Here is a 72,089-nt window from a genome sequence, read left to right as displayed (position 1 = left end):
ACAGACAGGTCACGCAACATGCCTCCTCCCCATCTGATGGCTGACACTGTGCTAAGGGCAACCCAGGTCAGACCATAGGAAACAGGTCATACCTGTATCCTACAGCCAGTTAGACTAACACAACACCTTGGAGAGGAACCTCAGGTGAAGGTTGATATAGCTGGAGTAAGACAAACCTTTTTGGTTGATACAGGGGCGGCCAGATCTGTTCTCAACACTCCTCTTCACTTGGGTTTCACTAACCAATCAGTAGCGGCAATTGGGGTAACAGGAAAAATACAACATTACCCACTGACGAAACCAGCGGAGGTTACAATCGGGCCTCTGCATACCAAACACTCTTTTCTGTTGGCTGCAGCGGCCCCGACTAACCTCCTGGGTAGAGATTTACTATGCAAAATGGGATGTGTCATCTATTGCACCCCCGATGGGGTATTTCTGGACACTCCTAGAAATCTTACACAAGAAGTGCAAGATATGCTGGATAGTCCTCAGAGGCTAATGTTGTGTTCCACTGTTGTAGAATCAAATCCATCTAGGGTAGCTGAAATTACAGCACAAATACCGAGTTCCCTTTGGACTAAAGATGGACAGGATGCTGGGCTGATGGCAAATGTAGCTCCAGTAGAAATCCGCTTAAAAGAAGGCAGGATAGCCCCAAAAATACCGCAATACCCTTTAAAACCTGAAGTTGAGCTAGGAATATTTCCAGTGATCCATCGATTGCTCCAACAGGAAATCCTAGTTAGAACTTCCAGCACGGCCAATAGTCCCATCTTTCCTGTGAAAAAGAGCGGGGGGAGGGGCTACAGACTAGTGCAGGATTTGAGAGGGGTAAACAAGGTAGTTGAGAGCCAATTCCCCGTAGTGCCAAACCCAGCTGTCATCCTAATGCAAATCCCACCCCACTGTACTCATTTCACAGTCATTGATTTGTGTTCAGCGTTCTTCTCCGTCCCTTTGCATCCTGACAGCCAGTATCTGTTCGCCTTTACTTACAGAGGAGTACAGTATACCTGGACACGACTCCCCCAGGGGTTCATAGACAGCCCCAGCATCTTCTCCCAGGCCTTGCATGATTGTTTGCAATCCTTTCAACCCATGAGGGGTTCGATACTGATACAATATGTGGATGACTTATTGTTGTGTTCTGAATCACTGGAGTCATCAGTGGATGACACTAGACAGCTACTGATGCATCTCTCAGAGACAGGACATAAAGTATCAAAGGATAAGCTGCAGTTATGCCAGACCAGGGTTAAATATCTGGGCCACTGTCTTACCCAAGGGCTGAGACACCTCACCGACGACAGAATCCAAGCGATTCAGAACATGGTACTGCCACAGACCCAACATCAGATCCGTACGTTCCTAGGCATGTGTGGATACTGTCGCAATTGGATCCCAGGATTCTCTATTCTGGCATTACCACTGCAAGAGATGGTTTCCTCAACTAAGCCTGATCGGGTCTCTCATACTGAGGAATCTGAGCTGGCTTTCGAGGAACTAAAGGTGAGCCTAACCAAGGCCCCAGCACTAGGAATGCCAGATTATGGGAAACCCTTTGAACTGTACGGAACTGAATCAGGTGGGTGTGCGGCAGGAGTGCTTGTACAAAAACATGGTGATGCCAACCGACCAATAGCGTACTACAGTGGCCAGCTGGACACAGTAGCACGCTCACTCCCAACTTGCTTACGAAGTGTGGCTGCAATAGCACAACTAGTAAGTAAGAGTGAGGACGTAGTGCTGGGACACGATTTAACTGTTCATGCTCCCCATGCTGTCTCTGCTCTCCTAAATTCTGCCCAAACACGTCATGTGTCCTCAGCACGGTTCACTAAGTGGGAACTGGCGCTGATGGCCCCAGTAAATATTACCATCAAAAGATGCAACACATTAAACCCAGCCACATTTCTTCCTCATGTGCCCTCCAAGGCACAAAGGGTGGAGGGTGATGGAAATGTTGCTGAATATGGTAAAGCAGAGTTTAGTGAGAGTGAGGACAAACATGATTGCATGACCTACCTGAATCAGACCTTCACAGCACATCCTGACATAAGCGACAGCCCATTAAGTGAGGTAGACATAACCTTATTCACAGATGGTAGCTGTCATAGACAGACGGAGACGGGAGAGCTTTGCACAGGCTACGCGGTAGTAGATGGAGAAGGTATTGTGGAAGCTGAACCCTTAGGACCACCTCACTCAGCGCAAGTAGCGGAACTGGTGGCACTGACCAGAGCATGCGAACTGGCCAAAGGGAAATCAGTGAACATATATACCGACTCCAGATATGCTTTCGGAGTAGTCCATGATTTTGGAGCCCTATGGCGCCTCCGAAATTTCATGACGGCGGCTGGCACACCAGTGGCGCATGCGACGTACATTAGGAGACTTCTGGGAGCTATCCAGCTTCCAGACAGAGTGGCTGTTATCAAGTGCAAAGCTCACACATCAGAGAAAGACCCGGTGTCACTCGGTAACAGCCGCGCTGATGAGGCAGCGAAAAGGGCCGCATGCCCTGTAAATATTTTTACCCATCCCACCAACCTTTGTACACTGAACATGGTATCCACATCCAAACTGATAGACATGCAGAATTTGTGTTCCCCACAGGAAAGAGCAGTATGGAAGTCGAAGGGATGTGGCCAAGAGTCCACCGGACTTTGGAGAGATGGACACGGGAAACCAGTGGCCCCCAGAGCATACCTTCCTAGTCTAGCCGAGGCGGCCCATGGGCTGACACATCTTGGGAAGGAAGGTATGTGCAAGCTGGTTAAGGCCTACTGGTGTGCACCAGGGTTCGCTTCTCAAGCAGGTAGAGTGGCAATGTCATGCCTCACCTGTTTGAGGAAGAACGTTGGAAAAGCCATCCCAACAGAGCCATCCCACATCCCTCCTACAGAAGGCCCTTTCCAGGTAATACAAATCGACTTCATACAGTTACCACCCTGTAGAAATTTGAAATACGTATTGGTTTGTGTTGACATGTTTTCCAGCTGGGTGGAGGCTTTCCCCGCTGCCTCCAACACTGCTACTTTTACAGCAAAGAAAATATGTCAGGAGTTTGTCTGTAGATATGGTATCCCAAAGGTCATTGAGAGTGACAGAGGCACTCATTTCACAGGAGAGGTCTTCCAAATCATGTGTAAACTCCTGGGGATTAATAGTAAACTTCATACTCCATATCGTCCCCAGGCGAGCGCCAAAGTTGAGAGAATGAATGGTACTATTAAGAACAAATTGGGTAAAGTTATGGCTGAAACAGGGTTGTTATGGCCAGAGGCACTGCCTATTGTGTTGTATAGCATTAGGACCACTCCCAGGACTCCGCTCAACCTGTCCCCCTTCGAGATACTGTTTGGTCGGCAGCCACACATCATGATAGACCCACAGGATGATCTAAAATGTAATAATGAGCTAACTGTACAGTATATCCTAAAGCTAAACAAACAGCTAAGGGAGCAACAAAAGCAGCTGAATTTTCTGAACCCTGATATGCCTACCGAGAATTGTCATAATCTTAAACCAGGAGACTTTGTTATGATCCGAAATTTCTTACGCTCAGGTTGTTTGATAGACCGTTGGGAAGGACCGTACCAAGTTTTGTTGACCAGCACTACATCAATTAAAGTCGCAGAGAGAGAGACTTGGATACATTCGTCCCACTGCAAGAAAGCCAGTAACCCAGAATCCCAGTGTGCAGAGAGCGAGAGAGAAGAAGTGTCGCTAGAAGCATTGTTTCGGGAACACTGAGAAGCAGCCAAGGTCGAGCAACCTGAGCGAACAAAGGTCTAAGAAGCAGAGCAAAATACAAGTCCCCTGGTAGAGATGATGGAAGGACTCCAAGCAAAAGGTTCACAGTTATGCATATATGTCTTTGTTTTCTTTCTGTGTTCTTCTCTTCATCCTAAAATACTCGGTGGCTGCCACATTCTAGAGCGATCGGAGCGGAGTCCTGACAGTGTAATAATGGACCCAGATATGGGTGAGGTAGAATCCCTAAACCAGCTTGACACTTTACCCATGACAGGAGAAGGTAAAAGGTATGAGGAAAACGTAGTTCAAGGGCTATGTGATGATTTATTGTCTGGTGAGTACTGTGTCTGTAGATATTGTCAACCTAAAATGGAAGAAGGATGCATCCAGCGATGTCAGTCGACCAGTAAGGCAACTACCGGCCAACATCCTTTGAGTGATTACCACTCATTAGTGGGTAAGGTTTTAAACCAAACAGAGTGCTGGGTGTGTTCACAAGTATTACATAAAAGGAGTAGTGTAGGCCTAGTCCCATACCCGCTTAATATTTCAGAGATAAGCGTATTAAATAAGGGGAGGCCATTGGATAAGAGATACCTGTATACCAGGTCCCCTAGTCTTAGATTACACCCATACCAAGTGGATAAATCCCTGATATGTATGAATTTCTCAAGTTCCAGAACAATTGGTACTTGGGAAGTGACATGGCAAAACCAGACAATAACTTACTCCCAGCGTCCAGATGGAGAGCCCATAGATAAAGAATTACTGTTAAAAATCCGAACCAGTGGAAGACACTATAAATATGTCTACACGGTGAAGAAAAGTAAAATAATGGCCGGCAGAGTATCAGCCGGCTACTGTAATATGACCCTACAGCCAGAAACATGTGAGGAACGAGTCAGGGAGCAGGGGACGGGGATGTTCTTATGGATAATGTGTGACAAGATAATGAAATACTCTGTCCCTTATTTTCTCCCTGACGATGTTTATTATATCTGTGGTAGAAGGGCGTACAAATGGCTCTCCATGAACTACGTTGGTATTTGTTATCTAGGCAGAGTGTTACCGGAAGTGATGACCCTCACACACGATGAGATGATGAACGTACACAGAGGTATTTCTCCTCCTTACACTCATACCCATTATGACCAAATCCATAAAAGGGCTTTAACAATAAGAAAAGAACCCCTAGCTTCTGAAATGATACACGAGTCGTTCGGTATCCAATTCCTCATTGCATTAGATATCACCCATACCGCCCGAGGAGTTATCAATTTTAAATACATACAAGCATTAGCCAGCTTGGTAGATAACATCACTGAGATTTATGATGACACCTTTAGATACACTGGGAAGGAGTTGCAAGCGTATAAAAGAGAGCTAGTCCAACATCGAATGGTGTTGAACTATCTGACAGCCATGACAGGAGGATATTGTGTCACCCTCTCTACACAGTTTGGGGTGAAATGTTGTACATATATCACCAACAATACTGAAGACCCAGAAGAAATCATCGATCACCGGATGGATGAGATTCTTCAGCTTAAATGGGAATTTAGAAGGGAACATAATATCAGCCTGGCAGAAATAGGTAACAAAGTTAGCGAATGGACCTCCTGGTTGAATCCAATGCACTGGTTCTCTGGTTTAGGAGAATGGGCGCAGGGGATCATAGCTAGCATAGGAAAACTCCTTCTCTGCATCGGTGGTGCCATCATAGTCTTTGTGCTATTGTTCAAATGTTTAAAGGTGGTGACCCGGGGAAAGGCAAAACGTACCGAAATCATGAGTGTAAGAACGAGAGATACTGTGGAAGACCAGGGTTTGGTATATGACCCTAAAATCGAAACCACCTCCCTTTAAAGAAACCATATTTGTGAACGTGTATATGTTGTAACCGCCCCTGTTTTTATTTTTATCCCAAAATTGTACATTATCCTTCGTGACCCTGAGTAGATTGTTCGATAAATGCGGCCCATCGTTTATCCATGATCCTGGATCGGCCGAGAGCAGATGGTTTACTCCCCTTATATGTTTATTTCATGTATCCCAATTTCTCTGTTTGGATTATGAATTTCTGTATTGTCGTGTGAAATGTTTTGTAATGTAACAGTTTTATATTTACTGTTAAAGGGTGGACTGTGGAAGTCTAGGTACACACACGCCATTTTGTGATAGTATGGCCGCCATTTTGGTTCGCAGAGTTGCGCAAATAAAGTTTCCATACCCGAGTATGTGTGACAATGTGGACCAGAAGAGTAGACATACTATCGCATATAAATTCATAATAACACACTTACACGAAATGAAATATAGTTAAAAGGTTTAGAACGCCACACATAGCTTAGTTAGCCCTGCACACACCTGTCTATATCGTGTTTAGTACCGTTCCGTTCAGCTCATTATGCGAAGTATTCCGGTCATTGCGAATATTTCGCAATGTACACTGTCTGATAGTTATGGATATAATCCATATTCCAGAGACAGTTTCTGTTGTAAGTAGTTAACAAAGGAAACTAGATAAAACCGGTTCTTATCTTTGCTGACGCCGAAACCACCGAACAAAGGACTCTTAAAGTTCACTCCCCTGCACCTGGTCAGACCAGGTACAGCGTCTAACCTCCAATCACAGTGGACCGGACATATGATCTCTGACCAATGAGAATGGCCTTTGACCTCCCCCTTCTGACCCTATAAGATAGGCGACCCGGAGCAGGCTCGGTCACTTCGGCACAATTACCTTCCCTGGACCTTCTTACCGGACTATCGCTCATTCCTGAACGATAGTGAGCTCTGACCGGACTGCGCTTCGCATACTAGAGTGAGACGGGTAACGGTTGCATTTCACGGTATTTATCTTTGTAGTATCGTTGGCTGATTGTGTCTTGTATTATTGTATTCTTTCCCCTTAGCAGAGTTTGTTAGCATTCATTGTTAGTATATTGTATCACTTGTTATACCTGTTTATTTCTTATTTCTGTAACCCCCTTTTGTCCATTAGGGACTTTAATACAACCTTTTTATGGAGTTCTAACCTCCTTACTTCTATTCAGTGGTCGTGTCTGGTTATTCGCATAATAGCGATAAGGTACATTGCGGACTCTGTCCTTTAAAGTATATTCGCAGAATTAGAGACAAAGTCCTGCGAAGGGATCTCTTATCAAGGTATTGGTTCTTAACTGTATAACATACAATTAAAAGGTACGCTACGCTGCGCTACGTATTGTTCGCACGTAGTTAGGTATAAAGAGTAAGCAAGTTGCGGACACATTACGTAACCTGCGCTTTTCACATATTGTATCTCTGGTCATAGTTTAATCACCATTAACAGGGGGTTGCGCTGAAATTCAAACAAAAACTTTTAATGGGCATTACAGTGCATGGCATTATGTGTGATGCGCATTACAGTGTGCGGAATTATGTGTAATGGGCATCATACTTAAAAATTTTGCCACAGAGCCGAAGCTTTCCACCGCTTGCAGGGGAGCAAATATTCCCATGAGATCCTGCACCCACATAGGCGTGCGCAGCCCATTTTATTAGTGGGTGCACAATTGGAGGGGCATTTCTATCACCGCCTACTGGGTGTGTCTATCACCACCTACTGGGCATCAATGCAAACTAAATTTTTGTACTGTGCCATGGGGGATGCATGCAAGAGTGCACATCGCATTGCATGGTAAAGATGCACCATGTACGGGCACCTATAGTCCATCAGTGTTTGTTACAATATATTCCACCCTTGGCCCTCTCTCAGTGACTGCTGCAGCAGCTCCTACCCATCACAGCAGTAAAATCAGTCAGAACTCTATGTGCATGTCAGTTTCACATTCATTTTCAAGTTAAATGCAAATTTTTTTCCACACCAAGCAAAGAATAAATACCTAACCTAGCTTGCTTCCTCCTAGGAGGAACACTGGCTGCCTGCAGGTCAGGACTCACGCAGGTTCCTGCTCATCGTGGATATCACTACCTCTGCCTGCCTGTGGCGCGCGTGCTGCTGGTTCTCTGAGGCAGCAGGAGGACAGGTGCGTGCTGTGACGTCACCGCGTTGTGCATGCTAGCCTGTGATGTCTACAGAGGCGGGACCTGGGGTTGACTTGAATGGAGCCCATGGCCCAGCCAGCGCTTAAGGACTAGGCACGCCCGGCTGCCATGTTATGCTTGTACTGCGGGCTGGAGACCGGCGGCGGCAGGCAAGTAATGCAGTCCTGACCACTGCCGGCTAACGGGTGCTGCTGCTGCAAATTTTGCGTGCAATCGCGTGGGGGGTGCCGGCAGCCATTAGGAGGTTCCTGTGCACCCCCGGCACCCCCCAGTGCATGAACACCGTAGTGCCAGTCCGAAAGTCCTGAACCCCCATTTACTAGACTCCAAATCCCACGCCCTCTAAAAATCAGTCATTAATCATTTGTTGTTTTTACCTGCCGGAAAGCCAACATGGACCGAAGCGGACGCACTCTTCACCGAATGCCTCTGTAAGTATAATTGGCTTCCACAGATACCCACACGGAGTCTACTGGGAAAGAGGACTGACCTATGATGGAACCCCTAGGTACCTATAGTGTGATTCATTGTAGTGTGAATTAAAGTCATAATTCTCTTGTGTCTTTGTGTTTTATTTAACTATTTGTAATGTTGTAGAACTACAAGTACCAGGTGGCCGTTTAATGCCTCCCTTGCTGAGACTTGTGGTCCTGCTTGCGGTGCAGGCTTGCTGAGACTTGTAGTTCCACAACATTCCACAATAGTTTTATCTATTATTTTACACTTAAATCATCAGCCTGGTGCCCTCCACCCTGGGGCACCGGGGACAGCCCCGGACTTCAGCATGGGCAGGGGTATTTCTGCAGAGGGGGACCCCTTTATTGGGGGGGGGGGGGTCCCTACTACCCCAGGGTCCCAGTCTGGGCTGACCGGCCAGGGGGAACTAGTGTAAATAGTTTCCCCCTGCTGTGGCGTTATACCGATGGCTGTTTGGGCCCGGTGCTGATTCTCAAAATACAGGGGACCCTTTTTCATTTTGTCCCCTTTATTTTGGGAACCAGGACCAGCCCTTGAGCCTGGTGCTGGTTTTAGAAATAAAGGGGAACCTCACATTGTTTGAATTGAATTGAAAAAGTGCTGGTTTACACATAAAATTGATGAAATGAAGGGGGGGGGGGGGTGTCACTGTAATAGGCCATGCCCCCTCTACCATAAACCACGCCTATTGGCATTATACCTCCAAACTTTAGTCTCTACAGACTGGGGACCTGCCATGCCGTAGACACACCTCCGGAGTTGGGTGTGAATTTGGATGGAGGAGTGTGTCCTGGTGCTGGAACCCTATTTTCATCATTTTTGGGCAGTGCTTTCTGGGAATGGAAAGTTTTTAGGTGATACTTTCTGTGCACCATTTTAGCTGAGATCCCTAGCTGCCCTCTGCTGGCCAAAGAGAAGAGTAACACCCGCTCTTTTGGAATTCACAGAAAAAAAACACAAGGTCTACAGAAATGGCACATAGGACTCTCAGCTGATATGTAAAAGTAAATCTGGACCCATTTGGGGAATATATTAACCAGATAAGAAGCTTTTATTACATTAAAAATCACATACAATAAAAATGCAAGTGCAAATCAGCAATTTAAAGTTGCAAATGCAGTAAAAAACAAGTATAGCAGGTATATAAATAACAAGCTTATACCATGGGTGGGATCTATTAATATACATCGCCGCCCCTTCGCCATGCCCCCGCCGCGATGCCAGCGCATATGTACTAACATATGCAGCTGGCATTGCAGTGCGATGACGGAGGCCCCCCACAATACCTGTAATATGGTCTGCGGGGGGTCTCCGTCACCTCCTGGGAGCCTGCTTCTCCCCTGCAGCAGGGACAGCTCAGCGTAGCTGTCCCTGGCGCCTCCTCCCTATTGCAGCCGGAAGGACGTCCGGCTTTGTTGCTAGGGGGAGGAAGGGCTTACCTTCGGGGGTCCAGGTCAGGACGACCTGTAAAAGGTAAGCCCAAGGGAGAGGGGGGGTCGGCGAGGCAGCTGGGTTGTGGCGGAGGCAGGAAAAGAAGCCCATAGGCTTCTATAGGGTATCGCTACCAAAGGTGGCGATACCCTGTCCGGCGATATCGGTGCGGCCAGGTAATAGTACATAGGAAAATGCATTAAAAGAGGGGTTTTACCGCATTTTCCCCTTAGTACATCCTGCCCCATATGAGGTGGGTGGACGGTGGGTCCGGGTAGCAATTTCATGCACCACCGCACAGGCTTTGATAAAGGTGATTAAGATGGTATCCTCCCGTCAGCGTGTTGGCATCTAGCATAACATGTTTCGGAGGTAACTCCTTCTTCAGATGTGGATGCCAATACTCAGGGTAATAAAGGTTCAGGGTTATAAACCCTGGTACTCTTTACCTAAAAGGGCGCCCGTCGCGGGCATCGCGGGTACATTTATGTGTGCCCGCGACGCGACCGACGCGATGACCGCGATTTCCCATTGAAACCTATGTTAAACATGGAAATCGTGTGGGTCGCGTCGCGGCCGGCCATAAATGTACCCTTGATGCCCGCGACGCGATGCTCCCGATTTCCCATAGGAATCAATGTTAAAAGGCGCGATGGACCCGATTTTACTGTTAAATTGCTCAATGGACCCGATTTGGCCATAGGAATCAATGTTAAATGGGCCACAGAGCCCATTAACCCTTAAATGTCCCCCCCAATTTTTAACGCCACCCCACGATCCACGTCAACCCGAAGCGTGGCGAGCGCAGCGAGCCCGCGAGGGGCGGCGGTACGCGTCCTCCGACCTTTTCATGCCCTACTATCCACTAGGGCGTGGAGTGAGAATAGAATAGTGTGGCGAGCGCAGCGAGCCACCGAGCCCGAAGCGTGGCGAGCGCAGCGAGCCCCGCGAGGGGACGCGGATACCTTCACAGTTATACGCGTCCCCTCGCGGGCTTCACAGGTGTCCGTGGCGACGCCGACACCTGTGAAGCCCGCGAGGGGACGCGTCTACCTGTGAAGGTATCCGCGTCCCCTCGCGGGGCTCGCTGCGCTCGCCACGCTTCGGGCTCGGTGGCTCGCTGCGCTCGCCACACTATTCTATTCTCACTCCACGCCCTAGTGGATAGTAGAACATGAAAAGGTCGGAGGACTCGTACCGCCGCCCCTCGCGGGCTCGCTGCGCTCGCCACGCTTCGGGTTGGTGTGGTTCGTGGGGTGGCGTTAAAAATTGGGGGGGACATTTAAGGGTTAATGGGCTCTGTGGCCCATTTAACATTGATTCCTATGGCCAAATCGGGTCCATTGAGCCATTTAACAGTAAAATCGCGGTCAATCAGCCTTTTTAACATTGTTCCCTATGGAAAAATCGCGGTCATCGCGGGCATCGCGGCCATCCCGATTTACCCGCGATGCCCGCGATGCCCGCGATGCCCGCGATGCCCGCGATTTTTTCCCCGACGACCGCGATTTCAATCGCTGGCGCCCTTCTAGGTAAAGAGTACCTAAACCCTTTTAGTACACACGTGTGTTCACTTCCGCATTCGTCACTCGCCGGAAGTGACATTCCGTTTGTTGAAGGAAATAGTGTAAGCGTCTCATCAAACAAAATCCCAGCCGGAGATACAGTGAACCAGGTATTCCTCCCGAAAGTGACGAGTGCGTTCCAGCCGGCTTTTTATGCGTTCCACCAACGAACTCAGTGATTTACTTTTCGTACATTGCATATTTTGTTAAAAACAAAAGATCAAAGAGATGAATATGCTTCCTTCCTTTTTCTTAAATACTTGTAAATTGCTCGTATCATTTTAACTTCTTCTCATCAGGAAGATGTAAATGCATCCCGATTCTCCATCTTAGAAATGGGCACAATTCATGTGTATTCTGTATATCCTCTTTCACAGTGTGGGCACAGATGGATTTCATCCTCACATAGGATGCCACATCTAAAACTAAGCCCTACTTTATGTTCAGGCTATGTCCATCCCTTATGTGGCATCCTTCTTCAATGTACACTTGTAAAAATGGAAAAGATAAAAACATGAATAATTAATAAAAAGAGAATTCTAAATAAAGCCTTAAAATTGGAAGATTTCATATTTTAATCTAAAAACCACTTTAATTCCAAATCAGTGTTTAACCCATTAGGAACTAAAGCGTCAAGTGCAAAAATCCATCGCATCTCACTTTGGGCCAAACATTTTTCTATATTGCGATCTTTCCAATTGCCTTTTATCATGTGTATTCCTAAAAATCTTTTTAGAAATGTTTTTTTACTGTCATGTTTAGTTTTAAAGTGTTATGATACCGAATGATTTATTAACCCTTTTCTAATACATACATAAGAGCCAAACAATACTGCAGGATGATTTATTCCTGATGTTACAATCTTGCTCCCAATCAGGGGAATGCTTTTAGTTGAATGTCTTTCTTATGGCTATATCTGTAAGCAATAGCCCAGCATGTGTCCTGCACAGTTATTAGTATCGCATCACCACAACCTTACATAAATACATGCTTAGTTAGTTCAGGCTAGTGCATATCCAAGAGTTATAAAGGGTGACATTTATTCATATTTGCCGACTTTTTAATGTCACTCTCCGGGAGTAGCCTGGAGAGGACAACCAAATGTGTAGGTCGGGGGGGCGGGGACAAGGCTGATGTATGAAAGCCCCGCCCCAATCCACGCAAACATCACGATTCGCGGGTCCGCTAGTAGGGGACGGGGCTAAAATGACGCAAAATAACGCGATTTGCGTCATTTTAGCCCCGCCCCCTCCCTCTGACCCGCGATTTACGGCACTTCTTTCCCCAGCTCTGGGGGGGAGTGGGGACTCTGTGGGGAATGCGGGAGACTTGCCCACCTTCCCGGGGGGCCGGGAGGGGGACCCGATTTTCGGGAGACTCCCAGCCATTCCGGGATGGTAGGCAGTATTCATTTAATAGGTTCAGCTTCAGGGTCGGCAGAGCCCGCTCAGCAGAGGATACAAAGCTAGGAGGTGCCGGGCAGGAGAGGCGATCTCCCTGCTCTGCACCCTGCTTGACATGCTGCTGCTGCTGGCTGGCGCTGTGTAGGGTTACCACCTCATCCCTTTAATTTCGGACACATATTGATTACACAGGTTCTGTGGCTGGCTGACTTCAAGACTCCATTTCACCTGGTTTTAATCAGCCACAGAACCTGTGTAATTAATATGTGTCTGGAATTAAAGGGATGAGATGCCCCTAGCGCTGTGCCTGTCAATCTTAGATGGGTGCTGTGGTCACGCATTGCAGATATTTTCGCAATTTTTAAATATCTTTATTGACATTTCTCATTTGAATTATGTAAATTGGTCATTGTTTAACTTTCTAGTTAATATATTTTCAAAAAGTCAAATTGGTATGATTTGTATCTACACACTTGATACAATTTGTACCTTGTTACATGTTTAATAGCCACTGCTATATTATATATACAGTATATATATATATTTTTTTTATTATTATTATTTTTTTGTACACTTGTCAGAGATGCCCCAGAAATAGTGCACAATCGACTTGCAAAACGAAAGCGGAACTAAAAGCAATAATTTGTATTATTGTTGATGTTGTGTATGTATATTAAGTTATTTGTTTTGGAAAACAACAAATGTGAATAACTATAAAATGGCAACAAATCATTTTCAGCACCCTAAATTCTATTAATAAACATATGTCATTTTTAGGATCCCAAACAAATGTTAAAATGTGTTGTCCAGTGTTATTGGGACCAGCAAATCAGGAATTATTAAGAATTTTTGTAAGGATTTTTTCAATTAAGGGTACTTATATGTTAGTTGGGCGCCCGTCACGTAGTTTGCGTAGTGGTGTGTTGAGAATACCAATACACCACTATGCTGGCTACGTAAACTACGTAACTTATGCAAATGACGTAAGTTACGCAAATTAAGTAACTGGAGCCCAGCTAATACATAAAGGATCATATGGCCACTATCCACGTCCTACCCCCAGTGTCCACGTGCGGCCTACTTGACCCTCTCCTTCAGGGAGAAAATGCTCTGTTCCTGGACTTCCCTGGTAATGTATGATTGCCATCACCTGTGGTGAGCTAGGTAATTGATAAGAAAGGTGTTTCACCACAGGTGATGGCAATCCTACATTACCAGAGAAGTCCAGGAACAGAGCATTTTCTCCCTGAAGGAGAGGGTCAGGTAGGCAACCCTGATGAAAGTCTAATTAAAGGTGCATATACACGGGCCTTTATCACTGGCAATATGGTTGCTGAGCAACCATACTGCCATCGATTGGGTGCACGCTCCTGTTTTTAGCCCCCTTATGATCGCTGGTCGCAGGAGCTTGCTCCTGCAACCAGCTGATTCCCTCTGCGGCTCCTCCGGCAGAGGTTCCCCTTCATCAACAACCATCTCTGGTCGCTCATGAAAAGGAGACACTGAGCAATATATTGCCCCCTTGTGTACACAGCTTAAGAGTGACGGGAGAGAAAAAAGGTTGCATACCTCCCAACATGACCCTCTCCAGGAGGGACACAATGCTCTGCTCCTGGGCTTTTCTCTTAATGTATAATTACCATCACCTTTGGGAAACACTGTATTTATTTAGACAGAGACAAAGAAGTACAGTATCCTACTGGCGCACAAGGAGCAGCGATAGAGACAGGGGAAGGAAGGTCACCCAACCCTCAATGTAGACAATTTATACAGAAACGGTTTCTCCTGTCGCACACCGCGCTCACAACCTATTTACAGATATTTTTTCTCTGGAAAAAGAGAAAGAGAGAAAAAAACAGAAAAGTCTGCATCTGAATCAGATTGAGCTACAGATTAATCATTCTTATACTCTGTAAATAGGTTGTGAGCGCGGTGTGCGACAGGAGAAACCGTTACTGTATTTATTTAGTTAACCTGTTCAAAAACATGGCAATCATACATTAAGAGGAAAGTTCAGAAGCAGAGCAATGTGTCCCTCCTGGAGAGGGTCATGTTGGGAGATATGGGTTGGGAACCGCTGTTCTAGGGGATACATTTACTAATGTTTCTAAAAATGAAGAGGTGATGTTGCCCATAGCAACCATTTAGTTTCTATCTATAATTTCCCGTTTGCATTCAGGAAAAATGATAGATGGAATCTGATTGGTTGCTACTGGCAACATCACTTCTCATTTTTAGGAACTTTTGTAAATTTACTCCTATCATTTATCTAGTATATGATAGCAACTTCTCCACCTGTCCTCTGTAGATGGAGGTTGGATATATCTCCATAGAACACCAAAGAACATACTAATAGATAATCCAATAGCAGCCTATAGGAGTGAGTAACCATAGAGTGTAGTGGATAGAAGAACGCCTTCTCTAGTTGACAACTTCCGGTCTCTGTGTGCTTTCCCATAAGCCTCCGCGGTTCCCCTCCTCTTTCCTTTCCTCCCGAGAAGCCGCTGCCGCTACAGCCGCCATCATGGTGAGAGACCGAGCTAGATCTCAATCCGCTGCCATCTCCTTCCCCTGTCCTGCCGTCTGCAGTCCCCGAGCCCCTTCCCGCATCGTCTTCTTGCGTGGCAGCGGGCTGGGGCTGCATCGGGTGCCGGGAAGCCGTGTAGTGCACCGTGTCACCCCTGGGGGCCGTATGTCCCATGGAGCGCAGTGATGTGGCCGGGCAGGAAGGGCTCTGCTAGCTGCGTGTGCTGTCACACTCTGTGCTGCTGTACTCCTATCATACGGTTACCGGCAATGATGTCGCCAGTCCTATCCCAACTTCCACTGTGCATCATGCTGGCTGCTTATGTGCACCGGGTGTTATCAGACTGGGCTTTGCTCCCTACATGTCCCTGAGTCCGGGTCGCCACCCAATGGTGTATGTACTCTTACTCTGGTCAGTGCATGCTGCAAAGCAGGGGAGTGCTCCTAGTGCCCATGGCATTTAGCCACCCAGATATACCAACACATTGAGGGAGACTTGTTGCTATAGCTCAGCAGTTCCCAAACATATCACAGCGCCCATACCATATCCTAGGGGTGCATTTTTGGCACCCCTAGGATGTTTTTTTTTTATTGATAAAGTTAAGTAGAATGTACCTGTCACCCTTAGGTTCTGGTATGTGGTGTTGTGCAGTTCTTCTGCTGATTGTCCACATGTGTTATGACTGGCCGCTACCAGTACTGGTTATGTCTGTCAATTTAACCATAATTTGTTTTGGTCCCAGGGCACCCCTGCAAGAGCTTCGCTGCACCCCAGGGTTCCTGGGCAGACAGTTTGGGGATCACTGCTATAGCTGCTTGTGTGAACTACTGCTTTGTTGATCTACTCTGTCCAAAATAGTGATCAACCATTTTTATATGGATTAATGTCCTATGAAATGCCTTTATTTACTGGAGGTTTTTGTGTGTGTGTGTGTTCAAAAGTTAAGGAGCATGCATGTACATATAATCTATCTTCACAAATGTTGCGATGATTTTGCCCTGTCATAGACTGTAATGCTGTGTACACACTGGGCACTATAGCCTGCATGATATCATTAACAATATATAGCACAGATTGTCTGCTTTGTACACTAAATTACGCATTAACTGCCCTCTGGTCACCTGTACAACTTAATGTTGACTGGCTAGTCAATGATACTTGTATGGAACTGGTGACAAATTTCGATCAGTGCGTATACAATTTGCCCCACAGCATTGCCGATCTAGATAACAATCTCGGCAGTGCTGGGAATCGCCCAGTGTGTACCCTGCATTAGTAGTTCACATTTATATGGTAACGGTTAAGGAGTTGTAAGTTTATTGAAAGAAAAAAAAAACATGTCTTCCTTTTTCTCTTTTAGGGAGTCGATATCCGCCACAACAAAGACCGCAAAGTGCATAGAAAGGAACCAAAAAGTCAAGATATCTATCTGAGGCTTTTGGTTAAGGTCAGTGGAGTTTGTTATACTGTAAGCTAATGTCACTGTATACATGAAAAGTGAATGACCATTTACTTATTGTTTTTCATGTTCTTGCAGCTTTACCGCTTCTTGGCCCGCCGTACCAACTCCAGTTTCAACAGAGTGGTGCTGAAACGTTTATTCATGAGCCGAACCAACAGGCCACCCCTGTCTCTGTCCCGCTTGGTAAGCAAGTATTTATACTGTAATGCTTAAAGTTTGATTTAGTCACTTGGTACATATTGGAGTGGAAGCATGCCGGGGCCCCCGCTACGCTGATCGACACCATGGGGGCAAGCCCAACACCCAGGAAAACCTCCGTGCACCCCCAGCCTCCGTCCATGAGGTGAATGGATGCCACACACGGGCATCCATTCACCTCCTCCCAGCCTTCACTGCTGTCTGCATAGTACCACGTACAGCAGCGGAGGCTGTTCGTGGCCACTGCCCAACCCCCAGATTGACCGCAGGATGCTTTTTTTTTTTTTTTTACACACCAAGACCCAGCCCAGGGTGGAGCGGCAATAACCCAGGTTAAGGTCAGGTGCGCTCCTTCTGTTTGGGACTCATCAGCTGACTCTAGTACTGGACAAAAGATGTAAATATTATACAGAGGTGGAATTTAAGTGTACAGTGTTATATCTCAATGGCATATTGAAGCTTGCACATCGCATGGACCTGCTGCTGTAAATGTGTGTGACTAGTTACTGCGTTCATTTGCTGTTGTGTTTGACAGCTGGTTGGTAAGGCGATTAATACTGTTCATAGCATATTGGGTATCTAATAGAGGGATGTGATCCATTGAGGAATGTTTTCCACACGTACCTGAGATGTTTGTTTTTTATGTTATATGAGACTAGATTCCCTGTTTAACTGAAACCTCTCCATCTGTGAATTGTCAATTCAGCATATTAACGTTATTCTATTATATTTATGGTGTTAATGTTGAATATATAGTTGTCCTAATTTGTAATACCACTTTTACACCAGAACTGCCAGGTCACACCTGGGTTTTTGGACCCGGATGCAGCCTGGTAGTTCAGTTTTACACTGAAGTCCCCGGCATTATGCCGGGTGGGCGACACCAGTGAACTCGGGCCCTGAGCCGGCGCTTGGAGATGACCTAATCTCCAAGCGCCAGGAAACCCGCCAGCTGGGACCCCTGCTACGCTGATCGACACCATGGGGGCAAGCGCAGCACCCAGGAAAGCATCCATGAGGTGAATGGTTTGCAGGGATCCTATTGCTTGTACATTAATGCAGACCACTTTTTTTAAAGAAATTAACTTCGCCATGGCTCTGTCCCAAGAGCAATACACTAAGTACTAACCATGGCTGGGCTGCACTTGTGGTATGGAGAGATCGACTGTTCTATATGGCAAAACTGTTCCGTGTTTGTATATGTAGGGGCATTTGCTGGGCTATTGTTGCTCATAGCACATGGCAATATGCTGTCTTCTGATTTAAGCCCAGAGAGACCATGCTTTGCTTGTTGCTTCTAGCTTTGTAAATGGTGTATTTACAGGCGGCTCGGTTGTAAAATGTAAGGAGACCACAAGGGATCGTAAATGAGTCATTTTCTCAATCCCGTTAAATCTGGTTTGATTTGAATACATACAAGAGATACTGGTTCTTGGAAATTTTGTGGCGGTCCCTCGTAAAATTGGAATTAATAACGATTGGGTGCACACTGGGTGACTCCCGACACTGCCAATATTGCTAACTATATCGGCGGCGGCTCGCAGCAGCGCATTATGCATACACACTGATAGATATTAACTATACCGTTCAGTGACGTCACTGGGACCCCCAATCCGTACATGCTGACCTATTGTCCGATTGAGCTGCATTTACGGACAGTGGGGAGGTTAATTATTGATGCACAGGAGCAGACCTCAATAGCGACCCTATACATCACTATTGTGCATATAGTTAACGCTATATCGCCCAGTGCGTAACCAGCTTCAGTTTATGTTCTTTGGTCAACACTAGGGGAGATGGCGCCTAGCAAAGCTATTCAATTGTTTCTCCAGTTGGGTGCATCTGCTATGGGTACCTATTACTAAAGTCTAAAGATCTTTATCTGTCTGAAATGGTTAAGCAAGTCTAAAGTACTGGTCGGGGTGCCCAAAGCACAGACTTTATGCCAGCTACTGCTTGCCACCTCAGGAGGGTGTGGGCACAAATGTCTGGCATCTGTATTCTTGGCCAATGATTAAATCCTGTCCATTTTTAGGCATGAGCTGCGGGTGCCGACAAAACATTGAATCCTCTCCCTTTTACTAAGACCGTTCCTTTTTCTTTTATAGATTCGCAAGATGAAGCTTCCTGGCCGTGACGGCAAAACCGCTGTGGTGGTGGGATGCATTACCGATGATGTCCGGATCCAGGAGATCCCCAAACTCAAGGTAAATATTTTAAGCTTCTACAAAAATAGTCAACTGGTTCCGAGTTCTTTGTACAGTGAGGCAGCAGTAAACCCTTCCCCTAGCGTTCCCCCCCTGCCAAACTCTGTTAACCTGGCCTTTTTTTTTTTTTTTGAAAGGGACAATCATTTACACAAAACAAGGAAAAAAACATGCTTTGTCTATTGCCCCTTTAAAAAAAAAAAAAAAAAAAAAATAGATTGGCTGGAATCCTGCATGGCTGGCAAAATCTGACTTTATTCCATCCTGCCCAACATGTTAAAACCTTTAAACCTGGTCACTTACAGTATATGGCACCTAGCACTAATAGTTCCGTTAAAATATGGTGAACGTGCTAGGGGTTTACGTGCGGTTTGTCTCCGGGCACAAATCTGTGTATATATAAAAAAAAAAGGTACTTCTGTAGTTTCATGGCGCCGTGCTACTTCCGGATTCTACGCTCGCCACGAAATATGTCAAAAAAAGATACTTAACTCCATGCCAACATGGATAGTTCATACCCCCACTATCCATGTTGGCATTAAGTTGATTTTAAATAGCGTGGCGAGGGCGAGCGAAGCGAGCCCCGCAAGGGGACTCAGACGCACAGCGCCATGAATCTACAGAAGTACCCAAAAAAAAATATATATATATATATATATTCTCTAAGAAGCTTTATTTTGTCTTAGGTGTGCGCACTTAAAGTGTCTAGTGGAGCACGAAGCCGAATTCTGAAATCTGGAGGACAAATCTTCACCTTTGACCAGCTGGCCCTTGCTGCCCCTAAAGGCCAGAACACTGTGTTGCTGTCAGGTAAATTTATAGTTGTCTGTTTTAAGTGAAAAGATACTGGTTTAATCACAGTAACGGCCCTTCAATACCGGTTTAGTTTTGAATGCTTGTATTAAAGAAGCATCATATGTGAATTGCTTGCATGTTACCCACTGTACAGTGTTTAACCATAATTGGGTAATAGTGTACCCTGATTTCACATGTAACATGGAATCAAAGGGTAACTACATCCAAGGTACTGCCCTTCCTGTGCCAACTGGATTGGTTGATTCTTTAGCAGCTGTACCTGGAAAATAAAAATGTGTGATTTATGCTGGTTTCCAGGATTGTCAACTAGCTGCATCCCCCATTGCTTCAACCCTGCAAGTAGTTTGGTTGCGCGCGGGGTGAGGGACAGGATCCTGTATTTTTCATAAAATAGATAAATTGGAAAATGTAACCCTGACACTGCAACTTGGAAATGGACAGGTAAAACTCTGCACTGTTTGGTTAAGTGAAAATGTGTCCTCGCCATAGAAATAAATTGTAGCATTGATCTAATGCACGTAACTCAACAGTAGGCCGTGGAATGGTCTGATCAGAATCGGAGTACTGGATAAAGTCCATTCTTGTGTAGAATTATAGGCCCTACACACAGATGTGTGTAGGGCGACCTAGCAATGCTAGGTCGGGCAGTACAGTCGCTAAGCACACAGAGCTGACTGCCCACACAACGCGCTGAGAGGGTGGAGAGGACCATTGTTCTCCAGTGGACACTGGCTACCAGCGAGATTGATGGACACTGTCCATCAATCTCGGACAGGGACGCGCATTGCTGCTGCTATAGCCCCAACACAAACTGATTTAGAGGCATTTTCTAAGCGACTTTGCCAAACTAAGCAAAGCCGCTTAGAAAATGCCTTTAATATCGGCATGTGTGTAGGCCCCCTAAGCCCTGAACTTCTTGTCCTTCACCACAATGGAAAACTCATTTGCCACTAGGGTGGCCAATCCCGGGATCGGGATCCTGGCATTTGGCACCAAAAAGTCTGGGATTTTGGGATTCAACTGCACTCCAGACACTGCCTGGCTGGTCCCGATGCCTGGCGTGCAGCACTGTGCGGCATGACTGTCAAGAGGTTATGCTGTGCAGGCCACACTGCACATGCGCCGCCAGGTCGGCGGTCTGGCTCCCAGCTTTCTGGCCGCCTGCACAGATCCCGGCTGCTCCCACACCCTGCCATAAAGGTAATGGTGGGGCTTTTTTTTTTTTTTAGTGTTGGGAATCCCAGTATTGGGCATTTTTCAATCCCGAATTCCACATCCATTAGAGCCCTCAACCAGACCTCCTAGTACCGGGACTTTCCTTCCTTCTCTCTAGACATACCCCACACAATCTCTCTACACTCTTCCTCAGCCGATCTACTTATTCTAACGTAAAGTAGGTGCAAGTGGTATTGGTAAACCTCATTACTTGTACACTTTATTACAACCAAGAATGGAAGCTTTTCTCATGTATCCCGTTTCCTCACCAGGACCTCGTAAGGCACGTGAAGTGTACAGGCATTTCGGCAAGGCACCCGGTACACCACACAGTCATACCAAGTAAGTGTTTTGCCTATAAACTTGACTGTACAGAAATCCAGAGTAGTGTTCTGCTTTCTGTGCTGATATTTATCAAGTGAATTAATGGAAGCGTATATTATGTAGTGTTTGTTACATAAGTATTCAGCACAACTATCTTTAGAAATCTGCACATAGAGAGGGCAGATTAGACATTACATCTTTAACCTTCCTAGGGTGTTCAGGTCTCTTTTGACCCATCTTAAATGCCCAAATCTCATCCTAGGAAGGTTGTTGTCTAGTGTGATTCAACAAAAGAGCTTAGTATTTGTTCCTTGATGAAAATGGTTTATAATGGCTTAGACCAGTGGTTCCCTTACTGTGTGCCGTGGCTCCCTGGGGTGCCTCGGGAGCCTGGCAGGGGTGCCTCGGGTTGGTGGTCCAGGACCAAAACAAATTATGGACAAAACCAGTTCTGGGGACTACCAATCATAACATTTGTGTACAAACAGAACCCTTTACCATATGACTGAACCTAAGCATCACATATAAACACAATTCAATTACTTTTCTATTTAAAAAAAAAAAAATTGTCCTAGGGGTGCCATGAAAAAAACCTCTTGTACTCTAGGGTGCCGCGATTCAAAAAAGATTGGGAATCCCTGGCTTAGACTACACTGAGGCAGCACCCCCTTGTGGCCATGTTTGCTTTGTCACTTAATAGGAAAAGTTCTATAGAACATGGGAATTTTTAAATCTCTCACTATGTGGCATTAATTACTGAGATAACATTTTATGGGCAGGGAGAGCATGTGGGCGCACTGGCTGACTTGGTCAACAGGCAGCAGAATTTCATGTCTGAAATTCACCATTGCTCTGGTTTAGACACTGTCATGACCAAATTGCCCATCTACAAAAGCAACATATATATTATGTTTTGTTCCCTGAAACTAGGAAATGTCTTTTTTTTTTTTTTTACGTCGCCTTACAGATATTCCCATTGCTTTATTACTGCGTTGTAGCAGTGACTTGTCTATTTAGAATTGCTGTAACTAGTTTACTTGTTGTCATGACCTAACTTCACTTATGTTTTTCCCTCTTTCTAGGCCCTACATTCGCTCTAAGGGTAGAAAGTTTGAGCGCGCCAGGGGGCGCAGAGCCAGTAGAGGATACAAGAACTAAACTCACTGTCTATGCTTTGTACACAATAAAGATGTTCTGTCTTCACAACGTTTCACAACTTATTTAATGTACAACAAAATCTGGACCGGTTCCTTTTAGGTTATCGGTCGTACTGTTTACCACACTCTCTTTGATGCTAGTTTGTGGCCTTATTTGTTTTATCGGCCCTCTAAAGTTGTTAGAACTTGTAGCACAGTACAAGCGATTTGGTCTGTCCTACCAATCTTTAGTCAGGACTTTACACTTTTTACTATACAGGAGACTAAACTTTTTCACATGGGAAGAAACCATTATGTGGATTTACTGTAACACCACTGTCCAACCGTAATGCAGGTGTCCTAAGGCGAGCTCAGGGAGGACAGAAACCTCCCGTGGAGCAGAAGGGCACCTAATGTTAAGGCCTTTGGTACCTAGTAAATCGATCGAAATAGATTATCCTGAATATTAGGCTGCCTCCCCTATAGCGGCATATCTTAAGGAAAATTAATTCCAGCTTATAAGTAAATTACTTTACCCTTTCAGCGTCAGCAGCCCTAGCACTAGTAGCAGATCCAGTGGCGAGCCACTTTAAAAGAACATTATAACATCATTCAACATCCATTTTTGAATAATAATAATTATTTTTTTTACAATTTAAACCGGACTGAATTGCAAAAAAAAATTTGGACTGCAAAAGGGTAAAGACCACTGTAAAGTAATGTGAAAATAGGAAACTTAATATAGAAATGTTTAGTTCCTATATTTGCGTCTATGCTTAAATGCAGGGTAGTGTTTAATGCTGAAGATCTTTTGGTTCATTACCATCGATAGTGGAGGCATTAATGGATGACGTTTTATTACTCCCCATGAAAACGCAGGTTAACCCTTACCACCTTCTGATTGGCCTGCTGTCCCCATAGCTGGGATGGGTGCAAAATGTGGACTGTCTTGACGCCATCAGTGTTGTACAATAGTTAGGAACCCTGGTGGTTGTCTTGAGTTTGACATCCAGTAAAACCCAGAAGAATATTGTGACAACACAAGAAAAACCATAAGTTTGTTCTATAGCATTTGCTATAACCAGAGAACACCCCCCCCCCCCCCCCCCCCCCCCCCAAAAAAAAAATTAGTTGTGAAATACAACATTCATAGTGCAAATCTAGAAATATTCAGTCTTGTGGTGGTTTATGTATCCAAAGTAAATTCTACAATAATCCCATGGGATTGTGAAGCAGGCATGCTAAATAGCAGCATATAATCCAGGCTCTATCCACTTGTGCTTCCATATTCTGCGGATAAACACACTTCAGGAAGCGGAAGTTTAGTACCTTGTCTATGAGACTCAGAAAGCTTAGAACTTGTCTGCTCATTTCTTGTTGCTGGTGTGTGAGCTGCACTGGAACATTCTGCATGAATGGTGGAAACTCTAATGGTGGAGATATACCTCCATAAAGTTCTTCTTGTGGCTGTCCGTCCATTACTTTAGTGGCTATTCCAAATGGTAAGCTAGATGAAAAAGTGATGAACCCATTGGAGGAGGCGATGGCATAACCACGTCGTAAGTAGTGATTTCTAGAAGGGTGGGCAGCCACCGGCCTAGCACGGTCCTTTGCTTGAACTTCGAAGAACAGGTCTGTACAATCCATAATGGTACAAGTGACTCCTTCATACTGCACAGTCCTCTTGGGTTCAAAGACGTCTAGATATTTGGTGCTATACAGGATGGGGATCTAGGAGAAATGAAATTATATATGAGTTCCCTGGGCCATACTTACCAATAAGGTGGTTGAGAGCAAATTTTCTTTCTAAAGCGGTGTACACACACAGAGATTTTAGGCACTTAAATTTAATTTGAACCCACTCCAAATCTAACACTCTGGACAACCCACCTGGTTTTGTCCATTTGCGAAAGATTTGGTTTTCGCAATCAACTCTGTATCAGGCCTTAAGTCCTCTTCTTAGGCCGCCCATACACGGTGCATTTTGGGCTGCAGATGCGATGCGCACACCACACCGTACAGTCCAAAAGGTATTTGCTGCAGGTGCTTTTTGAACTAGATTGCATTGTACCTAGATTAACACACACTGCTTTAGCACATCGGATGCGTTTTGAACTAAATGTGATCTAGTTCAAAAGGCACGGTGCGGTATGGGCAGCATAAGACATGCTAAAACTAATGGATATCTATTAACATGTTTAATCATTTTCAATTTCCCTTTTATTCACATTGACAAGATGCTGCATTAGTGCAGACAGTGGAGTAGTGACTGACTAGGCAACAGCTCCTGGTTTATATTCTCATCAGAAACTCCTCCAATAATGCTGTGCTCACCATCACATGGCTGTCTACCATGTTCTCCTTAACCCCTTCAGTGGTGCTCCAGTGCGCAGACTGGCAAACCCAGGAAATAATGCGATCTCTCCTGCCGGTCAGCGGCACTGAGTGCTGTGCTCGGCCTCCATCTCCGGCTGTGTTCGGCGTGACCTTGCTAACGTCACACTGCACACAGCTGGGTTGCGGCTGATAAAGTGTTCAGCGGCGCTGCCTGGACCCGGGGATTATAGTGGTGTTTTTTTTTTTTTTTTTTTTAGGGGCACTCCCTAAAGAAACTACCACTGAAGGGGTTAAATAATGACTTCTCTATTATACTCAAGATTGTGGTATATTTCCCTATGGTGGCTCTGGTCTCACTCTTCAAATTATGTCCATCCTACAAAATTCCTCCCAATATAAAGACCTCAGCGACTTTGTCCACAGACATCCCCAGATGGAGCCTGTGGCTGGGTGACAGGCCCAGGGCATGGCCTATGGGAGGGCGACATAGGCAGGCTGCTGTTTTCAGTCAGGGTACTTCCTCTGTCTTGACATGCTGTGAAGTAACAATAGATCAGTCTCCGTGGTCCGGTCCGGAATGTAGTTTGGACATCCCTGATCTAAACTGTAAACTGCCAAGTAATATCCTCTGTCTGTGCCTCCTTTGTCAACATCATTTGTATGTAAAGGGGGGCCTCATAATTAGCTGCAGCCTCACATGCAACACCTCTCCAGATCCCATATGTCAAAACAGAGTACAAAATGGTCAAATTGTACTAGTGTATGGTCACCTTAAGTGGCAAAACACATTCATTTCACATTGCAGCAATAAGGTGAAGCCTTTGCATAGCTTAATTACATACCCACACGTGACTTTTACCTACCATTTAAATACCCAATGGTCTCATTTGGACTTCTTACCTGTATTAGCCGTGCATGGAGGAGCTCCGTCCAGTTCAACCAGTAACGTGAGACGGTAGACTCGGATATTCTGAATCGGAACGCTAGATCTTGGAGCAGCAAACCCAAGCGCAACCTGGTGAGAACAAGCAGGAGCTGGTCTTCTAAACTTAGGGCACTTTGAGGTCCAACCTCTGTTTTCTTACGGATTCGGCCGGTGCACAATGTTTGGTCAGCAGTAACAAAGCCAAGGAAGTCTGTGAGGTGTTCATAGCTGTCAAACCCTGTGTAAAAGCGCACCCACTTGCTTTCATTCTTTATGCTGTTCATACAGAAGCCGGTATCGTCCCGGTTGTGCTCCTGATGCTTTACTTGCTGGCCCAAATACAGAACTGTTCCGGAGCTTCTCTCTAGTTGCTCCTGCAGATCTTTGTTTTTCTTTTCTAGAATATCTTTCTCGCAACGCAAGTTCCAGATTTCAGATTCTAGGTGAGAAATCTGCTGGCACATGTCTGACACTACCACCCATCTCTCATGGTCCCACTTCTCCTGTATTGGTAGAAATAAAACCAAAGTACAGACAGGTAAGTGGCAGTTGTCAGTGAAACATTTAGCAAACCCATGGGTTGAGTTATGCAGACACGGGATCCTGGTTTCAGACACATTTTGTAATCGGTTTAATACAGTATGCCCTTGCAGGTTCAGAGAGTCTTCAGCTGTGTACACACCAGACTATTCTGGATCGTAGGCATAACTGACCAAACGATTTGTTGTTCAGACATACACCGAATGATATAGCATGTGATTGAGTACCGTAATATCCAGTGGTCACATTAAACGTGTTTGTTTTTCCCCAACTAATCATTTCAGCGTAGGAGAAACCTATCCTTCGACTGAAAGATAAGTTCTTAACGGCCATCAAATGCAGGTATACTGTGAGTCGGTGTCAGAGCTCCCTCTGTAGCCCATATCACCGCACCTGAACCCCCAGGATTGCCAGACCCCAGCACCAGGCAATTGTGACACCTACATCACCCCAGTCTGGCACTGCTGCACTTCTACCCCCCAGCCACAATCAAAGGAATGCCCCAACCTTCGACCAGGGAACCCTTGCAATCGGGAAAAAGGCCCCCCTTGACTGGCACTCCCACCTGCTATCAATACATGCTGATCTTTGTCCATGTGTAGGCATCCGTCAGGGTGCATGATGTCTGTGTGTGCGGTGCGCCTCAGGATCCGTGTGTTAGCGCCTGTCTGCATGTCGGCGTCTGTTATTGTTTGTATGTTAAGGTGTCAGCATCTGTGTGTCCATGGCAGCATTCCTGTGTCAGTGTCTGACATTGTCAGTGTGTCAATGTCAGCATGTGATTCTGTGTCCGTGTGTCAGCATCCGTTTTTTTTTTTTAAATGTTCAAAGAAGGAGTTGGAAGAACTTTCCCGCCTACATCTGTGACGTTACAAGTTGGGGAGAAGTTGGTTGGTCTGAGGAAAAAATGCTCAGGTTGGCTGGTCTGAGGGAAAGTGGTGTTGGATGTTTGGGGGAAAGTTGGTCTGATGTATGGCCAGCGTAAGTAATGTATACACTCAATTCAGAAAAGGTTGCAAAAATAAGACTTTTTTCCCCCCCCAGAGGCATCTTGCGATTAGGTTTGTGTACAAATCTGACTGACCCTTTACTGTATATTTAACTGTATAATTGGAAGGTTTACTAAGCCTAATAGAGCGATAAAGTGGAGAGGGCCAAACTAACCAATCAATTCCTGTCATTTCTCAAGCACAGCCTATGGCATGGCAGTTAGACGCTGATCGTACATGAACAGTTTTTGGTACTTGTGTACTAGCACGGCGCCCATCGCAGACCATAAGGCATACGATGGCATGCGATGAGATGTTACGTGATGGCAGGCGATGTTATACAATTTTAAATTGTATACCATCGCATTGTATGCCATTTTATCGCATATACAATGGTATGCGATTTAAAATTGTATAAGCACCCTAATGGGTTTTTCCATGTTACAAGTGTTCCCTTTAAGATAATTAACCGTGATGGGTGCTTACTATGTTAAAAGCACCCCCAACGGCACCCCCACTATCAACGCCAACCCGAAGCGTGGCGAGCCCGTGAGGGGCGGCGGTACGTGTCCTCCGACCTTTTCATACCCCCACTATCCACGTCGGCGTGGAGTTGATTTTATATAGTGTGGCGAGCCCCCGAGCCCGAAGCGTGGCGAGTGCAGTGAGCCCCGCGAGGTGACGCAGAAAACATGTAAAGTATTCGAGCTTCGGGCTCGGTGGCTCGCTGCGCTCACCACACTATATAAGATCAACTCCATGCCGACGTGGATAGTGGGGGCATGAAGAGGACGTGTACCACTGCCGCTTGCCACGCTTCGGGTTGGCATTCATAGTGGGGGTGCACTTAACATTGTAAGCCCCCATTAGGGTGCTTATACAATTAAAAATCATAGGGGACTTATACAATTTAAAATCGCATCGGTGTGCATCGGGTGTATGGCATGCGATGCGATTATATGTCGTATGACTTAATATCGTGGGCACCGTGAAAGTACACAAGTACCCAGTTTTCTATTAGCATGACGCTGTATTGCCTGGTTACGGTATTTGTGTCATACCTGCAGTGCCTCACATTGCATCTCCTTGTCGTGGAGGGCTTGTTGCAATGACAGCAGGAGCTGGTTCTGCTGATGATTGGTCTTCTTCAGTTCTCTCACCATCCGCTTCAAGACTTCAGGGTCATCCGGCACGCAGTAATCTCCATGATCGTGTACAATGCCTTCATTCACCTCACCCAGGTCTTGCGATGTGGACTCACTGGCTTTCTCCATCAGCTCTGCTGCCCAAACCAGGTCACCAATGCTGGACTGAACTTCTCCTGAGGGTGGGGAGGGAAACATAAGACAAAGGCAGCCACAAAACCTCCTGGGCACCATCTTCTGGAACAATGGCGCATGCGCATAAAACAGTGGCATATTTGTAATTATTTGTTCAGAAATGTGGTGCCAGCACATCAGACCAACCAAACCTTGTTCTATGGTGTATAGTGTGCAGCCTGGAACCCACCACAGACCATTGTGCACCACACCCAAGTAGGTATGACCAGCAACAGCTCTGTCACTGGTGGTTTGTTGATGCGCATAGTGGTGAGGCACGGGCCTAGGGGCGGCACATATTAAGGGCAGCAGCCAGCAGGGAAGTTTTTACAGGGGATGAGCCGCACGGCTCATCATCCCACAGCAGCATCATCCCGTCAGTCTAAGACACCTCTGCGTCAGCGGGTTGCGGTGCTCCCCGAGTATTGGCCTGGGCTGCAGCGTCTTCCCTCACCCCTGTTAGGGTATGTTAAGCATTGTTTAGCTCCCAATATTGCTGCTGCCACCGCCAGGATGTCTCAGCCCTCTCCCTGCCCGCAGATGACTGCGGAGGAGGAGGAGCGCGGTGTCCGGGCTGCTGGTGCCCGACACCACCGCTATTGCCGCCCGGATATTTCTGCCCTCTCCCTGCCTGCTGATGACTGCTGTGGAGGAGGAGGAGGAGTGCTGTGTCCGGGCTACCGGTGCTTGCCACCACTGCTATTGCCGCCACTGCTGCTGCCGCATGGGTGTCTCAGTCCTCTCCCTTCCCGCTGGTGACTGCGGAGGAGGAGGAGTGCGGTGTCCTGGACAAGTGGAAGAGGTAACCCCGGGGAGCAGCCCTCTTGAGCTCCCTCCACTCTGACCTATTTTAAAAATTAAAAAAAAAGGGTCCTCCCTCCGGGTCCAGGGGGCGGGCCAAAAATTTGTGCCTAGGGGCGGCCTGACCCCTAAATCCGTCCATGTACTAACCATTGTAGATCAGCCACCAATCATACACAGTCAGACCATCCATGGTTGCTACCCTTTGATTGCCAACCCTGCCCCCATTATAGATGCCTATTCTTGTGTGCCTGGCAGCTTAGAAGCTGGAAATGTCTCTCTGGGGGAAATTTACTAAAGGAAATTTGTAAAAAATAGGTGTATTTGTATCCAGAAATACACTTATTTTTGACATTTACTATCCCAAAAATACAGCAATTCGTATTCATATTGATGTGCTATCAATATGGATACGAATTGCCGTATTTTCGGGATTGTAAATGTCAAAAATAAGTGTATTTCTGAATACAAATACACCTATTTTTTACAAATTTCCTTAAGTAAATTTCCCCCTCTGTATCTAAGAGCTCAGATATTTTTATAAGCCATCCATACATCTAAAAAGGAATACATTTGCAGCATATATACTTTTGTTTATGTAAGCCGGGTACACACTAGCCGATTGTGTACGCAGCGATATTGGTGGGGATGCCGCTGGGCAAGTTCATACACACTTTCCGATGCCAGCGGGGAGGGGGCGGGGTCCTTATGACGTACTCCCTCGTCTAACTGTTTAGTGTACACACTAGACCAGGCCTGGCCAACCTGTGGATCTCCAGATGTTGTCAAACTACAAATCCCATCATGCCTTACCACAGTTTTGCTATAACTGAGTGTTAAAACTGTGGCAAGGCATGCTGGGATTTGTAGTTTCACAACATCTGGAGAGCCACAGGTTGGCCTGTCCTGCACTAGACGATATAGTAAAAGAGCTCTCAGATTGGACCTTCTGGGCAATATCTTTTACTTTCTCGTCTAGTGTGTATGGGGTTTAGCCTCTTCACAGACCAACCTGACATGCACATTGCTTACAAACACTAAAGCCCCGTACACACGGGGGAGATATATTGCTCAGTTTCTCCTTTTCATCAGCGACCAGAGATGGTCGCTGATGAAAAAGAAACTGCCGGGGGAGCCCGGCAGTGGTAATCAGCTGGTAGCAGGAGCATGTTCCTGCGACCAGCGATCACTACAGGGGTAAAAACGGGAGCGCGCACCCGGCGATATATCGCCGATGCACACTCCCATTGTGGGCAATATGGTCACGATATTGTACAAAATCACCGGTACTTATGTAGTATCTGGGCTGCCGATTTTGTGATTGTATGCCTTACCTTAAGGCATACAATCAGATGCGATGCGATTCGATGCGATTTTGCATAGGATTCAATGTTAAGAAGGTCCTGTTCATTTCCCCACTATCCAAGTGGGCATAGAGTTGATTTTATATAGCGTGGCGAGCGCAGCGAGCCACCGAGCCCGAAGCGTGGCGAGCGAAGCGAGCCCCGCGAGGGGACGCATATTTCTTAAAAAGTATTCTGTGTCCGCTCGCCACGCTTCGGGCTCGGTGGCTCGCTACGCTCGCCACAGGTTTATATCCAACTCCATGCCCACTTGGATAGTGGGGAAAGGAAAAGGACCCCTTTTTCCCATTGAATTCTATGTTAAAATGGACTCAGACCATTTTAACATTGAATCCTATGGAAAAATCTTGACCATCGCATCGCATACGATTTGGTCGATTTCTAAATCGGACGCCCAGATACTACATAAGTACCAAATCACCCCCACCCGCACCTTTACTATGTTTCTCACCTATTGCATTCTGGGGGCTGTAGTCATGTGCTCTCTTTCTACTGCTCGGTCCACTCTTTCTCTTCTTCAGCACTCTACTCGTCTTCCTTTTTTTAACACGTCTGTCTCCTGCCACCTCTTGCTCTAGGCCATGACCAAGATGGGAAATGCTGGCTGTCTCAGTGTTCTGATGAGGGAGAACAAAGCAGTGTATTGGTATTTTTACACAGGTACAGGTCATAGGCTCGGCATAATGACCGTATCTCTGTTCACACAAAGGGCATATATAGCTTAAGTCAGATTGGTGCAATTGGGACAGTTCTACAACCTGGGTTGCCAGAACAAATAGCACAGAGAGGTGGGTGGGGGTTTTTTTGTGTGCATTTTGAACTGCACTCCTGTATATGAATCAGATGCTCTACGAGGGTCACTTTATAAGTGTGGTAAAAAATAAAATAAAAATAAAAACCTAATTTTCACATTTGGTACCAGGATGAAGTTGCTTGGGGACAAATCTGGTGAATAGGGAGGATGGGAAATCAATTATTTGCCCAATTCGTGTAATTGTGCACCAAATAATTTTTTTCCCATTGTTATGGTAACTGCTAAATCGCTCGCTTCAAATGACTACAGCAAGTTAATGCTTAACTTCTGGCTTCAGTTTAACCTGGGGGAGGGTGCGACATCTCCAAAGGGATCTCATACAAATTTACCGCATTATCTTAATACATGAGATTTCGTACGATTTATCGGACCGATCCATCGGAATTGGGTCAAATCGGACCAAATCTCACTAGTGTTATGGGGACCTTAAGTCAGGTAAGTAGACAGTAAGATTATATATATATATATATATATATATATATATATCTATCTATCACAGGGGATGGATGGATAGATAGATAGATAGTTAATTAATTTGCAGAACAGTACAAACAGGCAAAGTGGCTAAAAATTGGCCTGTCCACATTAATCACTCCTATTGCACTACAAAAAGTTGCAAGAAAAACAAAAACATTCCCATTATTTTGCCTTCAGTACTTGGAACCCCTATGACAGGGAATGGGTAGCTGCCTGCAGGGGGCGCTCTTACATACAGTCAGTATTCCGGTATCGTTCCGGCACCTGTACTATTTTGCTCCGCCCCCACACAGAACACTGCAGAATAATACAATCAGTGAATACATGAGCACACCTCAGGCTGTACCTGTGTAGTGAGAGAGACAGGCTCGCTGCAGTGATGGGGATCCCTGTCCGTACGTGTCCTCCTCTCAGCGTTTGCGTTGTCGCAGATTACGTCCATCCTGCCCTCAGTCCCCCGACAAAGTAACAGAATGTTAGTATATACAAAGAACGACCATGGGTTTGTGTCAGATTGCAAAACAGGAAGTCGATATCAGCCTCGTTTTCAAAACAAGATGGCAGATATGAAGCTTCCCTATAGGAGACCGTTTGCCAGAGTTAATAATGGCGGCAGCGGGCTGCAGTACTGGCAGGGAAGCCTTTCTGTTGAGGGACAGATTGTACTAGATAGTATAACTTCCGCTCTACATTTACCTGCATGTAGAGACGGAAACCGGTCCCTGGGACTACAATCTCTAGTTAGTGATCACATGTCGACCACTAAAGGTCGACACCTATAAAGGTCGACATTTACATGGTCGACACAATTTTTTTTTATTTATTTTTTTTCATTTTTGGGTTTAAACTGACTTGCTTCATATTTTACCATCCAAGTGGGCATAGCGTTAGATTATAATAGTGTCCCTGAAGCATGGTGAGCGCACTGTTATACAGTGTCCATGTCGATATGGACAAATTTTTTTTTTTGCTTGTGTCGAACTATCAGTGTCGACATAGGGTATGTCGACAATTTATGGGTGTCGACATAGTCACTGTCGACCATTAGTGGTTCGCCTAATGACTGTAGACCTAGAAGTTGTCAACCCACTATCCCAGCACCGTAGACACTGTATGCCTAGCTGCTTATTATACAAAATAAATTATTTAGCACAGAATACCTCTGATAACATTTTTCTGTTCTTGATTTGAGGGGCTAGAAAATATAAATCACTGAGTGCTCATTAATACATAGCGCGGGTATCCAATTACCCCGTTGAAACATCGGGAGTGAAAATCGACTGTTTTTCAAAATTTTCCTGCTGTTTCGCCAGTGTTTTTTTATCGGGCTAGCTATCCTATTGGATCGCTCAGTATGCTACGATATACACAATAACAATATCTTTCATGATATCATTGCATGTGTACCCAGTATATTGTTTACAATGCGCTCTCCTGGGGGGTCATTAATACAATTGTTCAGTGTTTTAGTGTTAGATCGTTCATCCGGTTGCACTGCCGCCTTTGGTCGTGGTGCCTCAATATGCTTGGCACATTTTTATATTCTCACTCTAGGCCCACTTGGATAGTAAAGTATGAAAAAACATCTTTATTGGGGGGGAAAAACCATGAAAAACAATTTTTTTCATGCCAACCCTTTCCATGTCGACCTAATGACCACATTGCCCTACTGCATGTCGACCTAGTGACTGTCGTCCTATAGTAGTTGACGTAATGACTGTCGACCTAATGCTAGATCTAGAGACCGTATCCCCCATTGCCAGTGCCATAGGCAAAACTGAGAGACTTTCACTATTCAGTATTATTCGTAATGTCATGTTAACCTCTGACGGTGACTGGGTTGTTCACCATAGGCGTGCGCAGCACATTTTATTAGGGGGTGCACTGTCAAAGCGGTGTGCCTAGCACCACCTATTGGGCATATCTAACACCGCCATTGGGTCTGTCTAACTGCCAATCAGGCGTGCACTCCTACAATATAAAACGTCTCTCAGCCACACCATTATACAGTATCCTGCCTATTTCAGTTTTAATCTTCTAATTACTCTGTGTAACAGTACGCGCAAATAAAGTCAAAATCATATCTGGATGACACATATAAGTAGTGATATGACAATGGTGTAATACAATTAATAATGCAAAACACACATACAGTAATTGATTGATGGGTGCTTATTTTAATGGAATACAGGTCTAAAAAGCAAAAGTCTTTGGTAAAAGGTATTGCTGGTATTACTAGCAGCAATAAGTGTGGGGTGGGGGCACAGCATTAGGGGGTGCCTGTGCACCCTTAACACTCAATGTGCGCACACCTATGTTGTTCACAGAAGTTACTGTATAACATCAGCTAGCCCAACATTGTAGCATAAATCACATAATAAAAGTTGCAATTGATTGAGTCACTGTCATACATGAGAAATGCTCATACATGAGAAATATATATAAATAATCAGTATTAGGGATTAGTACATCCAGGATAACTAATACCCCTTTTATACCAAAAGGCTGGGTCGCACCCAGGTTTTTGGACTCAGCTTCAAGTCGGGCGGGACCCGGCGTTTGGTCCCTTTTACACCAGAGCCCCCCCCCCCCACACCCGGCGCAGGTGGTTCCTGAGCTGCCTCTTGGAGATGACATCAACTCCAAGCACAGTTTTCCGCCGCCAGGACACGAACCGCAAGCCCAGAGCTAAGGTAATCTTCTTGGCAGCCCCCGTGCACCCCAGCCCTCGTCCGGGAGGTGAATGGATGCCGCACACAGGCATCCTTTCACCTCCTCTGCTGCCGAGTATAGCAGACAGCAGCGGAGGCTGCGGTCCGCAGGTTGGATGTCCCCCATTGATGTAAACGGGATCCGGTCGGATGACCCTGCATACCCGTTTACATCTTTCTCTACCCAGGTCCTAGCCGTGTTCTACCAAGGTCAGGACCTGGTTAGAAGTCCCGTGACCCATTTACACCGCCACTGACCCGCGTCTGACCCACCGATGACCCGGGTTTTTGCGGCGGTGTAAAAGGGGTATAAATATCTACCTTGGCCCGGTTTGGACACTCATGACCAGTTTTACAGTGTGCAGATGTGTTCCAGGCCGGCGTGGGTTCTGCAGCGCTTCCTGGGTAACTATCAGGGGTTTTGACTCGCGAGAGATCACACAGTGAGGCCGATGTGGGCGTGTACATCCCCTCACATGGTACCAAGGGGATTCCGGGGGTGAGGGTGGGATGTTCGGCTGGGTGGCTGGCTGCGTATCAGGGCTCGCTAAGCAGTGAATGACCGCTGAGATCTTTGTAATGTTTGTTTTAAATATACTTTTATTAACATTGTTGGTAATTTAGTCATGCAATAAAAGTCGTTATCGAATACTGTTCGTCAAAATTATCGTTGACAAAATTAACAATGATGTGATTATATTTACTCTGAACCAGAAACTGTGATACATTTGTTTCTCTTACTGAATCCTCCCTATGTCTTGAATAATATGGATTATATTTGATGGCATTTAACCTGCCAGATCCACAGACAGCCCCAAATAGGAAAACTTTAATTATGGTCACGTTGTAGAATGAATATGAAAGTATTGTCCCTTTTCTGTCACACCCTGTAATTAACTTTGAAGAATTAATTAGATCATAAAGTTATATTGTTCTTTTAAATTAAAAATAAAAATCTATTTTAAATTATACAAAACCACATTACAACCAAATTACTCATGGTGTACATGGTGATCATTTTCCATTCACCTGCAGTGTAGCAAATTATTTCATTTGGAAAATTAAATTCACCTAGAAACCAATCATCTTTGTCAGGTACACACTCCTGAAACATCTATACAATGATACTTAAGATGTGATTTTCCATTTCATTACACTTGCGACCAGGGGCTTCGACAGGCGGGCAAGGCTTTGGTAAAATTAAGGGGGCGTGGTCACTAGAGGGCCATGGCTACGCCCCTGTGAATAAATGTATTCATTTGTGGGAGGGATCTCCTCAGCTGCTCTCAAAGCACATGGGGCCCTGAGTACCGAAAGGCCCGCAACACACACCCTGCACCCAGAATGTACTTATCTAGGGCCGGTAAGTGGGGCCCTCTTCCACGGTGACATCTGCGACATTTAGTTTTGGACCCCATAGTAGCTGCACTTCCTGCACCTATGGTAGCTACACCCCTGTATATAACACATGTAACTTTGACAGGGAAGGTGGCCCCTCTCAGCTCTGGGCCCCATAGTAGCTGCACCCCCTGCACCTATGGTAGCTACACCCCTGTATATAACACATGTAACTTTGACAGGGAAGGTGGCCCCTCTCAGCTCTGGGCCCCATAGCAGCTGCACCCCCTGCACCTATGGTAGCTACACCCCTGTATATAACACATGTAACTGTGATGGGGAAGGTGGCTCCTCTCAGCTCTGGGCCCCATAGCAGCTGCACCCCCTGCACCTATGGTAGTTACACCCTGTATATAACACATGTAACTGTGACAGGGAAGGTGGCCCCTCTCAGCTCTGGGACCCATAGCAGCTGCACCCCCTGCACCTGTGGTAGCTACACCCCTGTATATAACACATGTACCTGTGACCGGGAAGGTGGCCCCTCTCAGCTCTGGGACCCATAGCAGCTGCACTCCCTGCACCTATGGTAGTTACACCCCTGTATATAACACATGTAACTGTGACGGGGAAGGTGGCCCCTCTCAGCTCTGGGACCCATAGCAGCTGCACTCCCTGCACCTATTGTAGCTACACCCCTGTATATAACACATGTAACTGTGACGGGGAAGGTGGCCCCTCTCAGCTCTGGGCCCCATAGCAGCAGCAGCCACTGCACCTATGGTAGTTGTGCCCTTGGATTGATTGGCACTTTGGGGTCTATGTACTAAGTCTTGGATAGAGCTGAAGTGGTGAGAGATAAAGTACCAGCCAATCAGCTCTCAACAGTGTGCTTGGGTCAATGTATGCCTTTTTTCTATTTGGGACAATGTGTATTTTTCGTTGGAGAATAATGTTTATTTTTTTCCTATGGGGGATAAAGTGTTGTATTTTCTGTAGGTCATAATGTCTTTTTTTTTCTGTGGGATATAAAGTGTTTTTTCTTTGTGGGGGATGATGCTTTCCTCTGTGCTGAATAATGTTTTTTTGTTTTTTCTCTGTGGGGACAATGGGTATACTAATTGTTAATATGAAACTGATAGGGCTTTTTATAATTTGCGGCCAAAATAAAGATCCCTCTGTTCACACAGAATTACTAATAAAGAGTCGTCGAAACTAGGTGCTCACCTGGGCGATCACAAGTAATGTTATTGCATTTCTACTGCACATGCACCGACGGACACCCGGTTGGGGGGTATTTGAGTGAGAGTGGGTGGAGCCCCACTGCCTATTTTGCCTCTGGGCTCCAGGTATTACCTCACACCGCTAAATGGTATTGCTATCTTTATGTTGCATTAAGACTAATGTGTATGTGTCTCATAATTGTACTGCATCATAAACCTGGGCAGGTCCAGTGTTTTCATGACAATATATATGGGATGGGCAGTTTAAAGGTTCTCGGCTATAAACTTACCTTTTTGATTGAGTTTCCTTTGAAGCAGCGCGTTTTAACTTGTGCTAACAATAATCTGTGTCATTCTGGTTTTTCTCCTTTATTTTCTCACATAAAGTCAAAAGTGGGAGCTCACAAAGGACACTCCGCCAGTATGACATGGGATGCACTTTGTAATTCCCCGATGTTTACAATATTTATCCATAGATATTAGTCTATTTCTATAGAACAAAGCTATTCCTGGCGTCCACTGTGCTCTCTTTGTGGTCCGAAGCTGCATGATGGATACAGACTACTTCCAACACAGAGGGATTACTTTTGCGTCTATCATCTACTCGCAGGAAAGGCTGGAATATTTGGAGAATGAGCATTGTGTCTGCGACGATGATGTCTACCTCGTTACATACCCCAAATCAGGTATGGGCTTAGGGGGAAGGAGGGGGTGGAATCTTATACCGTGGGTGCATGTACAGGAGGTCATTTATAAATAACTGCATTCGCTATTCATTATTAAAGTGACAGTACGTTTACAAATAATTAGTGAGAGTGATAAACAACCAGTTAATTGGCTCATAACTGCCATTTTTCAAACCCAGCTTGTAACACAGCAGGAGAATTAGTAATTTGTAGGTGTTATTGTGTGGTCCATGGTTGGGCTGATTAGCAGCACCTGCGATTTCCTGATATAAGTGTTTCCAGGGCAGAGGGTCAGGGTTACCATCCGAGCCTATGCTGTTTTACCTGCTACAGAATAAAGATCAAGGGTGAAATTTAATAGGATGAGAGATTCAGAAAGTGAGAGATTTGGTAAGAAATCACCAGTTTTCCCTTAAAGCGGCAATCATTTACATGTCAAAAATCAAACTGGTTTTGCAGTGTAGATGATTGCCGCGTTAAAAAAACTGGAGATTTCTTACCAAATCTCTCACTTTCTGAATCTCTACCCCGAGATTTAATCTTATCTAGTGTATGTGATTTCTTTTTTTGGCCAAAGTATTGTGGCACGAGTTTGGATTCATCTTATTGTCTATCCAAAACACATGAGAGCTGAGTAGCCAATGAGATGTCATTTTTAAAGCCAGCTTAACCCCTTCTCGACGCAGCATGTTTTTGCCTTCCTGACAGAGCCCTTTTTTTCCAATCTGACATGTATCACTTAAGTGGGGATAACTTTTTTTTGCTTTTACTTATCCCAGTGATTTTGAGACTGTTTTCTCGTGACACATTGTACTTTAAATTAGTGGTAAATTTTGGTCGATACAGTTTTTTTTTTTTGTGAAAAATACCAAAATGTCGTAAAAAAATTGAACATTTTGCTATTTGCAAAATGTAAAATTTTCTGCTTGTGAGACAAATAATCATACCACTCAAAATAGTTAATAACTAACATAGACCATATCTAAACTTTATTATTACATCATTATTTCAACCTCCTTTAATTTTTTTGGACACTAGGGGGCAGCAGAGTCTAAATTTTACACATTACACAGTAAACGCTGCTTTTGGCTGTTCACGTTTGAACAGCCAATCGCAGCGATCGCCTATGGCGGGGGGCATCGCTGCCCCCCCTGGGCAATGAGGGAAGATGTCTGCTGTAAGGGACAGCAGACATCGTCCCTCTGTCACCGCGTCTATAGACGCGGTGGCACTTCAAAGGCATGACGTACATTTATGCCATGTGTCGGGAAGTACATCCCGGCCATGACGTAAATGTACGTCAAATGTCGGGAAGGGGTTAACCAAGAAAATCCAAAACCACTCATCTCTAGTTCTTATAGTTACCATATATACTTGAGTATAAACCTACTTTTTCATATAATTTTTTTATGCTGATAAAGCCCCCTCGGCTTATACTAGAGTGAGGGTCCCACTTGAGACAATAAGTTTTCCCAGTTTTTGTTGTAAAATTAGGTGCCTTGGCTTATATTCGGGTCAACTTATACTCGAGTATATATGGTACTAATACTATTCAGTAACAGTAAAACAGCTCTAAGCCTCTTGGGCTGAGAAAACTCAGCAGTTACAGGCTATTCATGGGCGGTCAGTGTTTGTTACTGAGCCACTCTGGCACAGTACAGCTTAGTTCCTGGGCTAGTTCCTGAGCTATCTGGAAGTAACAAAACATAGGGTGACATATAATAGGATGCAATTTTTAGTAAGGTTCTGAAATCACAACACATCGCATGTTTTCAAATCGCTTTTTTTTTTTAAAGAAATCGACAATTTAATGGAATGCGAATTGAGACATGAAATATGTAATGGTGATGCGATAAAGTGCGAATCTTAGTCATGAAAATGTGCAAATGAATGCAATTGTGCGATTTGTTAGACATGGTAATGTGAGGTTTTTGTAATAACCAGCCCTGGGTTCAAAGAACCGGTCCTTGTTTTAAAAATTCAGGGGACAAAAAACACAGGGGATACCCAGGATTTCTAAAACCAGCACCAGGCTCAAGGGCCAGTACTGGTTCCTAAAATACTTGGGGCAAAATGAGCAAGGGTCCCCCATGTATTTTGGCACTGGGCCCAAACAGCCAACAGGGTAATGCCACAGCCGGAGGAAACTTTTTACGCAAGTTCCCCCGGCCAAAGCATTTATCCCCATCACTGGTCAGCCCGGGCAGGGACCCTGGAGGAGTAGGGAACCCCAAATAAAGTGGTCCCCCTCCAGAGTTAACCCTGCCCAGGCTGAAGTAAAAAAGTAAAGTTTTATTACATGCTACAATCACACACACTATGTACCTATAGGGTCCACCGCCGGTCGGTCCCCTTCTCCGTGGGTACCTGTTGAAGGAAATTATACTCACATGCCAAACGCTCTGCTCCTCCGCCTGCACACAAGCTGAGATTGTTTACAATTGGCTCCTCCCACATACCAGGGGTTAGGTCGGCCCACCAGCCAATGGCCGCTACTGATTGGTTCCAGTGGTTCCCAATCTGTGTGCCTGGGCGCCCCGGGGCCGGATTGTGAACTAAAAGTAGCCCTGAAACAACTTCTAAAAGAGGCCTCATGTGGGCGTCCTCAAATCAGATGTAGGCAGAACCAACCCAAAGTAGATGGTAATAATAAATAACTACACCTATGTGGAAGTCTTTGATTTCAATACACTTGGCAGTCTAGCGGCCCCCAAAACTTTAAGCTGCTGTGACAAACCACAAACCTCCACATTTCAAATAAACCCCACCTCCCCCCACTGAGACTGATCACAGACCCCAAAACCTCCATCAAACAGACAACTCATTTCCTTACCCCCCCCCCCCCCCCCCCCTGATATCACAAATATCCCCACCCTTCCCCAGTGGAGCCCAGAAACACCACAGAAATTGTTACACTCCCAGATAGCACCCTCTCCTGTCCCTCTAACAGATGTCACAATGGATATAGATGGGCACCACTATTTCTTAATATTTGTCTAATACACTAAAGCCTATAATGGATGCAACAGACACCAGCTTGACATATGTCAATCAAATAATATCCTAGTGAAATGTTTTGATTGGTATGCAGCATTTTATCTGTTTCGGTGCATACATTAATGCTTTCATATGGATGTTTGCTTGCAGGAACCACCTGGATGATGGAAATCCTGAGTCTTATACGTAGCAATGGTGACTCTACCTGGTGCAATAAAGTCCCCAACTACATGAGGATGCCCTGGCTTGATGTTAGTGGGGTCGGGGTACAGTTGGTTGATCAGTGTGAATCTCCCCGATACCTTTCATCGCATTTACCAATACAGTTGTTTCCAAAGTCCTTATTTTCATCAAAGGCCAAGGTGAGAATTTTAAACGATTGCCACTTAAAAAAAATATCCACGCTCGATCAGTATCCCGCATGGCCACCAAATGCGGACTCATTTCATCCCGCCCAATTGTGTTTTATCCAAGCCTTGCCTAAAATCAGTCCATATACTCAACATACTGCCTTGATTCTTCCTGTAACACAGAGTTAGGTCTATATATATATTTGGATACTGACACAATTTGTGACATTTTAGCTGTTTATCAAACCATATTTAAGTTACCATTATATAATGAATGTGGTTAGGGGCGATACAGATGATCAGCTTTGATTTGAGGGTATTCTCATCTAAATTGGAGAAAGGGTTTAGAAATTTGAGCTGTTTAATATATAGCCCCCTCATTTTTAAGGGACCAGGGGGCTAATTCAACAATTCGTCTGATCTCGATTGTGTGCGTGCTCACGCAGATTTTTTGCTAAATCTTCTGATCTGATATTTGACTCGAAAGCTGTTCCATGGACAGATCTGGGCATTTCCTTTGTGGTTTATTCATCAATTAAGCAAAAAAAGTCCGGAGTGGATTCCAAGTGCGGCATTTGCAGTTGAAAGATGCCGCTGTGATCCCACAACATTGGGCCTGGTTCAGGCCTGTTCGCTAGGCTGCGTTTATTCGCAGCCTAGCGAACAGGTAAACGCTGCCCGCTCGAGCTAAAGTACACACCCTATACAAAGAAGGGCAAGATTAAGGTTCTAAAAATTAGGATAATTTCCATTGTAATGCAAATTATGCCTCTGTTGTATTTATAGGTCATTTACACAGCTCGAATCCCAAAAGATGTGCTTGTCTCTATGTATCATTATGCCCACATGTCGCATGTTATTAAAAAGCCTCATGGCTTTGATGAGTTCATGGAGGACTTCTTACAGGGCAGAGGTATGTACACACCTATCCGATTTCCCATTACAGGTACAGTGCATGAGCTAGAAATTATGTATTTTAATATTATTTCAGACTTATTACATATTACATAGTTACCTCCCCTCCTGCATTCTGCAGGAGACTCCCTGAAACAACAGCAATCTCCCTCTCTCCCTCATTAGTCTAGCAATCTCCCTCATGTCACCTAGCCCACATTACACTGTTACATCATAGTTGCCTACCCTCCAGCCTTCTGCAGGAGACTCCCTGACATAGCAGCAATCTCCCTCTCTCCCTCATTAGTCTAGCAATCTCCCTCATGTCACCTAGCCCACATTACACTGTTACATTTTTGGGGAAAAAAGGAATGAGAGATAGATACAGTTACATAGAATCATCAGCACCATTTCCCAGCACTTTACCAAGTATAGTATCTCTTACTAACTGCTTTGGGGCTCATCTACATTTGTATATAAGTCATTGTAAAAGACTTATTCATATACCTGCTGTGGTGCATGGAAAATAAACTCAGAGAAGGATCCCCTGTCTAGTGGCTCGTACAGATGGATTATATACAATCTAGTTTAAATCCCATCAAAATGACGGCATCTGCAATGTACTTTCACTTTGAGCTGTGGCGGTTTTTACTTTCACTTTCAGCTGTGACAGTTTTTAGCCCCAAAACTCTCCACCCCAGCCCCAGTACCTATATGCTCCTACATCCAGGGGCAAAATTTACTGAAAATGGGCGTTACAGCCCATTCCGTGTACAAACAGGTATGACCGCGATCGTTCGAAATCGTCCGAAAATAAGACTTGTGAATACAGCAAATTTACTAAGATGCCGTATTCTCCGGATTCCTATTATTTTTATGTCATTTGGATTTGGCCAAATACGGACAAGGAGCACTACTTCCGTGGGCATCCCATATAAGGGGCACCACTACTGTGTGGGCATAATATGTAAAGAGCCACATACACTATGCAACTTCTCCCCTTGGAGAAGTCACACCCAGGCTTAAAGTGGTCCTAGAGAGGTGGTGGAACTCCTTTCCCTTTACACCCCGCCCCCCCCCCCCTCCCAGACCAGTGCCAGGACCATTTGGGACCATTTGAATAATGGTCCCAAAAGGAAGGGGTGTGGTCACACAATAGTAACTCCAATTAAAATGATAACACACAGTAGCACAATCATATACACATTACACTTCATGTAGTGCCCTTGATTTATATTAAATCACGCAGTAGTTCCCCTTATACACATAATGTCCACAGTTGTGCTGCTTATACACATCTGTCTCTGTCACTCCAGCAGCTCACTGTCCATGGTCTTCAGAAGCTCCATGCCCTGTGTCCCTCCAGCAGCATCCTCATCTCTGAGTCCCTTCACCTCTGTCTTCAGCAAGCACAGAGGGCCTTATTCTAGTTCACTCTTTCTGACAAAATCCTTCTTAGATGGACAAAACCATGTACACTGCAGGTGGGGTAGATGTTACCTGTGCAGAGAGAATTAAATTTGGGTGGGGTTTTACTTCAAAGTGAGATCTATATTGCAGTGTAAAAATAAAGCAGCCAGTATTTACCCTGCACAGAAACAAAATAACTCACCCAAATCTAATTCTAGTGAACTAGAATAAGGCCCAGAGGCTGCTCCTCTTAATGGCCCTTCACTTCAGAAACAGTGATATCACATACGCCGTGCCAGAAGAAGAAGAAGAAGAAGCCACTGGGACAGGCTTTTCTGTTGGAATTACTGTTCAGGGCTGTGGTAGAGGTGGAACTCAGTTTCCCCTACAATTAGAGGGGGTGGAACTCAGTTCCACCCCGTTCCCCGTCACTTTAACACCTGGTCACACCCAATCACTTTTGAGCCGCCCGGGAGGATTGGGTGCAACTTCTCTGCAGAATCGCATGCAGTGCTTTTGCTTGTGAGATGTATCGCATTCGATTCCTGTTCCCTGCAGCCGGGAGATCTTAAATGCACAAGACCGTGAATCAGATCAGATGTCACACACACATTCTATTTGGGCCAATTTCACCCGATTTTTCGGCCTGATCCATCGAAATCAGGCAACATCGGGCCCAAATCGCATATTGTATCGGGCCCTAACTTTCAGTATTAGCAGCTCAGTTGGTGTTAAGTAAATGGCAGGGTTGCCGACCCTCCCGAAAATCGGGTCCTTCCTCCCGGCCCCCGGAAGGGTGGGCAACCCTCCCGGAATTAGGGGGACCCCCACTGAGCCCCCCCGATCGCAGCATTTATATGCCGCAATCCGTGGGTCTCAGGGGAGGGGGCGGAGCTAAAACGGCACAATCGTGTCATTTTAGCCCCGCCCCTCCATGGATATCAGTTATTTTGGCTATTTGCCATAATGGGGGTGGGGCTTAATGACGTCACTGTTAAGCCCCACCCCCAAAACTCGTAATGCAAGATTCCTCTCTGGGCTTCTCCCGGAGAGGATTTTTTGAAAGTCGGCAACCCTGGTAAATGGCCTCATTAAATTGGGACCAACAAAAGGTGCGGGAAAAGGTCTGTGAATGTGGTAACAGTAAAACTGAAAAAAATATGAGTAAGGCATCTTTATTGTGTATCTCTTATACTCATACGTATCTTTATTATCGCTAACAATAGCTTTCTTTTCATATCCTCAATTTCCTGAAGTTCCATTTGGTTCCTGGTTTGATCATGTCAAAGGCTGGGTGCAGATGATGGACAAAGAGAACTTCCTGTTTGTCACATATGAAGATCTAAAGAAGGTAACAGGCAGTGGCGTAACTATATATTCTGCGCCCCCCCCGCCAAATTTTTTCGGCGCGCCCCCGCCCCCATACCCATACCCATACCTGTCGCGCTGCTGCCCGGCCGCATCTGCGTCACTGTCCCGTCACTCGCTCCCGGCACCGGCTCCTGCTGATAATGAAAAGTGACTCTTAGAAAATGGCTGCCAAAACTGTCTGCAATACGGGGGCAGCCATTTTCTAAGTGTCACTTTTCATTATCAGCAGGAGCCGGCGCCGGGAGCGAGTGACGGGCAGTGACCGCAGATGCGGCCGGACAGCAGCGCAGCGGGTAACTATAGCACCGCAGCCCCCCAGGCGCCCATAGTTACTCTGCGCCTCCCGGAGAGGAGACTGCAGCACTTCCGGGGGTGGGGCCTGGTATAGTAGACATATTTAGCCCTGCGAATCGTGGGAAATTAACACTGCCATGAGGAAGGGGGGGGGGGGGGTTGCCCACCTTTCCAGGGGGCCAGGCCATGAAACATTTATGTGTTGCAAAATATTTGAACCATTTTAATTATCCCCAGTAGTCCTCTACAACATCTTTAAGTAGCGTCATGGACGGTGTAATGGTTAGGTCATGGGTTCAATACCCACCATGGCCCTAACTGTGCGGAGTTTGTATATTCTCCCCGTGCTTGCGTGGGTTTACTCCTGGTACTCCGGTTTCCTCCCACAATCCAAAAATATACTGGTACTGTAGGTCAAATGGCTTCCAACAAAATTAACCCTAGAATGTCTGTGTGTGTGTATATGTGGTAGGGAATACAGAGTGTAAGCTTCACTGGGACAGGGACTGATGTGAATGTTCAACTATACTCTGTAAAGTGCTGCGGAATATGTGTGCGCTATATAAATAACTGGTAATAAATAATAATAATAGAAGTGGCTGTGAATTGTTTGTGCTACCTGCACTGGTAATAATGGCCACCTCTATGAGCCTAAGGAACAGAATTAGCTGTGTTTAGGGTTGGACTGGCCCATAGGGTAACAGGGATAACCCCCAGTAGGCCCCACTCCCCCCCCCCTTCCCCCCCCCGCCACGTGCATGGGAGGCCCCTCTTCTTCTATGGACCAGGTTGCAGGCTGTGCACTTGAATTACACATTATATATTTGTTACCTTAAACTTATTTGTTATTTTCTACTTATATTAATCTGGTACATTATAGTGTATGCACTAGCAGTGTTTACTCTGTGGCAGCTGGCCACACCCCTTCTGAAGGCTATTCCGTGCATGCGATTTGAGTGCGATGTGATGCGGTCTGTGGGCAGTACAAAAAGTATGTGCAGCACATACTTTTTGTACTGTTCGATGCGATGCCTGCGAGAGTGTGCATCCAATAGTGTCTCATTGCACGTTGATTATCGCAACGTGTATGGGCACCTTATGTGCTAGATGTGCTCAGTGGTGCCGAGAAAGGTAGGGGGTACTAATTACCCGGGCCCAGGTCGATGGAGGGGCCTGTTACCCAGTGGCGTAAGTTCGTCCCAGGTGCCCAGACGCAAGATTTTTGTTGGTGCCCCCCAGTGTTCCCTCTAAGCTCAACGAGCGTGCGCACAGACATTACAACAAAGCGCACAAAGCAGCAGTGGTCCGTTTTTGCAGTTGTGGACTCAATTAATGTGTGTTTCACCCATTAACTACACCAAATATACACCCCCCCCCCCCTCCTCAATCAGATCACAGCCCACTACGTAATTTTTTTTTATAAAAAATTAATTCATCATGCCGGGCAGACAGCTTGCCCGGCTCCATCGATCTCTGCTGCCTTAGCGGGTTCCTGCACGTGCATATCTAATGAGCTAGTCCCGGCTCATTAGATATGCCGGGGGCAGGGACCCGCTCATTAGATATGCACTGTGCCGTGTCCCCACTTATTAGATATGCATGGGGCAGGGACACATCACTGCTGCCTGGGTCACCGCTCGTGCATATATATTGAGCGCAGCATACAATTACCAGCCCACTTGTGTTGTGTGTTGGGGCCTGGGTCTGGGGAGTCTCCAGCCCTGCTGGCTCAGGATCATTGGAAGGCAACAAAGCCAGTGCCCCTTTAAGGCTGGTGCCCGTCGGCAGATGACTCCATTGCCTGCGGGAGTTCCGCCACTGCTGTTACCTCTTAGCAACATCTGCAACAGCTCTTCTCAACCCAGCACATGCTTCTGTATGCTGGGCTGCAGTGTGGTCAGGGAGCTGCTTACAGTGCTATTTTCCCTCCATTTTATTCTAAGGGTGCAGTCCACACCTACTGCAATTAGGTCATGCCCTCTGAAAAGTACCTGGGCCCAGCCAAGCTCTCTACTGCCCTGGAAGTGCAGCAGTTAGGGTGTGCCTAGCACTTACAACCAGCCCCAAAGCTCTGCTTTACATTGATTTCAGCTGACACCTTAGGAAGGTGAGAGCAGAAATCCAGAATCAGGACTGTTCGGCAAAAACTATTTGAACAGCTCCCAGCCCCTTTAGATAGGAGCTAATTCTCTGAAACAATGAATCGCCCCCTCTGAGTCCTTCTTCACTATATTTATCATTCCAGGACCACAGAGGAACTGTAAAGAAAATCTGTACTTTCCTTGGGAAGGAGTTAGATGAACAAACTATCAATTTGGTGGTGGAACATTCCAGCTTCAGTAGCATGAAAGCCAATAACATGTCAAATAACAGTCTGGTGCCAGAATACATTATAGATCCGGGAAACAACCATTTCATGAGGAAAGGTATGTACAGTAGCACTTGCTTCTTACAGTCAGTAGAATAAAGTATGTAATGTAGGTTTCCATGTACAGCTCTCATCAGATCCCCTCCGCTGGCAATAGCTGGCCTAGAGACACTCCATCTGACGGGGACACGTGAGCTTCTCACACACCCGCGCATCTCGACACTCGGCGTCGGGGAGCAGAATCCCTGCCCATCTCCTCTTTGTATGCCAGCGGCCGATCTGAGATGCAAACTTTGGGTATCTCAATAGAAACTCATATGACCGCTGTGTATAAAATTGCAGCTGCGATGGGATTTGGCTCCATCCATGAACCAGTCTCACACCTAATAAATCTCTTGTCCCCTATCATGTTCCCTATTATGTATTTACCTTAATAATTCTTCATTGTTGTTAAAAATAAAAATGTAAATTATTAAAATATAAATCTAAATGTTTGTTTTTGGGATTTCCTTTTAGTCTAATGCCGGCCATATATCAGCCAGGTGATTCCCTTTTTGCCCAATGCTGATTGTTTGGCAATGAAAGGCACCGATGGGTGGACATTGATGTAATCCACTAGGTAATAGGCAAAATCCAGCATGCTAAAAATGGCAAACTCACTGACCCCAATAATTACTTGGACGGAATCCGCAAACCAACGAATTCCTAAATACCCGAAACCAGGGCAATGGGAGACCGGGGAATTGCCCCGATACTCCGCTGATTTATAATAAGTGTTAGGATGAAATTTAATTATTTCCACACAAGATGAAGATTTTATATGAATGGACATTATATATGTGCAATATTCAGCATACGTTTTCTTAGACTTAAAGTGACATAGCTATTCCAAGCCGCTATCTGTTGCCATCAATCAATGACTGACATACACGAGCTAAAGATATACATTGCATCGGAAAAAGTGACATCAACAGTTTAAAAGAAGACAAGACGTACAGAAGACTTGTCATCCATATATGTAAATGCTTTAAATAAGGTAGTTAGAATATTCCCAATTATAAGAAATATGGAGTCAGAGGTCTATTCATTTTTTAACCAACTTATCATAAGGTATACCTTTATAGTTTGTACTGCGAGGGGAAATGGAATTATAAACATGTATTAATGCTTTCATTTTTCTCATTTCAATAGGAATCATTGGCGACTGGAAAAACCACCTGACGCAGAAACAACAGGAATATATAGATATAATTTACCAGGAGAAAATGAAAGATCTTAATGTTAAATTCAGCTGGGATGAGAATTCGTAACAATAAAACATCTAATAAACAATTCATTTTTATATATGAATATCAGCCATTCTGCTTTGCCTTTTTTCAAATATTCTTATTAGGTTTTCAAAAGATGGCGTATTTATTTGAAAATAATTAGTACTTTTAGTTAGTGTTTGCACCTGGATTTAATAGCATTTTAAGAGTTTCAGTGGAGACTGATAAACAACCAGCCAATCAGCTCGTACCTGTCATTTTTCAAACCCAGCCTGTAACATGGCAGTTAGGGGCTGATGGGCTGGTTGTTTATCACTCTCCACGTTATGACTTTTTTGAAGCTTGATACATCTCGCCCTAAGAGAGGAGGAGAGTCATGCATATGCGCACACACAAATGTTTTTATATCTCTCGGTATCAATTAATCAGAGTGTACCCCCCAATATCACATTCATTATAATATTGAACACAAGATCTTGAGCGCTGATTGCTACTTTATTCTGCACTACTGCTGTCACCCAAAAGGGGATTTACCAATACCCCTTAGTGGTATATAGAAACAAAATGGGACAGCGCTGTGCACAGGACCGGTGCTAGGGTGTCCGGCGCCCTCCTGCAAACCATACATTTTGCGCCCTTTCACATTGCCATTGCAACAAGCTGCAGCCCGATTGTGGGAGTGTATGCGATCCTATGGAGGATCTCGGGTGCATGTACATGTATGCATACACCATCTCAGTGCTGTGTCCGCAAAATGTTGCAGGCACTAAAGGTGCCCATACACGCTGCGAGAATCGCATACGTTATGGGCTAGATAGCATCGCACGGCATGCATGCAATGTGTGTGCGATGTGATCCAAAAGCAGTACAAAAAGTATGTGCAGCACTCGTGACTGAGGGGTAAAGGAGGAGATGGAAGAAGAGGGGGTGCTGCTGCCTGTTCGTCATTTGATTGACAGCTGACAGGCGCAGGGAGCAATGGGTAGCGGATCCGGACATGTCATACAGGCATTCACAGACAGCGCTACATGCCTCAGCGCAAGTATCCGTGAGGAAGAGGGGGCAGGTTGCAGGAGGAGGACAGTGTGTGAGGTGCAGGGAGCTGCTCAGCCTCTCCATACTGCTGCCCGCTGTCAGACAGGCGCTGCGGGCGGCGTGCAGGAGGCAGTGACAGTGAGGGCTGAGGCAGCTTTAGCAGAGCAGGGAGGGAGACGGCGCCTTTTCAGCATGGCGCCTCCCTGCTTTGCAGGAGCTGCTGAGTGGGTAGCGCCGGCCCTGGCTGTGCAAAATAATATATTTATTAAAAAATCAATTAACATTGGCCAACAACACAGACAAGACAAACACACATAAAAACACAGAGTAATCACTCAGGTGAATTAATAGCTCCAACTTGGAAAGTTAGTATGCATTCGAGTCCATCCCATCGTTAGTAATACAATTGCAAGTCCCCCACCTATGTGCACATATTAGTGGTAAAAGCTTTAGCTGGGTTAATGCTCACAACAAGCTTTTTGGGTGTTAGGGAGTCCGGCATTCACTACCTGGTGGGTGCCCCGACCGCTGGTGTAGTCCGTATTATGCGGCCTTATCCGAGTTTACCTCACCGGTATGAGTCCTGAGTGTCTGTTAGCCAGGCAACGATCCCGATATCCTCTACGCATTTCTCCGCCTCTTCTGTAGTCGGCGGCTTCCTCAGGAGGTATGTTGGTATGCTGTGTTGTTGGCCAATGTTAATTGATTTTTTAATAAATATATTATTTTGCACAGCGCTGTCCCATTTCATTATAATATTGGCTGCGAGAGTGCAACCTTAACAACCATACAGATCTACATTAACCACAAGAGGTAGTGTTTGGCTGGCGCACTGGAAGGGTATTTAAAACGTCACTTTGTTGAGATTTCCAGGCTACTCTGCAACTCTAAATGGGAGGGCGTGGCTTGACTAACAGACGGGGAGGGGGTGTGACACTATGGGGTAGGGCACGGCTACACGATTGCTTCATTATAGCCATGTCCCCTCTATGTAATGCCAAGATTACCGCAAGGGACATGGTGACGATAACGTGATTTACTGCCAATCACGCCATTGGGCATGGGTATGGGTCAATTTAGGTCGACATGCATTGCATTGACCACTGAAGGTCGAAAGGGCTTAGGTCGATACATGGAGTAGGTTGACATGGCTAAGGTCAACAGGGGTGGAAGGTCAACGCTAGCATTAGGTCAACAATGGGAAGGTCAACAGTCAAAAGGTTGACATTCCAACCCTGTTATTCCAACCCTGTCGACCTTAGCCATGTCGACATATTTAATGTGTTGACCTAAGCCATGTCAACATTCAGTGGTCGACCGAATACATTGTCGACCTAAATAGGGTCAACCTAGTGACCATATCCCATTGGACACCCAGCAAGCCCACTTTACTCAGTGAATGGGCGGCTGGGTGGTGTAGTGGTGGCAAATCCGGGAGAGTTGAACACTTTCCCGGGGTCCGGGAGAGCCAACTGATTTATGGGAGCCTCCCCGCCATTCTGGAAGAGTAGGCCAGTATGATGATTGACCTGAACGAGCCTCAGTCATTATTATTTGCTGGCAAGTTGCATGATTTTGGTTTAATTGCACTGGCAAATATATGTTAAATTGGTTAAGAACTTGCACCTTAAATAAACTGCAAGCAGGTATCATATAGATCCAGATGCACAGTGTTAAACTGGAAAGTGATAAACAACCAGCCAATCAGCTCCTACCTGTCATGCTTAAGACTGGGTTTGCAAATGTCAGATAGGAGCTGATTTTATATCACTCTCCATTTTATCACTTACGTAGCTTGATACATCTGGCCCATAGTCACTCATTTGCTCCACTATTGTCTATTGCTGCACCTGTGTGTGACTGCTCCCGCTGGAGAAACAAACGGGCACAGGCATCTCAATAATGCTGATGAGATCCTGGCAAGACTGTTTCTACAGTAACCAGGGCTCTGGAAACCTCTGGCGCCAGCATTTCCTGAGGTGATTCAGGGGGAAGAGAAATAAATTTGAGCAGATAGTTGACTTGATTAAGCTCTTCTCTTCTAAAAAGGGCTCTGTGGAGACAGCCAATGAAAATGTTAATTTCAAGCCCTTTGGGAACTCCTGAAGGTACTGGCAGGTTGCACTGTGTCCATGCTGAAAATTCAATTTAACAAAGTTTTTACAGTTATTTTTATGTAACTGTAGAAGTATTGTTTGTTCTTTGTGGATATGTTATAGCAAGAAAATGTGGGTAATTCATGGGCTTTTGTATCCCCTGCTGTACATTATTCCTCAGGTCAAGCTCTTTTATACAAGTCACAGATCTCCAACATGACTTTGAAAAATCATTATCATTTAATAACACTTGTGCAAGTCTACAGTATAGTCAGAGATTGATTTTGATCTCATGGGGCCCTAGGCAAGATTTTGGTTGGGGCTCCCCTCCCTCAAACAATCCATACCACTGTGGGCCTAATTCCATAGCTGCCTACCCTCCTGCATTCTGCAGGAGACTCCCTGATATAGCAGCAATCTCCCTCTCTCCCTCATTAGTCTAGCAATCTCCCTCATTTCACCTAGTCCACATTACACTGTTACATTTTTGGGGTAAAAAGGAATGAGAGACAGATACATTTACATTGAATCCTCAGCACCATTTCCCAGCACTTTACCAAGTATAGTAACTCTTACTAACTGCTTTGGGGCTCATCTACATGTGTATATTTTTAAAAATATTCCTCTCAGATGTAGCAGTACACACCCACGCTTCTAGGTGCCACGTTCACAATCTCTTTTCACAATCTCTCCATATATGGAACTAGACACTCCCCCTCAATGGGACGCTGTGCAAAATTCTACTACCAACTATAATCTCCCTGAAACTAGTTTTCAAAAGTAGGCAAGTATGCCTAAATCACGTTGGCTCAGTAAGCAGCGAAAATGCGAGGCCTGAAACTCACCCTGCCATACCAACCTACTGTATGTACCAACTAATGGTGATATATAGCACATATGGGGCACTCAGCATACTGCCACTTGGGCACTACAACATATAGGCCACGCCTACTGTATCACATGGCAGATTCTCCAATATATTGAATGGCTTTTTAGTAGCTGACTAATTAATAATATTTATACACCTTTATTGTGTGGTTCACAGGCGTTACATTGTAGCCAGTGGGAGAAACCCTTCTGTGTTATGTTAAGTGTTCTTCCATCAAACAAAAAATACCACCTCGCACTGTGCATATATTGATGCTTTAAACATTTTTATTTTTTCTTAAATCCGAAATTGCTAATACCCCACATTAGTGCAATTTAACATCAATTACCATAAGGTGCAAATATCAGATAAAACAAGTAATATGCAAATGACTCCAGTATCAGTTGGAGCCAATGTATTACTATGCTGCAGACTGGTGAGTACTGATTTGGGATGGAGCAGATGTCAGGGGAAGCTGTGATAGCAATGGGACAGAGATGAGACTTTACCATAAGAGATAACAGCCAACTGTCACTATTGCCATCACTCCCAATATGCAACTTTGCATGCAAATGCGGGGGGTGCTTATGGGGTAGTGGGTGGGGCTTCATTGTAAAGTGTGTAGAATTATTGTGTAAACTAGTCAATACATTCATGGGAATACATATTCTCAATAGCTGGTTTTGCCAGCAAGAAATATGGCCATTTTGCATCCTATGGACAGGTATAACACCCATGCAGACTGGACCATCAGTGGCATTTGATGAGCTGAAGCGGTTGATGCAGTTGATGCGGATGTGCTAAACTCTTGCCTCTAAGAGAGCAAACTAGACTGTTTCGGCATCTAGTGTGATACTTCCGGCTTTGGTTCCTGATATACAGCACACCATAATATCTGTGCTTTCCCTGGATTTTTTTATTTTGTATTTTCCTTTTCAGCATCTAACATCTGGAGATGAGCAGAAGAGAGCTGAGACGGCTCCTCCAGGACCAGAGAAGATGGAGGAGCCATCATGAATATGAAGATCCTGGTAAGTGAGATGTTAGGGGCAGTGTACCTTTCTACAAGCTGTGATAAATCTCCCCCTCTGTCCTCTCACCCTGGGTGGCATGCGGGTGGCATTTGGATTAGCTGCACATTAATATATGTCCTACCTTATACTTAGTGGGTTATTCATGTCAACTTGGAGAGATATAAGGTGGAGAGAGATAATTAAATTTTTGCGATTTAAAACCCAATGTGTACAATAAATGGAGCTCCAGCTCCTGTCATGTATTACAAAAATGACAGTAGTTGGTGATTGGCTGGATCACCATTTATCATACACATTGGGTTTTAAATTGCTAAAACTCTTAATAAATGGGCCCCCAAAGTGATCTATGTACTAAAACTTTGAGAGAGATATAGTGGACACAGAATAACTGCCAACTAACCAGCTCCTCACTGTCATTTTTTAAACACAACATGTGACATGGCAGCTAGCAGCTGATTGGCTGGTACCTAATCTCTCTCTCCAATATCATGGCCATCCAAAAAGTTCCCAGGAGCATTGCACAAAAACTGCATGACATTATGACATCACATGGACCTGCGCACAGTCCCTTTGATGTACTTTGATAGGATAAAAAATGTTTGGAACACAAAATCCATTGTATGTGGACAGTCGGTTTAAACGTGACACAGGTATTAAGCCTACATCCAAATACATAGATCCTGATTCAGATTTGTACGCAATGCCGATGGTCACGCAGCTGAGCATTTATCGGTACATTGTGCACGCACCAAGGTACTCAGGGGCGTAGCTATCATAAGGCAGCCCCCGCTGCTGCTTGGGGGAGCGGGGGCTGCTGGCACCAGCCACTGCCCTCCGACCATCTACTTACTGTGCCCCTACCTCCCCCGCCGTGTCTGTATCGCCGGGAGTTGAGACCGCATATCTACTAATATGCGTCCCGGCGCCTGGCTCCTTAGAGTGAAAAGTACATAACAAAATGGCCGCCTCCTTAGAGCAGACCATTTTTTAAGATGCTAGAGGAGGCAGCAGCGGCCTCCTCTAGCGTCCTTACAAACAGTCTGCTGTAAGGACGCGGACATTTTGTAATGGACATTTTACTCAAGGTGCCAGGCGCCGGGAGATGCAGTCCCAACTCCCAGCTGAATATAGACGCGGCGGGGGAGGCAGGGTAAAAACAGCGCTATATTTATGGAGGGAGGGGGGCGCCCATATTATCCGGCTGGGGGGGGGGGGGGGGGGCGCAAAAATTGGCGCTACGCCCCTGAAGGTACTCTATCTATGCCACCTGCAATCAGCAACAAAAATAGAGTGCTATGGAGGGCCCCAAACTGGTATCTTTCCTAGGGCCCCATGAAGTCTAAATAAGACCTAGAGGTATGTGTCAGCCCTCCTTCATGCCTATTGTACATAGATGCTGCTAATTAATAGCAATGTTTCACCATAAATTACTTTCAAAATGATGACATCTATGCCAGTGACATCACTGAAAGTTATGTGATGTCACTGGTTCGGAGGCACCATTTATATTTTCAATCAGCTTTCAAACAAGGCTGTCCCCACCAGGGCCTCCACTAGTAATGTTGGGGCCCGGGACTGACCTTCAGCCCAGGCCCCCAGCGGCACCCCCCCCCCCCCATCATGCGCGCCGGCACCCTCCCTCGCACTGCCACCCCCTCGCGCCGGCAACCCCCCCCCCCCCCCGAGCCCCTCTGTATCCTAGGCTCGGCGCTCTGCAGGCTTCAATGTGTATTGTGCGTGCCTGGCCGCCGGAGCAGGGTGGGGGATGCATTGTGCGGTTGCACGGGGGGGTGGTGGTGCCACTGCCATGCCACTGTGGGCAGCTGCCCTCCAGAGGCCGCGGCCCGGGACAGCTGTACCCCTAGCACCCCCCTGTCGGCGGCCCTGGTCACCACTGTATGTAGAGTTGACATCACTTGTTTTTTTAAAGTGTAATCATCCAAAGCATTTAGTATACACTTTAGCAGGGGTGTAATTAGATATTCATAGGCCCCATAGCAACAGTTTGTAAGGGCCCTCTATGTACCAACTAATGGTGCAAAATGTATATAGCATATATAACTTGCACAGTAAAGATGGGCCCCCTTCCGCTCTGGGCCCCATAGCAGTGCACCCCTTTCACCTTACATTTTTGTAGACTTATTCTTTCTTGGTGCACCACACACAGACATACTGTTCTTTCCATTTGTATAAGTTGCATTTATGGTAGTTATGCACCTATGGTATTTAAGCTCAGACTATAAACTCTGGGCCATAGTATGAATGCACGTTAAATTATAATTTTACCGGGATGCGGTCATTTGGTCTACAGCATGATGGTCTACTTGGGGAAAGGTCGACATGGGTCTAGGTCGACATAGGTAAAGGTTGACATGGTTCTGGTCGAAAGGTCATTAGTTCGACAGGTCGTTACTTCGATAGGTCATTAGTTCGACCTGGGATTTTTTGAGCCGACATGTGCCGACAAGCGGTATTTCATGCCCTACCATCCACTAGGCATGGTGGAAGAATAAAATAGTGTGCTTGACGCATTGCGAGCGTAACTGTGTCCATGTCGACTGTGTTGACATTCAGGTCAAGAAAACAGTAAAAAAAAAACTTTTGACTGTCAACATAGACATTGTCGAACTAACGACCTGTCGAACTAATGACCTTTCAATCCTAGAACCATGTCGACCTAGACCCATGTCGACATTTTCCCATGTCGACCTAATGGTGTCGACCTAATGACTGTCGACCATCATGCTGTAGACCTGGGGTAGTCAACCCTAGTCCTCGAGAGCTACCAACAGTGCATGTTTTGCAGGTCTCCTCACAGAATCACAAGTGAGCTAATTAGCTCCATCTGTGTATCTTTTAAAATGTGTCAGTGATTAATGAGTGCAGCTGTGCAGCAGCTAGGTTGTCTGGAAAATGTGAACTGATGGTAGCTCTCGAGGGCTAGGGTTGGCTACCATTGAGACCAAATGATCCCAACCCCATTTTTCCTGTCTTAATCTAAAACTGAGCAATTGTGTTCGTCTGGAATCAATCAGCTGGAAGATTGAAGAGAATGTTCCACCACCCCTGGAAGGTGTCCTGTAATCCCGCTGCAGATAGGAATGAACTATTTACTCATTACTGACCTTGGAGCTGTATACTAGCACTTGTAGAAATAGCAGATGTGTAATAATACATAATAAAAATGTACACATGCATTGATATTGTTATACATAACAGGCTCTCCTACCCTCCCTTCTAAAAAGGGGGCCAAATTCGAACCCGTAAGAAATTAATGGGTCTGAATTGGGCCCAAAGTACCAGCTAATCAGCTCCTAACTGCCATGCTACAGGCTGTGCTTGAAAAAATGAACTAGTTAGTTGAGTTTTCAGGAGTGGCCCGGAAAGGGGCCTAACGGGCGCCCGGATCTGCTGACTCCCCTAGAGTATACTGATATTTGAGAAGCAGGTCCCTCCTCCATGGCCGGCGCCATCTTTCCAGTGACATCTTCAGGAAGATGGCGTAGCACTTTTTGGCACTTTTCCAGAGTCTTTACTCTCTAGTACACATGCGCCATCTACCCAGTTATAACCTGGAAGGATGGCGCCAGTTGAGGATCAAGCACAGACAAGTGCTCCCTCACCCGTCTACAGTCCGCCCCCACCCCGATATACTTGGGGCACCCATGGGTAGCAAAATCACCGCCACAATTTTTTTTTAAGATCACAGAAAAAATATGTATTCATGGAGGACATGGGCAAGCCCCCTATGCAGGCCACAACCTCTTCAGCAGTACTAGGGCCCTACTCTGCTCCCTATGGCCCTGCTTGTTCTGTGTGCCACAGGAACCTGAGGTGAGAGGGCTGGAGCTATAGCTTGGTGGTTCAACCAAAGAGAGAGAGGTCAGTGTGATGAAGAAATATTATTTTTATTATTATTATTATTATTTTTCTATATTTATATGGCGTGACAAGGGATCCGCAGCACCAGTTACAGAGTACATAAATGAATAAGCAAAACAGGATACAGTACTGTATATTTGGTATTTGTGTGTGTAAGGTGAAGTATGTGTGTGATGTGTGTAAGGAGCAGTATGTTTGGCATTTGTTTGTATAAGGGGCAGTATGTGTGTGGTGTGTGTAAGGGGCAGTATGTTTTGCATTTGTTTGTATAAGGGGCAGTATGTGTGTGGTGTGTGTAAAAAAAAAAAAAACACCTACTGTATAATATGTATCCTAAATTCAGTCTGACAGATTGATCTGTTTTTGCATGCAGCGGGCCTGGAGTGTTCTATGCAGTGGTGCAAGTACAGATTTTTTCTTAGTGGTACTGATAGCAGGTGCATGAGGCATGCATGCTGCTGCTGCTTAATGCCCCTGTAGTGCTGCTGCTTAATGCCCCCTGTAGTGCTGCTGCTTAATGCCCCTTGTAGTGCTGCTGCTTAATGCCCCCTGTAGTGCTGCTGCTTAATGCCCCCTGTAGTGCTGCTGCTTAATGCCCCCTGTAGTGCTGTTGCTTAATGCCCCCAGGAGTGCTGTTGCTGTGTATTGCCTCCTGTATTGCTGCTGTTCTTAACCCCTTCCCGACAATTGACGTACATTTACGTCATGGTCGGGAAGTACTTCCCGACACATGGCGTAAATGTACGTCATGGCATTTAACTGTCACCGCGTCTATAGACGCGGTGACAGTTTCAACATGTCTGCTGTCCCTGACAGCAGACATGTCCGTGCATGCCCAGGGGGGGCTGCGATGCCGCCCCCCCCGTCGGCGATCGCTGTGATTGGCTGTTCAGTGTGAACAGCCAATTACAGCGTTTTCCTGTGTCACCGGCGAATAACGTTCGCCGGTGACACGGGATCGGAGGTGATTGGTGCTGTAAAGTACAGCACCAATCACCGCGGGGTGTAAGGGTGACACTGGTGTCACCCACCTCACCCCGCCCGCCCCCAAAGGCCGTGATTGGTCCGTCGGACCGACGGACCAATCACAGCCATGGAGGGGGGTTTAAACTAACGGTGACTGCACTGCAGACGCCATTCCGGTCTGGAATAGCGTGCAGTGCGGTCACCGTGCCGAGCTGTCGCCATTTACTGACCAGAACCTTGCAAAATACTTACCTGATCCTTGCAAATATCTTGCCTGCTTCATCACTGCTTGTAGTGTGCTGGATGCTTCCTGGATCCTGTTACTTGTGACTTCCTGTGCTGCAGTGTAATAGCGTTAGTTAGATAGAGAGAGATAGAGAGAGAGATAGAGAGAGATAGTGTCAGAGAGTGCTATATTTTGTGCTGCTGCAGTGTGATATAGTTATAGAGAGAGAGATAGAGAGAGATAGAGAGAGATAGAGAGAGATAGAGAGAGATAGAGAGAGATAGAGAGAGAGAGATAGAGAGGCCTAGTGACAGAGAGTGCTATATTTTGTGCTGCTGTAGTGTAATAGTTATAGATAGAGAGATAGAGAGAGATAGAGAGAGATAGAGAGAGAGAGATAGAGATAGTGACAGATTGTGCTATATCTTTTTTATATAACTGACTGCTGCCCCCCCTTTTGTGCTGATCAGTATAAATTAACTGATCAGCAACTTTTTGGGGGCGCAGGTTTTTTTTATATATATATATACCTGTCACTGCTGCTGCTGCAGTGTCATAGAGTGTTAGATAGTGAGAGATAGAGAGATAGAGAGAGATAGTGACAGAGAGTGATAGAGAGTGCTAAATTTTGTGTCTGCTGCCCCCGCCTTTTGTGCTGATCACTATATCTGAGGTGATCAGCAACTTTTTGGGGGTGCAGAGGTTTTTTTTTTTTTTATATATACCTGCCAGTTGCACTGTCAGTTGCACCAAAGGTTGTGCACCTGCTGCCCCTCACTGGTAATCAGTGTCGCATCACTGATCACCTTTTTTTTTTTTGTGTGTGCTGTGGGGTCTTTTTTTAATTTTTTTTTTACACACACTGTGATTTTGTGGGTGTCCTGTGGCCGCTGTGCGCTGATCAGTGACGTACATCACTGATCATCTTTTTCGGCACAGGGTTGATCTATTTTTTTTTTTTTTTTGATCAAATTCCTGTTGCCTTTGAGCGCTGTTCAGTGACGGACGTTACTGACCAACATCTGTGCTCAATTTTTGGCGCAGGACCTTTTTTTTTTTTTTTGTTTAACCCCTTCCATTTTTTTTTTTTTAACCCCTTCAATTTTTTTTTTTTAACCCCTTCAATTTTTTTTTTTTTTGTATAAAGTATTTTTTTTTTCTGCACTACATACACACTACACACTACATACCCCCCGGGTTGAAATAAAGTTTGTACCCCCCCCTACACTATACACGTGTTGAAACATTTCACTACCAGTAACACAAAAATAAAAATGGCATCCCAAATGTCATCCCAAATGTCATCCCAAATGTCATCCCAGTCATCCAGGAGAATGTATTCAGTGGAGGAGGCATATGCCATGCTTGCCTCTGACTCTGACACAGCCAGTGAGGCAAGCGGGGAATTTGAAGGATTCGTCTTAAGCTCCTCTTCCTCCTCTGATGATGAGGGACCCCCTCAAAGACGCCCCCGTAGAGCAGCTGAGACCCCCCCCCCCAATAATTGATCTCGTATGGACCCCACCACCAGACAATTTTGAGCCCCAGGTTCCTGAGTTTTTGGCCATGCCAGGAATCCAATTTGATTCCACAGGTCTCAGAGAAATTGACTTTTTCAAATTATTTTTCTCTGATGATTTTATAAATTTAATGGTGGACCAAACTAATTTATATGCCCAGCAGTTTATTGCTCAAAACCCCACGTCATCATTTGCTAGGTGGACCCCTGTAGATGCAGTAGAGATGATGACGTTTTGGGGTCTGGTGTTTCATATGGGCATAGTAAAAAAGCCAGAAATTAGGCAATATTGGAGTACAGATGTTCTGTACAGCACCCCATTTTACCGTATGGCCATGCCCCGGGCTCGATTTGAGACGATTCTTAAATTTATACATTACACCGATAATGCACAGTGCCCACCCAGAGATGATCCCACCTTTGACCGGCTATTCAAAGTCAGGCCGGTCATTGATCATTTCAGTGCCAAATTTGAAGAGGTGTACATCCCTGAAAAATGTATTTGTATCGACGAGTCCCTTATACATTTTAAAGGAAGGGTTAAATTCCGCCAGTACCTTCCCAGTAAGAGGGCAAGGTATGGCATAAAAATGTATAAACTGTGTGAAAGCACCTCAGGGTACACCCACAGGTTTAGGGTTTATGAAGGGAAGGATTCAAGAATTGAACAGCCAGAATGCCCCCCCTCCCTCGTAGGTGTTAGTGGGAAAATTGTCTGGGATTTAGTGCACCCCTTCCTGGATAAAGGTTATCACCTCTATGTGGATAACTTTTACACCAGCATCCCCCTGTTTAAGGCCCTTGGTTCAAGAGGTACAGCAGCTTGCGGTACTGTGCGCAAGAACCAAAGAGGCCTCCCAAAAACGCACATTGCCCAAGTAATGAGAAGGGGTGAAAGCAGGGGAATATGCAACGAAAATATGTTGTTGGTCAAATATAAGGACAAGAGGGATGTCCTTATACTGACAACAATTCACGGAGACAGTACCACCTCCGTCCCTGTACGAGGTACCAGTACCCACACCTCAAAACCTAATTGTATCCTGGATTACAATAGGTACATGGGCGGAGTGGATCTTTCAGATCAGGTACTGAAGCCGTACAGTGCCCTGCGGAAAACAAAAATCTGGTACAAGAAGGTGGCCGTGTATATCATCCAGATGGCACTGTATAACGCTTACGTGCTATTCCGTTCTACCGGCCAGAGGGGGAAATTTATGCACTTTCAAGAGGAAGTCATAAAGGGCCTAATATTTGGGAACCAGCAGGCAGAGGGCCCCAGTACTTCTAGTACTGGCCCCCGTATTGTACCAGGGCAGCATTTTCCTGATGAAATCCCCTCCACTGGAAAAAAGGGCAGGACACAAAAAAGGTGCAAAGTTTGCTATAAAAAGGGAATAAGAAAGCAAACTATTTTCCAGTGTGACACTTGCCCCGACAAACCCGGCCTATGTATAAAGGAGTGTTTTAAAATATACCACACATCTATGGAATACTAGGTTCATAATTTCACCGTGCTTCGGGGGTCTTGCTAATGCCACATAGCACCCACCATTCATTCCACCAGAATCTGAGCCGCAAAATCCAAAAATCACTCCTTCCCTTCTGAGTCCTGCCATGCACCCAACTGGTATTTTTTGGTCACATGTGAGGCATTGCCGTACTTGGGAGAAATTGGGGCACAGATTTTGGGGTGCTTTGTCTCCTTCATACCTTCTGAAAATGAAAAATTTTGAGCCAGAACTGCATTTTTGTGTAAAAAAATGTAATTTTTCATTTTCACTGCCCACTTGTATCAAAATTGGTGAAACCCCTGGGGGTTTGAAATGTACACTATACCCCTAGATGAATTCCCTGAGGGGTGTAGTTTGCAAAATGGGGTCACTTGTGGGGGGGTTCCACTGTATTGGTGCTTTGGGGGTCTTGCTAATGCGACATAGCACCCACCATCATTCCACCAGAATTTGTGCTGCAAAATCCAAATATCACTCCTTCCCTTCTGAGTCCTGCCACTTTTTGGTCACACATGAGGCATTGCCGTACTCGGGAGAAATTGGGGCACAGATTTTGGGGTGCTTTGTCTCCTTCATTCCTTCTGAAAATGAAAAATTTTGAGCCAGAACTGCATTTTTGTGTAAAAAAATGTAATTTTTCATTTTCACTGCCCACTTGTATCAAAATTGGTGAAACCCCAGGGGGTTTGAAATGTACACTATACCCCTAGATGAATTCCCTGAGGGGTGTACTTTGCAAAATGGGGTGACTTGTGGGGGGGTTCCACTGTATTGGTGCAACATAGCACCCACCATTCATTCCACCAAAATCTGTGCTGCAAAATCCAAAAATCACTCCTTCCCTTCTGAGTCCTGCCATGCACCCAACTGGTATTTTTTGTTCACATGTGAGGCATTGCCGTACTCGGGAGAAATTGGGGCACAGATTTTGGGGTGCTTTTTCTCCTTCATACCTTCTGAAAATGAAAAAATTTGAGCCAGAACTGCATTTTTGTGTAAAAAAATGTAATTTTTCATGTTCACTGCCCACTTGTATCAAAATTGGTGAAACCCCTGGGGGTTTGAAATGTACACTATACCCCTAGATGAATTCCCTGAGGGGTGTAGTTTGCAAAATGGGGTCACTTGTGGGGGGGTTCCACTGTCTTGGTGCTTGGGGGGTCTTGCTAATGCGACATAGCACCCACCAAAATTCCACCAGAATCTGAGCTGCAAAATCCAAAAATCACTCCTTCCCTTCTGAGTCCTGCCATGCACCCAAATGGTATTTTTTGGTCACATGTGAGGCATTGCCGTACTCGGGAGAAATTGGGGCACAGATTTTGGGGTGCTTTGTCTCCTTCATACCTTCTGAAAATGAAAAATTTTGAGCCAGAACTGCATTTTTGTGTAAAAAAATGTAATTTTTCATGTTCACTGCCCACTTGTATCAAAATTGGTGAAACCCCTGGGGGTTTGAAATGTACACTATACCCCTAGATGAATTCCCTGAGGGGTGTAGTTTGCAAAATGGGGTCACTTGTGGGGGGGTTCCACTGTATTGGTGCTTGGGGGGTCTTGCTAATGCGACATAGCACCCACCAAAATTCCACCAGAATCTGAGCTGCAAAATCCAAAAATCACTCCTTCCCTTCTGAGTCCTGCCATGCACCCAAATGGTATTTTTTGGTCACATGTGAGGCATTGATGTACTCGGGAGAAATTGGGGCACAGATTTTGTGGTGCTTTGTCTCCTTCATACCTTCTGAAAATTAAAAATTTTGAGCCAGAACTGCATTTTTGGGTAAAAAAATTTAATTTTTCATTTTCACTGCCCACTTGTATCAAAATTGGTGAAACCCCTGGGGGTTTGAAATGTACACTATACCCCTAGATGAATTCCCTGAGGGGTGTAGTTTGCAAAATGGGGTCACTTGTGGGGGGGTTCCACTGTATTGGTGCTTGGGGGGTCTTGCTAATGCGACATAGCACCCACCAAAATTCCACCAGAATCTGAGCTGCAAAATCCAAAAATCACTCCTTCCCTTCTGAGTCCTGCCATGCACCCAAATGGTATTTTTTGGTCACATGTGAGGCATTGCCGTACTCGGGAGAAATTGGGGCACAGATTTTGGGGTGCTTTGTCTCCTTCATACCTTCTGAAAATGAAAAATTTTGAGCCAGAACTGCATTTTTGTGTAAAAAATTTAATTTTTCATTTTCACTGCCCAGTTGTACCACAATTGGTGAAACCCCTGGGGGTTTGAAATGTACACTATACCCCTAGATGAATTCCCTGAGGGGTGTAGTTTGCAAAATGGGGTCACTTGTGGGGGGGTTCCTAAATTTTAGCATCTTATGGTGCCTAGAAACCTACATGGTGCCTAAAAAATAATCTCATAAAAAGGAGGCTCCAAAATCAAGTAGGTGCTCCTTCTATTATGAAGCCTGTGGTTTGGTCAACGTGCACACTAGGGCCACATATAGGATATTTATGAAAACAAAAGAATTGGGGGAATCAATTTTTAGTCACATTTCTCTAGTAAAATGTACTGTGTTCCTTAGAAAAATGTATTAAAATTGCAAATCTGCAAAAAAAATGAAATTTTGAAATTTCACCTACACTTTGTTTTAATTCCTGTGAAACACCTAAAGGGTTAACAAACTTCCAAAATGCTGTTTTGAATACTGTGAGGGGTGCAGTTTTTGAAATGGCATCATTTATGGGGGTGTCTCACATACAAGTCCCTCAAAGTCACATCAGAACTGAACTGGTCCCTAAAAAAATCAGTGTTTGAAATTTTCTTGAAAATTTGAGAATTTGCTATTCATATTGTAAGCCTCCTAGTGTCCAAAAAAATTAAAAGGAAGTTGAAATAATGATGGAAACATAAAGTAGACATATGGGGTGAAATGTAATAGGATGAGAGATTTAGAAAGTGAGAGATTTGGTAAGAAATCTCCAGTTTTTTTAAAGTGGCAATCATTGACACAGCAAAATCCCACTGGTTTTGCTGTGTCAATGATTGCCACTTTAAAAAAACTGGAGATTTCTTACCAAATCTCTCACTTTCTGAATCTCTCATCCTATTACATTTCACCCATGGTCTATGTTAGTTATTAACTATTTTGAGTGGTATGTTTATTAGTCTCACAAGCAGAAAATGTAACATTTTGCAAATCGCTAAATTTTCCATTTTTTCACGACATTTTGGTATTTTTCACAAAAAAACACAGACTGTATCGACACAAATTTACCACTAATTTGAAGTACAATGTGTCACGAAAAAACAATCTCAAAATCACTGGGATAAGTAAAAGCAAAAAAAAGTTATCCCCACTTAAGTGAGACATGTCAGATTTGAAAAAAAGGGCTCTGTCAGGAACGCAAAAACTGGCTCTGTCAGGAAGGGGTTAATGCCCCTATAGGGCTGCTGCTGCTTAATACCCCCTGTAGTTTTGGTGCTGCTGCTTAATGCCCCCTGTCATTGTGGTGCTGATGCTGCTTAATACCCCTGGTCATGGTGGTGGTGCTGCTGCTGCTGCTTAATGCCCCCTGTCATGGTGGTGCTGATGCTGCTTAATGCCCCCTGTCATGTTGGTACTGATGCTGCTTAATGCCCCCTGTCATGGTGGTGCTGCTGCTTAATGCCCCTGTAGTGGTGGTACCACTGTTTATTGCCCCCTGTAGTGCAGAGACTCACCCCTGTAGTCCGGGTCCAGCCTCCGCTCCCTCCACTGTAAGTATGAGAGTGTATCGCAGCGCCGCAAGGCTTCCCTCACCTGTCGGCGGCTCTCAGTCATTTCAAATGTGGAGTGGCAACTAGTGAGCCAATCAGAGCTTGCGGGCCGCAGCCAATCACAGCGGCTGCCATGTGGCATTTGAAATGGCCGAGAGCTACCTGAGGGGTGGGGGAAGCCTGCAGCACTGCGAGCGATCCTCACTCACTCACAGATGCAGTGGCAGAGGAGCCGGGGGGATGGGGACGCCGGAGGGTTGAGAGTGGAAAGCCTCTCAGCAAGATGAGCAGTGGAAGGGCACACAATACTGCACAAATAAGGGCAGGGCGCATTTAGAAGTTAGAAAAACAGGTAGGGCACAGCGCCCTGCAAAAGAGACCTAGCGAAAACACTACATTTGTCTTTATAAGGGGTGTGTGGTGTGTGTAAGGCCAGTGTCGGAACAATAAATGATGCGCCCCCCCCCCAATCAGGAATCTCAGCCAGTCAGCGTGCGGCCAGTGTTTTCTAAATGAGAAGCGCTTCCCGCGTTGCCGCTCTGTGATTTCCAAGACACTGCAGAAACCTGGCGCCAACTCACTACACAGCGCCGCAGGAAACCCTCTAACCGTGGGTTCTAGACAGCGCAGCAGGTACACCTGCGCCGCACGGACCACGCCGGGGGCGTAACAATAGCGTCTGCAGTCCCCCAGGCACCTACACTTAATTAAAAATCAGGGAGCCCGACAAATAGGGGTTCCCCGATTTTTAACAACCAGCCCCAGGCTCCAGGTCCGGGGCTGGTTCCCAAAATACGGGGGACAAAATGACTAGGGGTCCCCCGTATTTCAAGAACCAGCCCCAGGCACAACCAGCCGGCAGGCTAATGCCACAGCCGGGGGGAGACTTTTTATGCAAGTCCCCCCGGCCAAAGCATTAACCCTACCGACCAGTCAGCCTGGCCAGGGGCCCTGGGGGAGTGGGGACCCCCCCAATAAAGGGGTCCCCCCCCTCCAGGACTTACCTGACCAGGCTGAAGCCTGGTGCTGTCCTCGATGCCCCTGGGCGGTGGGCATCGAGCTGATTATGTTGTAAAAAATAGATAAACCATTGTTTTTTACTGTGGCACTACAAGTGCCAGCAAGCCTCCCCAGCAAGCTGGGACTTGGAGAACCACAAGTCCCAGCCTGCTGGGCATTAAAGGGCCCGCTGGCACTTGTAGTTCCACAGTTAAAAAAATAGTGCACAAAACACACTGACACACATTTAAAATAAAACTTTATTACACACAAAGCCCACACATACTAATACTTACCTATCTTCTCTCCGTAGGTAGCCCTGATGTCCTGTGTCGTCTTCTGGATCCATGTCGACGTCCTTCTTCAAGTCGACGTCCCTGTCGGCGATGGCGTCCGGATCCGACGAAATCCATTTGGGAAGCTGTGGAAGGAAACCATACTCACCTGTCCCAGCGCGACGTAGTCCAGGTAAGGGTCTTTGCAAAAAAACAAAACGAACACCCCGAAACCAGCCGGACAAGCAGGGAGCCGCACGGTGTTTACATCGTGCGGCTCCGCCTCCCGAATGCCGCTATTGGCCGCCTTGCGGCCTAGCGGCCAATCAGGAGCCGCTAGGCCGCAAGGCGGCCAATAGCGGCATTCGGGAGGCGGAGCCGCACGATGTAAACAAACACACGTGCGTCTCCGTCAGTCCGGTCTGGTTTCGGGTGTCGGTTTGTTTTTTTGCAAAGACCCTTACCTGGACTACGTTGCGCTGGGACAGGTGAGTATGGTTTCCTTCCACAGCTCCACGTGGATTTCGTCGGATCCGGACGGGGACGCCATCGCCGACAGCGACGTCGACATGAAGAAGGACGTTGACATGGATCCAGAAGACGACACAGGACCAGGGCTACCTACGGAGAGAAGATAGGTAAGTATTAGTATGTGTGGGCTTTGTGTGTAATAAAGTTTTATTTTAAAAGTGTGTCAGTGTGTTTTGTGCACTATTTTTTTAACTGTAGAACTACAAGTGCCAGCGGGCCCTTTAATGCCCAGCAGGCTGGGACTTGTGGTTCTCCAAGTCCCAGCTTGCTGGGGAGGCTTGCTGGCACTTGTAGTGCCACAGTAAAAAACAATGGTTTATCTATTTTTTACAACAAAATCAGCCCGGTGACCACAGCCCAGGGTCACCGGGGACAGCACCAGGCTTCAGCCTGGTCAGGTAAGTCCTGGAGGGGGGGGACCCCTTTATTGGGGGGGTCCCCACTCCCCCAGGGCCCCTGGCCAGGCTGACTGGTCGGTAGGGTTAATGCTTTGGCCGGGGGGACTTGCATAAAAAGTCTCCCCCCGGCTGTGGCATTAGCCTGCCGGCTGGTTGTGCCTGGGGCTGGTTCTTGAAATACGGGGGACCCCTAGTCATTTTGTCCCCCGTATTTTGGGAACCAGCCCCAGACCTGGAGCCTGGGGCTGGTTGTTAAAAATCGGGGAGCCCCTATTTGTCGGGCTCCCTGATTTTTAATTACCGGCCCCGGCTCCTTCAGCCTGGTGCTGGTTATGGCTGTGGGGGGGACCCCACGCCGTTTTTTTTTTTTATTTATTTATTTTTCTATTTTTTTTACACACCGCAGCCTGCACGGATCTGACTTGATCCGTGCAGACTGCTAGAAATAATTCGTATTAGCAGCCGTATATACGGCCGCTAATACGAATCATTACACCATCGGAGGGTTACAAAGCAGTCGTATCTGACTGCTTTGTAAATCCCCCTCCGGAACACGACTTTGCATACGACTTAAACAGTCGTATGCAGTCGTAGGGAAAATACTAATACGAAAAACTCGGTTTTTCATATTAGTAAATTTCCCCCTATATATATATATAGAGAGAGAGAGAGAGAGAGAGAGAGAGAGAGAGAGAGAGAGAGACAGAGAGAGAGAGAGAGGATGGACATATATAAATATATACATATAAATATACATATATATATATATATATAGATCTCTGCTGTAGTACAATCAGCGGCACTCCGACGGACTGGTGTAAAGACAATTTATTGCACAATGGTGACCGACGTTTCGGGGACAACACTCCCCGTTTGTGCAATAAATTGTCTTTACACCAGTCCGTCGGAGTGCCGCTGATTGTACTACAGCAGAGATCTACATTCCCCCTTGCCAGAGGGCACCCACGGCAGCTGCACCAGCACCCCGGGAGTGCCAGGCTGATACATCTGATATATATATATATATATACATACACATATATATATATATATATCCCAAAGCCTGCCTAAAATTATAATAGATGTAAGAGCTGACTGCCTTACTCATCTTGAAGTTGCAGTCAGCCCAGCAGAACTTGAAAAACTACAGCAGACGCTGCCTGCCCAGATCCCGTCTCTTTCAACAGCCTTCTTCCATGCCCAGCAGCCACTCAGTGACATAGGCGCAGGCTGCTTACATTGTGTGACAGCTGAGCCGTAGCTCGGCTGCACTGTACTGCTGCAGAGCGACGGCAGCGCAGCGGGGAGGGACTCGAGGGAGCAGAGCGCGGTGCTGCAGATCGGAACTCGGAAGAAAGATCCGATCTTTGCTGGAGAGGTGGTGGGGGTGCGAACCTGCTCTGAGGACAGCCGGGCAGCCCACAGCTCACTGCCCGGCTGTCACTTCTGACTGCCTGGCGTCGGCTGATAGTCGCAGCCTGCCGCCCATGACAGGTGCCGCCCCTAGGCCCGTGCCTCACGGGCCTAGTGATTAATCCGGCCCTGATGCTAATGGGAAACTGATCACAGCAACATTTGCATACTGTAGCTCTGATAGACACCCATTAGCGTAGACAGCCAGCAGTGAGTGTGCAGAAGAATTGCCCCCCCCCCCCTATAATTGCACAGAGAGGGGCGGTCACATTAGAGTGTATCACAGAAGTGATTGGCTGAGAGAACCTGGGGATTGGTCATTGTTACCTCTGTTGCCAGAGGCCATTGTGTTGGCAGAAGGCCGCTGACTGTCACCTACACACAGCGAGTTGTCTGCTACATGCCTCAGTTATTGCGCTGCTTCCTATTGGTTGATGGGCTGTACCTGTTTGTGAGTCGGGTCCTCTATAAGGGGGGGTAATATATACGGAATTTTCCGCTCCCCAGCTCTAGTGGTAATCTGTGCCATAGTGGCTCCCTGCCCCTAAATCGTGGCTGCGTGGCATTGTTACAGAAAAGCAGCAGATGATGTGAAGTCATGGTATTGCGCACCCTGCAGAGAGGGTTATCCTATGGGGTCCTCACCATCCAGCCCCATACCATTATTAAAGATGGCAGTAAGCGCGCCAGTTCCAAATTGCCCATAAACCTGAGGCTTGTGTGGACGCGATATCATGTTGGTGCCTGATCTGCGACATTGGCCCTGATCTGACATTGCGTGTGGTTACTGTACATCAGTTCTGACTGAGCTTTCGCCTATCCAATGGGATCGGTCGCTTGCGGCACAATCCCCTCATGGAATTGTAGCCATCATTGGTCAGGCTGTTATGAGGCGGCAGTAAGTTCCATCATTTTCTGGGCAAGATCTGGGCAAGAAATTAATTACACCATAAAGTAGCACAATTCAATTTACATGGTGCCTCTGATTCACAATACACCCCATAGTAGTGTCCCTTATACACAATGCCCACATAAGTAGTGTCCCTTATACACAATGCCCACATAAGTAGTGTCCCTTAAACGTAATGCCAACAGTGCTGCCACTTAAAACACCCACAGTAGTATTGCCCATTATACATAACTCCCAGTAGTGTTAGTTAGTAGTAGTAGTAGTACGTTTATTTATAAGGCGCCACAAGGTGTCCGCCGCGCCGTACATAGCAAACAAAAAACAAATTACAAGGTAAGGTACAGGGTGTGTTGATAAAATACAGCATAAATAGGGGTATAGCTGGTAGAACTAAAATCAGCATCAGTTCTGAAGTAGGTGTGGAAATTGTCGAGGAGACTGAAGATGAAGTAGAGGAAGGGAAGAACCAGGCAGGATCACTAGTGAGGTAAAGAGGTAGGGTGAGTACGTGAGGAAGGAGGGCCCTACTCATAAGAGTTAACATACTAAAAGGAGGTGGGTGGACGAACAAAAAACAATAGGATAAGTAGGAACGGATGGAGGGGTAGCGTAGGCAGGATAGGAGGAGCAAAAGAGGTTAGGAGGAGATGGGGTACAGATGCTGGGCAGGGAGAGGGGGGCAGATACTGCACAGAAGGGGGGACAGATGCTGGGCAGGGAGAGGGGGCAGATACTGGGCCAGGGAGAGGGATGACAGTTGTTGGGCAGGGAGAGGGTGGCAGATACTGGGCGGGAGGGGGGACAGATGTTTGGCAGGAATAGGAGAGCAGATACTGGGAAGGGAGATGAGTGACAGATGCTGGGCAGGGAGAGGGGGCAGATTCTGGGCAGGGAGAGGGGGCTAATACTGGGCAGGGACTCAGAGGGGGCAGATACTGGGCAGGGAGAGGTGGGACAGATGCTGGGCAGGGAGAGGTGGGACAGATGCTGGGCAGGGAGAGGGGACAGATGCTGAGCAGGGAAAGGTGGGACAGATGCTGAGCAGGGAGAGGGGGCAGATACTGGGCAGAGAGAGGGGCAAATACTGGGCATGGATAGGGGGGCAGATACTGGGCAGGAGGGGGGCAGGTGCTGAGCAGGGAGAGGGGGGACATGTACTGGGCAGGGAGAGGGGAGACAGATGCTGGGCAGGAGGGGAGCATATGTTGGCAGGGAGAGGGGGCAGATACTGGGCATGAGGAGGGACAGGTGCTGAGCAGGGAGAGGAAGGCAGATACTGGGTAGGGATAGGGGGGCAGATACTGGGCAGGGATAGGGGGCAGATACTGGGCAGGAGGAGAGACAGGTGCTGAGCAGGGAGAGGAAGGCAGATACTGGGCAGGGATAGGGGGGCAGATACTGGGCAGGGATAGGGGGCAGATACTGGGCGGGAGAGGGGAAGATACTGGTCAGGGATGGTGGAGAGATGGTGGGCAGGGAGATGGGGGGGACATATACTGGGCAGGGATGAGGAGACAGATAGTGGGCATTGAGAGGGGGGACAAATGCTGGGCAGGATGAGGGCAGGGGTACTGGCTAGGGAGAGGGGGACAGATGCTGGGTAAGGAGGGGGTAGGACAGATGAGGAGAGAGCGAGAGAGAGGCTGCAGAGAGGC

General features: G+C 46.0%; 3 protein-coding genes across 4 annotated transcripts; 2 read left to right on the top strand and 1 right to left on the bottom strand.

Annotated features, from left to right (window-relative positions):
• The first annotated feature begins 15,077 nt into the window (after positions 1-15,077).
• On the top strand, positions 15,078-22,643 carry RPL18 (ribosomal protein L18). Its single transcript, XM_083162371.1, has 7 exons — positions 15,078-15,215; positions 16,576-16,662; positions 16,753-16,860; positions 18,984-19,082; positions 19,769-19,892; positions 21,386-21,455; positions 22,520-22,643. The coding sequence occupies exons 1-7, from the start codon at positions 15,213-15,215 to the stop codon at positions 22,593-22,595; spliced, it is 567 nt and encodes a 188-aa protein (XP_083018497.1). The 5' UTR covers positions 15,078-15,212; the 3' UTR covers positions 22,596-22,643.
• Positions 22,644-23,678: 1,035 nt separating this feature from the next.
• On the bottom strand, positions 23,679-32,677 carry LOC146042395 (uncharacterized). Of its 2 annotated transcripts, none has more exons than XM_083162369.1 (5): positions 32,474-32,677; positions 31,300-31,465; positions 28,426-28,685; positions 25,811-26,338; positions 23,679-24,304 (listed from the first exon to the last, which is right to left on the bottom strand). In XM_083162369.1, exons 1-5 carry the CDS (start codon positions 32,579-32,581, stop codon positions 23,780-23,782), a joined length of 1,587 nt encoding a protein of 528 aa, XP_083018495.1. In that variant the 5' UTR covers positions 32,582-32,677; the 3' UTR covers positions 23,679-23,779. The 2 variants fall into 2 exon arrangements, with proteins under 2 accessions (XP_083018495.1, XP_083018496.1); XM_083162370.1 differs by having other exon boundaries at positions 32,486-32,677.
• Positions 32,678-37,423: 4,746 nt separating this feature from the next.
• Positions 37,424-49,104, top strand: LOC146041800 (sulfotransferase 2B1-like). The gene is made up of 6 exons (XM_083161692.1): positions 37,424-38,097; positions 41,245-41,456; positions 42,231-42,357; positions 45,005-45,099; positions 47,659-47,839; positions 48,973-49,104. Exons 1-6 carry the CDS (start codon positions 37,959-37,961, stop codon positions 49,089-49,091), a joined length of 873 nt encoding a protein of 290 aa, XP_083017818.1. The 5' UTR covers positions 37,424-37,958; the 3' UTR covers positions 49,092-49,104.
• Positions 49,105-72,089: the final 22,985 nt, after the last annotated feature.

The sequence above is a fragment of the Crinia signifera genome, chromosome 19, assembly GCF_055691185.1.
Source record: "Crinia signifera chromosome 19, ASM5569118v1, whole genome shotgun sequence".
Lineage (NCBI taxonomy): Eukaryota > Metazoa > Chordata > Amphibia > Anura > Myobatrachidae > Crinia > Crinia signifera.
The sequence above is the reverse complement of the archived record's forward strand: the minus strand, read 5'-3'. Positions and strand labels throughout refer to the sequence as shown.

What these genes read in the sequence shown, in the direction of transcription:
- RPL18 (XM_083162371.1), top strand. An exon ending in CCCTGTCTCTGTCCCGCTTG is followed by an intron (nt 16,861 to 18,983) that starts GTAAGCAAGTAT and finishes TTTCTTTTATAG; the next exon opens with ATTCGCAAGATGAAGCTTCC. An exon ending in ACACCACACAGTCATACCAA is followed by an intron (nt 21,456 to 22,519) that starts GTAAGTGTTTTG and finishes CCCTCTTTCTAG; the next exon opens with GCCCTACATTCGCTCTAAGG.
- LOC146042395 (XM_083162369.1), bottom strand. Translation starts at nt 32,581, where the DNA reads ATGGACGTAATCTGCGACAACGCAAACGCTGAGAGGAGGACACGTACG. An exon ending in CAGCCCCCAGAATGCAATAG is followed by an intron (nt 28,686 to 31,299) that starts GTGAGAAACATA and finishes CCCCACCCTCAG; the next exon opens with GAGAAGTTCAGTCCAGCATT. An exon ending in TGCAATGTGAGGCACTGCAG is followed by an intron (nt 26,339 to 28,425) that starts GTATGACACAAA and finishes CTACCAATACAG; the next exon opens with GAGAAGTGGGACCATGAGAG.
- LOC146041800 (XM_083161692.1), top strand. Translation starts at nt 37,959, where the DNA reads ATGATGGATACAGACTACTTCCAACACAGAGGGATTACTTTTGCGTCT. An exon ending in CATATGAAGATCTAAAGAAG is followed by an intron (nt 45,100 to 47,658) that starts GTAACAGGCAGT and finishes TTATCATTCCAG; the next exon opens with GACCACAGAGGAACTGTAAA. An exon ending in CAACCATTTCATGAGGAAAG is followed by an intron (nt 47,840 to 48,972) that starts GTATGTACAGTA and finishes TCATTTCAATAG; the next exon opens with GAATCATTGGCGACTGGAAA.